The sequence below is a fragment of the Bos indicus genome, chromosome 8 (genome assembly GCF_029378745.1).
Source record: "Bos indicus isolate NIAB-ARS_2022 breed Sahiwal x Tharparkar chromosome 8, NIAB-ARS_B.indTharparkar_mat_pri_1.0, whole genome shotgun sequence".
In the NCBI taxonomy this organism is placed as follows: Eukaryota; Metazoa; Chordata; class Mammalia; order Artiodactyla; family Bovidae; genus Bos; species Bos indicus.
Genome location: NC_091767.1, coordinates 12,599,818 through 12,671,906, shown reverse-complemented (window position 1 = coordinate 12,671,906; position 72,089 = coordinate 12,599,818). Strand labels below are relative to the sequence as shown.

The 72,089-nt window shown below is 36.2% G+C and overlaps 1 long non-coding RNA gene across 2 annotated transcripts; it reads right to left on the bottom strand.

Moving 5' to 3' along the window:
- Window positions 1-51,422: 51,422 nt before the first annotated feature.
- Window positions 51,423-57,233, bottom strand: LOC139184503 (uncharacterized). 2 transcript variants are annotated; one of them, XR_011568005.1, is made up of 5 exons: window positions 56,750-57,233; window positions 56,529-56,618; window positions 55,138-55,635; window positions 53,393-53,724; window positions 51,423-51,866 (listed from the first exon to the last, which is right to left on the bottom strand). It is a non-coding gene; the product is annotated as an uncharacterized lncRNA (long non-coding RNA). The 2 variants fall into 2 exon arrangements; XR_011568004.1 differs by having other exon boundaries at window positions 51,429-51,866; window positions 53,590-53,724; window positions 56,750-57,228.
- Window positions 57,234-72,089: the final 14,856 nt, after the last annotated feature.

Genomic DNA, 72,089 nt, shown 5'->3' with positions numbered 1-72,089 from the left:
CACATATATAAAAACTTAGGAAATAACCACCAACGTAGGTTTTGATTTAACTATATGAAGTTCAATAACTGAACGCAAAAATAATCAAAAATATTACACTGGAAATAACGTTCACTGTGAGTTTAAAACATTACCACCAACATGATTTCCTAGATATGCATGGACCTGCAAACAGGTGGTGTCTTTTCTTAGAAGATCTACGTGCTGTCAAATGTCTCCTTCTCTGTTTTCTTTGCAAACTTCTGAAGTTGAAATTACCTATTTTGGAAATTGTGTTTGCAAATCACCTTTAGTTTCTGCAAATGTAATAAAAATACACAGTAATTTTAGACTGAGGAATAATAATAAGTATTTCAGTTTAAAGAACTCATTATAAGAAATTGCACTGTTCCTTATTTTTTTTTTATTCATCCTATTAAATAATCCACAGAACTGATTTCACAACATCTTGACAAAATGCAATGGCTGCTAATAGACAATTTAAGTATTTGAAGATTTATTCATTTTCATTTAAGAGATTGATTTATGAGCACATTTTTCCAAAATGCTTGAAAAAATATTCCATATATAATTTGTTATTTTAGAAGTTGAATGTTGGAATATAACTTTGTTTTAGGCTTTTATTATTCTGGATTTTAACAAAATAAAAAATGCCCCATTCTTGAAGAAAGCAGAAAGGGCTTTCTAAGCAATGATTGATGTCAAAGGGCCTATTAGGAAGAATGATTAGGACACTATTATTTCCTAAAAGCAAAATAAAACCTGGTAAGAGTTCCTGATATATAACACCAAAATTCAGTTATAATTATTTGACTGTTCTGTTGTTTACTGGTTTTTGCATTTTTATCTCATATTGAACATTATGATAGTTATTTTTGTTGTATATATTATATAACATTAAATAGGTAAATTTGTAAAATTAATATCTCAATCTATAAACTTTCCTAATTCACAAATCATAATCTTAAATCCATCATTTCACAATTAAAGTCCATTTTTATTTGGCTTTTGTGTTTCCGTCTTTACCATAACTAAAATCACTAAATTAGATGGATAAATGGATATAGTTCTAGTTGATAAAAAATTAAATACTTTGAGGATAAGTAAAAGCCATCACTACTAGTAAGAGTATGCTCAAATATATTATTGTGGTTTGATAAACGACAAGCAAAATTTAATTTTGTTTGTTGTTTTTATTTATGCCATTTTAGAATTAAGTAATTTATTTTGATTTGGTTTTTAAAAATCAAGGTTAACAAATACAAATTGTTTTGCTTGATTTACAATCTTTTAAGTACTTGAGACTGGCAATGGGTTTTGTCACCAAAGAATATCACAGTCAGATGTGATCTATGCAATCTATTTAAAAATAATTCACTGAAAATATAACTTGGGTTCAGTTACATCAAACATCTTTCTTTTATATTAAGTACAAATAGTTCTTTCTTATCTGGGGTTATTATAAATGCATCAAAAGCACTAGAGAGTAAATACTAATAATGCATACTAGGGTGAACTATGTAGGATTTGTTGAAATTAAGGATATGCATCCATCAGAAACTGATAATATACTATTTAAATAAAGAGTTGTTCTGCCATTCATCTGAAAACTGTTCTTACAATTAAGATTTCAAAATTAATGACCAAGGGAAATATTTCTGTTCTGATGAAATTCTTTTTTTCACCTCATTTACCATTACCTTACGACATGATTCTGAAGCATTTATTGCTATGTCCAGACATGATCACTTTATTGATGTACTAGTTGTAACAACTAAAACTGGTCAAAACCCAAATTTCTTGTATTTTTTTTTTGTTATCAAATCTAACTTTTATCATTGTTACAGTTCTTTTTGCTCCTATCAAAATCCATGCAAGTACTGTAGCCTCAAACACCAGAGTTTTCCAAACACACTTAGGAAATATATGGTCTTTTAAAGTACTATAAAGTATGTTTAATACTTTTCTAGGAAACTGTCTTATAAAGTTCCTAGGTCTTATAACATGATCTTTAGGTGATATGATTTTTGGAAAAATTATTTTCTAGTCTCCATTGGATTATAAACTACATATAAGAAGCTATATATGCTTGGGTTTTTTTTGTTTGTTCTTTTATTTCTGGGGTATATGAGGACATCAAAGTGTGATGGGCATGTATATATTGGGCACAAAATATATTTTTCAATGAAGGAATTTAGAATTTGTTCTGTTTGTAAACTGAATTTAGCTGTAAATATGCCCTCTGCTCCACTGCCTAAATAAATGTTCCCCGGCTTATTTACTCAATGCTGTTTGATTGTTAAAGTCTATTAACTTCATACTATCTGGGTTGCTCACTCTATAATGTGAATGATCTCTTACTCCTCAACGTTACTGTATGTTCTCTAAATCATCAAAGTATATTCAGTTTTATAAAGAATATAGATGGACTTCCCTGATAGCTCAGTTGGTAAAGAATCCGCCTGCAATGCAGGAGACCCTGGTTTGATTCCGGGGTCACGAAGATCCCCTGGAGAAGGGCTAGGCTACCCACCCCAGTATTCTTGGACTTCCCTTGTGACTCAGCTGGTGAAGAATCTGCCTGCAATGTGGGAGACCTGGATCGATCCCTATGTTGGGAAGATCCCCTGGAGAAGGGAAAGGCTACCCACTCCAGTATTCTGGTCTGGAGAATTCCATGGACTGTATAGTGCATGGGGTTGCAAAGAATCGGACACAACTGAGCGACTTTCACTTTCAAAGTATATAGATAAATAAAGCTGCTGCTGCTGCTGCTGCTGCTGCTGCTGCTGCTGCTAAATCGCTTTAGTCGTGTCCAACTCTGTGCGACCCCACAGATAGCAGCCCACCAGGCTTCTCTGTCTCTGGGATTCTCCACCTCTAAATTGACTTCTAACCTAATTGGTTAAATAAAATTACACATTAAAGCATGAAAATCAGTATTTTAGTAAATTAGGTACCATAGCATTTTAGTAAAGTAAGAGATGTGTGGGTTGGTATAGATGCATTCATTTTCACAGAGTACCCCAGGCTTCAGGGAAGCTTATATTTGGAGAAGATGATGGAAAAGAGCAGTTCCTGAGCAGTACAGAACAGTTGCTGTGTACAAGGTTCCAATAATGTCATCTTTGACTCAGTCTCTAGAATTCTGGTCTCAAATACTGGCAACTGTATGTTGCTATTATTTTTACAGATTTTATACCTATGTTATGAAATACTGTTTAAAGCCATTCCTCAGTAATAAGACAAATGTGAAAGAATACTTCAGCATGGTTATTTTATCAACACAGCCTTCTGAAAAGGGTGATGGATCTGCAACTTGATCAGTCTGATAATTAAGTTTTCTTTAGTGAATATTATCATAGTAAGTGTAACATGTCATTAGCCTACATTATGTACCATAGATGCACTGAAAAATGAAAACTCTATATAAACATGAGTATTACTACAATCATTACTTAAATACTGTGTTTTAAAATTTTAAAAAGTGGCATATCTGATTTGGTCTGAATGGCTAATAGACAAGTTTCATGTAAACCATGTTATTTTGGGGGCAAAAAAGAAGAAATGAAATAGAATGGTAACCTAAGCAGAACTGACCAGATGCTAAAAGCAGATGGAAAATTTAAAGTGAAGTATTAAAAGAGGAGGTTTATAATGCTACAGCTGCTGATTAAAATATCTTGGTATCTACTCAGGCAACAACATCTGGCCCACTGCTATTCGAAGGTTTTCAAACAGTAAGAACCACAATATAATTTAATAATCAAAATTGAATTTGTAAAGCTAGCCAATGACTGTAAATTCAGAAGACCTTGTACATTATTTTCCAACTTTTCGAAGTAAGACAATGAAAATGCTAAAACTTGCCTTTTGATAATTAAACTCTATAGGTTGTAAAACTGAAGTTGGATAAAAGTTTAATCAACAGAGCTGGGACCATTAAAAAGGCAATAAACAAATGATTGCATAAATACCAACAAAATTTTGAGTTCCTTTGTACATATCCAAGGACAAAATAAGCAAAGACAAAATGGCACTGGAGTAATTGACAACACACAATAGTAAAAAATATTCATATTTAATGATAAAAAGTTAGGGAAAAAGTTATGGTGGCCATAGTTTCTTTTAACTCCATTTTCATTTCTAATTTATTTTCTATTTGAATAAAAAATATAAAGAAAAATGGAGTAAATTAATGATAGTAATATTTAACATGAGGGGGTTCAATGTGTAAATATTTTTATTCTGGAAAATCAAAGTTGTTTCATTAATTAATATTTTATCCTTAATTAACAGAAAATAATATACTATATAATAATATACTACAAATTATGGTACTTCTCTTTGGAAATCTTGCTATTGTTCTCAGTGAATTCAAAGCTTCTATCCAAATAATTATCATGTAGTAACCTTTTTTCAGCTTGGTCCCAGCCTAACTATGTAAACTCATCAACCAACAGGTCCTCCAATGGGTGGTAAATTTTGCATGCATTAAATTAGTTTTAACTGTATAAGAATAACAGTCTTTTCCACTTCTTCATCCTATTATTCATAATGCCTAAGCTGTTTTTTTAATATTACCATATCTGAGATACCTATTATCTGATCACATAGAAAAATAATCTCTGAAAAAAATAATGAAAGTTCACAATTATCTTACTTTTCAAAATTTTTGTTTAAATGTAAAACTAAAACCTGGTTTAGCCAGAGAGAGTTTTTTAGAAGGCTGTCGGGGCTGAATTTCTTACATATATTTCAATGAAATGTAGCCAACAATACAGTAAATCACTCACTTTGAAAAATAATCATTGCTTCTCCTCCATCAAAAATTTGCCTGACTTAGTAATTGACTCATTTGATAGTCAGTTCTACATCCCTATCAGATGAAGAAAGAGAAACATATCACTGACTTCCAAAGATGACAGTGATAAAAATTATTGCAATGTCTCTGAAACTAACAGTGATTTCCAAGCTATTTTTTTTTAATAAAACTTTAGTCTCTCTGTCTGTCTGCCTGCTTAGTCATTTCAGTTATGTTCAATTCTTTGCAACCTGATGGAACATAGCCTGCCAGGCTCCTCTGTCCATGGGATTCTCCAGGCAAGAATAGTGGAGTGGGTTGCCATGCCCTCCTCCAGGGGATCTGCCATAAGAACCCACATCTCATGTCTCCAACACTGGAAGGCAGCAGCTTTACCACCACCTGGGAAGCCCAGAATCTATGTCTACATTAATCTGAATAATGTTAGAGTATTTCCAGAGTGCTGCTAGATAATTGCTATTTTGCCATAATCCATGTAGGTGTTATTTGCCCTTCTGTGTCTCATAAAATAACACAAGCAAAATAAAGTGTACAGATACAGATGATGTAAATTAAAACTGATGAAGAAATGAGAAGTCGAAGGAAAAGAAATCAGAAAGATTATAACACCAATGAAAACTTCTCTGAGTGTCAAAATGATCTGTGTCCAAGAAACTTAAAACTGGAATCTCTTGAGATGCAATTGTACTTCAAAGAGAAGATGTCTGCTCTGTAAAAGCAGTATTTAATTTTGACAATGGATACAAAACTTAAATAATCAACACATAATCCATTGGGACTCTTATTTTCTTGAAAACAAATAAAAATTTTTCCCTATATCAGCTAGAGGAATATTGCAGTATTTTTGTTATATGACTACTGGTATGACATTATTAACTTTTAAAGCACAGTTGTAGGGCAGTCTGAACAGCAATCTTTTTTCCTGATTGTAGCCTCTACTCACCCACCCTCACCACCCCAAACACACATAGTGATGCTCAGTCTTCCTACTGCCATGAAAGAAGATAGTGTGGAAAAGTGAATGAGGCAGGGACAACGTGTATCTCCACAGAAAGCATCAAAACACTTCCTCTTTAATTGTAATAGAGACATATGTAAACCACAGGGTTCCTTGCAGCCAAGTTGCCTATGATGAGGAGAAGATGCGGCTCACCGTGAGTAATGAGAAGCAGAAATTGTAAAAAGTAGAGAGAGACTATTCAAATTTCGAGTGTTCTTGGTGTCCAGGAGCACTTGCATCCTTACCTGAAGCTGGGTTCAATAGCTTTGGGAATTTTATGAATTAATTTGCTTTCCTCATAAGCTAAATGTGTTTTGAGTGTAATTCCTGTCTCTCATGTTCAGGGTAATATTGATCCTATTACTGATAATGTGTTCTCTGTCAAGAAGGAGAACCCGAGATTCATCTTCTCATATGGAATAGCCAAAACATAAAAGGAAAAAAAATTAAAACAAAAATGCTCAAAACACTGGATATCAGGCTAATCACTAAAATATGGGGGCATTGGGGGGGGTGATGATGTGGTAACTCTGATTGTCTCCAGAAAATTGTCTAGAGAGAGATTCCAGGCCAAGGCACAGGAGGAGAACCAAGGCAAACAGGCAGACCCTGTGAATTGAAGAGACAGATCGGAGGCTGAGAACCGCAGATGTTCAGAGTTTATAGGCACTCTAGAATACCAGAGGAAACTCTGAAATCATGTGGAAGTTTCTCCTTCGTTTATTCAGATGAGTACTGATCAATACACAAATAGTATAAGGAAACTATAAGAGGCCTAGGAAGTAGCACCTGAAGGGGATCAGAATGAAGGATCATCAGAGCGCACACAGGAAAAGATAGCAATGCTTTATCCCACAAGCCCGGGAGGAAAACTTCATCTGGAAGAGTAGTCCATAGTGGAGAAAATTAACATCCAGTCTAAAGACTATGGTAACCCCACTTGTATGGTTTAAAAATCAGCATCCTAAAAGATAAGATTGTTTTCAAGTAACATAGCCTCAAACAGAATAAATCTCAAGGATATTAATAGTAACTCGGACACGCCGGCATTCAAGAAGAGAAACTTCCCAATGACTAGTTGTTTAAATAAATAAAATATGACATAAACAGCAATTTTTTAAAAAAGCACAGAAAAACAAAAATAATGAGAAAATACAAATCTACTGAAAATGAAACAAAAGAGAAAAAAGAGAGAATATATAAATTACTAGTATCAGAAATGACAGAGGATCTATCACTATTCATTCTGCACACATTAAAAGGATAACAAATGAATATTATGAACAATTCTATCTCCAAAAATTTAATAATAGACAACATGGACCAGTTTCTTTAAAGACATACCTACCAAAGCTTATACAGGTAGAATAAACTATATATATATGATTAAATAAATTGAATTAATAAGCTTTTAAAACAGAAAGTATCAGTGTTCACTGGAAAATTCTAACAAATATTTAAGGAAGAAATTACTCTAATATTCTACAATCTTTTCCAGAAAATATAGGCAGAGAGAATACTTCCTAACTCACTGTATGAGGAAGCATTACCTTAATACCCAAACTAAACAGAGACATCATAAGAGGGAAAAACTACAGACATATCTTTCGTGAATACAGATGTAAATATCCTTAATAAAATAATAGCAAACAAACCCCAGTAATATATGAAAACTTACAAGCCATAGCCACCTGGGATGTATTCTAGGTATATAAGATTGATTCAACATTCAAAAATTAATTTATCTTATCCATCATCAACAGTATAAGGAAGAAAAATTACATGATCATATCTGTAAATGAAAAAAAAAGCATTTGAGAAGAGCACACACCTGTTAATAATAAAAACTCTCAGCTAATAGGGAACAGAAGAGAAATTTCTCAACTTTACAAAGGACATCCATAAAAACATAACAGCTAGCATCACATTTAACATGAGGAACTAGATGGTTTCCCAACAAAATCAGGAGAAAGGTAATGATGTGTACTTTCAAACATGATGCTCAACATTGTACTACAAGTCTTAGATAATGCATAAGATATATACAGACTGGGAAGGAAGAAATAAAATGGTCTTTGTTCCCAGATGACACTACTATCTATAGAAAATACTAAGGGATCAACAACAGAAAAGAAAAAAAAATCCTGAAGTCAATAAGCAATTACACCAAGGTTGCTCACTTAACTTATATGCAGAGTACATCATGGGAACTTCTGGGCTGGATGAAGGACAAGCTGGAATCAAGATTGCCAGGAGAAATATCAACAACCTCAGATATGCAGATGCCACTACCCTTATAGCAGAAAGTGAAGAGGAACTAAAGAGCCTCTTGATGACAGTGAAAGAGGGGAGTAAAAAAGTTGGCTTAAAATTCAACATTCAGAAAATGAAGATCATGGCATCTGGTCCCATCACTTCATGGCAAATAGATGGGAAAACAATAGAAATAGTGACAGACCATTTTCTTGGGCTCTAAAATCACTGCAGATGGTGACTACAGCTATGAAATTAAAAGACGCTTGCTTCTTGGAGGGAAAACTATGTCAAACCTTGACAGTATATTACAAAGCAGAGCATTACTTTGCTGACAAAGGTCCGTCTCCTCAAAGCTATCATTTTTTCAGTAGTCATGTATGGATGTGAGAGTTGGACCATAAAGAAAGCTGAGTGCCGAAGAAGTGCTGCTTTTGTACTGTGATATTAGAGAAGACTCTTGAGAGTCCCTTGAATTGCAAGGAGATCAAACCAGTTCATCCTAAAGAAAATCAGTCCTGAATTTTCATTGGAAGGGCTGATGCTGAAGCTAAAGCTCCAATACTTCGGCTACCTCATGAGAAGAACTGACTCACTGAAAAATACACTGCTGCTAGAAAAGATTGGAGGCAGGAGGAGAAGAGGACGACAGAGGATGAGATGATTGGATTGCATCACCAACTCAATGGAATGAGTTTGAGCAAGATCTGGGATATGGTGCTGGACAGGGAAGCCTGGTGTGCTGAAGTCCATGAGGTCGCAGAGTCAGACATGACTGAGTGACTGAACTGATAGGAAGGTTGTGGAATATGAGATTAATGCACAAAAGTCAATTTCTTTTTTTATATAATAACAAGGAAAGCTGTGGTACATATACACAATGGAATATTTAGTTCAGTTCAGTTCAGTTGCTCAGTCTTGTCCGACTCCTCGTGACCCCATGAATCACAGAACGCCAGGCCTCCCTGTCCATCACCAACTCCTGGAGTTATTACTCAGCCATTAAAAGAATACATTTGAGTCAGTTCTAATGAGGTGGATGAAACTGGAGCCTATTATACAGAGTGAAGTAGGTCAGAAAGAAAAATACCAATACAGTATATCAATGCATATATATGGAATTTAGAAAGATGGTAATGATGACTCTATATGCAAGACTGCAAAAGAGACACAGATGTATAGAACAGTCTTTTGGACTTGGTGGGAGAAGGCAAAGGTGGGATGATTTGAGAGAATAGCATTGAAACATGTATATTATCATATGTGAAACAGATCGCCAGTCCAGGTCCGATGCATGAGACAGGGTGCTCAGGGCTGGTGCACTGGGATGAGCCTAAGGGATGGGATGCGGCGGGAGGTGGGAGAGGGGTTCAGGATGCGGAACGCATGTACACCCATGGCTGATTCATGTCAATATATGGCAAAAAACACTACAATATTGTGAAGTAATTAGCCTTCAATTAAAGTAAATAATTTTTTAAAAAATAAAATAGCATCCAGCTTCATACTATATGCTGAAGTATATATATGAATATATGTTGTTATTGTTCAGTAGCTAAATTGTGTCTTTGTGAACCCATGAATTGTAGCCAGCTACCTAACTCTGTCTATGGGATTTCCCAGGCAAGACTGATGGAGTTGATTGCCATTTCCTACTCTGGGGTGTATTCCAGATCAGGAATTAAACCATATAAATACCAGGGATTGAATCAATAATATATATTGAATACATATATATTAGAGTTGTATTACAGCTTAAAATCATGGCATCCGGTCCCATCACTTCATGGGAAATACATGGGGAAACAGTGGAAACAGTGTCAGACTTTATTTTTGGGGGCTCCAAAATCACTGCAGATGGTGACTGCAGCCATGAAATTAAAAGACACTTACTCCTTGGAAGGAAAGTTATGACCAACCTATATAGCATATTCAAAAGCAGAGACATTACTTTACCAACAAAGGTTCATCTAGTCAAGGCTATGGTTTTTCCAGTGGTCATGTATGGATGTGAGAGTTGGACTGTGAAGAAGGCTGAGAGCCGAAGAATTGATGCTTTTGAAGTGTGGTGTTGGAGAAGACTCTTGAGAGTCCCTTGGACTGCACGGAGATCCAACCAGTCCATTTTGAAGGAGATCAGCCCTGGGATTTCTTTGGAAGGAATGATGCTAAAGCTGAAACTCCAGTACTTTGGCCACCTCATGCGAAGAGCTGACTCATTGGAAAAGACTCTGATGCTGGGAGGGACTGGGGACAGGAGGAGAAGGGGACGACAGAGGATGAGATGGCTGGATGGCATCACTGACTCGATGAACGTGGATTTGGGTGAACTCCGGGAGTTGGTGATGGACAGGGAGGCCTGGCGTGCTGCGATTCATGGGGTCGCAAAGAGTCGGACACGACTGAGCGACTGAACTGAACTGAACCGAACAGCTTAAAATTACATATATAATTCTGGCAATGTCTGCTCCATAATTTTGGCTAAAACCTGTTCCTAATGTTGTCATATTATTTTAATTTCTTAGCTACATCAATAATTTCTAATTAACATGTTTGATAATTCCATATCAGATGAACCCCAATACACTGAATAGCATACATAACTTAGTCCCATCACAGAAAGAAAAATATGTAAAGAGTGGAAGGTAAGAGTGGGAAATTCCTCTTCTATGATGAATTTTGGAGTAGCCCCATATGAATGCTAACATAGTTCAGTTTTTTAAATGCTTCCTGCTTTGAGATCTCATAGGCTGGAAAAGTGATCTGAGTGAATGGGACACTGGAATAATTTTGCTGTTAGTGTGTAACTTTTTTAAGGAGCTTAGTGACAATGGGTGAATAATGGTGCATCTTCTAGTGTTATTTCAGTTTTGCTTATTGCATGCTACTTTAAAATAGTGCCCTCATTAGGGAATACTTTTGGAGTCATTACTTATTTGACATCATTAGAGAAGATTTATTGATTTTCATTTCTATAACAACAATACAGATGTAAGCTAGTCTGTATGTAAAATAGTTTATCCACGTTGAAGTTAAGCCTAGGAGGTAAATGCACTGTGGCAGTATAAAAGGCACCACTAGATCTTTCACTTCTACTTGTAAATAATTGTGTCAAAGGTCTTATTATTGGTTAAAGGACTTTTTTCTTTTCCCTAAAGTGGCTTATATTACAGCTTTCATGAGGTTGCATTTACCCTGTGTCATAAATTCTGATTTACAATAAAGCTCTAAAGCCTTCTAATCAGCTATTTTACATTGCAATAAATAAAAGTCATTCAAATGACTCAGAACATCATTTACTGTGGTCCTATTCTTCTAAATCAGTTGTTACTTCTAAGTTCTCCAGGCTGGGGGTCTATTTCAAACTCTACCACATGGATATGCCTTAGAAATTAACATTTTTGAAGCTAAAGTAGATGGTATTTTCTAAGTGTAAAAGGCAAACCTGACTGATGTTGAATTTTCCATGATCATTAATTATAATAAATTCAAATACACATATTAAGATTAATGTTACCATTATTATAAACTTTAGAATATTTAATAATTAGAAAAATATCGCTGGGTTCATAACAGCGATTTTGTCAAAGCTGTTTGTTACTTTCAGGTAAATTGACATCTTAAGCAAGTTAAATTTCTCCATTTATTTCAATCTTCCTTGATTTACTTTTTTTTAACCATTAGATGTGATAACATACAGTGTTTGAGGTAACAGTATTTACCACCACCACTACTAGGCAAATAAGAGTCAGTGTCAAACAGATTTTCTTTTCAGGGTTCTGTGACGTTTAAAATGTTCATGTAGCATAATAGAATAGGTTTCAAAAGACAATAAAAATATTATCTCAGTCTTAGTAACATACAAAAGGACTCAGAGATGGCAAATTCATCTAGCAGTTTTCCAGATTGACTAAGAAAAATTCTGGAACCCCAGCATTCTATCTCCCAATGTATTTTTCACCTACTGACTTGCCAATGTGACCAACAAAGCAGACCGATGCGGTGGCATCTTGGGGCCTGTCTGCCCACACTTGGCTTGCGGCATGGAGTATACTGATACATAGCATCCCACTGCTAGCCTCTGAGGTTGCTGAGGATGAAACCAACATAGTCAAGAATTTCATCTCCAAGAAAATCTGAACTAGTTTACATGTGCATGTCTTCACATTATGATTTTATCTAAAATATTCAGTAAAAAAAAAAAAAAATCAGCAAACAAGTCAGCAAGTGGACTTCATCCCTTCATGTACATACCAGTGACTGAAAGTGAAAGTCCTTCAATCGTCAATGACTCTTGGCGACCCCGTAACAACAGTCTGTAGAATTTTCCAGGCCAGAATACTGGAGTGGGAATCTTCCCAACCCAGGGATACGAAGCCTTGTTTCCCGCTTTGCAGGCAGAGTCTTTACCAGCTGAGCCATAAGGGAAGCCCATACACACCAGAGGTTATAGCAGTAATACCTTGACTTTGGGCTATGTGTTCTTCCTCGATTTCTTTCATCTGTTTTGTAGTTTTCAGTACTCAAGTCCTGTACATATTTCCTAGAAGTAGACCCAAATAATTTCACTTTTGAGTGATTGTAAATGGTGTACTTTTAAATTCAGTGTCTATGTGCCCATCACTGGTATATAAAAATAAAATCAATTTTCTATATTTATGTTCTATGCTGAAAACTTTGTGAACTCATTTATTATTTTCAAGGTTAATTTTGTAGATTTGGGGGGATATTTTATATACATAATTATATCATCTGTGAATAGTGACAATTTTATCATTTGTATGTCTTTTATTTCCTTTCTTGACTTTTTGCACTGTCTAGACCTTCCAATACTTTGTTGAATGGAAGAATAATCATCCTTAGTTCAGTTCAGTTCAGTTCAGTCGCTCAGTTGTGTCGGACTCTTTGCGACCCCATGAATCACAGCACGCCAGGCCTCCCTGTCCATCACCAACTCCCAGAATTCACTCAAACTCACGTCCATCAAGTCAGTGATGCCATCCATCCATCACATCCTCTGTCGTCCCCTTCTCCTCCTGCCCACAATCCCTCCCAGCATCAGAGTCTTTTCCAATGAGTCAACTCTTTGCATGAGGTGGCCAAAGTACTGGAGTTTCAGCTTCAGCATCATTCCTTCCAAAGAACACCCAGAGCTGATCTCCTTCAGAATGGACTGGTTGGATCTCCTTGCAGTCCAAGGGACTCTCAAGAGTCTTCTCCAACACCACAGTTCAAAAGTATCAATTCTTCAGTGCTCATCTTTTTCTGTGTCTAGTGTTATATATTTTTGCTTTTTATTCGACTGATACAACATATTCCATTAATTGATTTCTGGATGTTAACCTAATCTCATATCTTTGAAATCTTAATTAGTGATTGTATATGATAATTTAACATGTTGCTGGATTAAGTTTTCTAATATTCTGTTAAGGATATTTTCAACCATATTCATAAGATATATTTTCCTGTAGTCTTTCTTTTTTCTTGTAATGTCTTTGATAGTTTAAGTACTAGAGTAAAACTCACTTTATACAATAATTTGGAAATTATTCCCTCCCTTATGTTTTGAAAACGTTTGTGAAAATGGTATTTACAATTTTCGAAAAATTTGATAGAATTTAGCATTCTTGGCCCAGATTTTGACTTGTGAATAGTTTTTAAATTACTATTTTATTATAATAAATATTTAAATAAATTTAAAATATTTTATTACTATTTTAATCTCTTCATTTTTATAGGTTCATTCATATTTTCTATTGCTATTGTCTTGTTTTTATTTCTTCTAATTGATATACTTTTGGTACCTTGCACCTTTCAAGGAATATGTTATTTTCACCTAAGTAATTAATTGCCATAGAATTTTTCATAGTATTCCTTATATAATCTCTGTTAGTATCATAAGGCCCATAGCAATGCTTGCTCTTTTACAGATGATTTAGCTCTTTGAGGGTTCTCTTCATTCTTTGGAAATGTACATAAAATTTTATCAAGCTTATTGATTTTTTTCAAAGAAACTATTTTTGGTTTCACTAATTTCTATGGTTTTTCAATTTTTCTTTTATTATTTACCACTCTGATAGCTACTATTTCCTTTTACCTTCTTGCTTTAAGTTTGGTTTGCTTTTCTTTTTATCTCAAGTCTCTTAAGGTGAAAGGTTAATTATTTATTAGAAATTTTTTTCTGTTTTAGTATATGAACTCACAGCTAAAAATTTCACTTTATATACTACATACACTCTATCTCATATGTTTTGTATGTTATGGTGATTTTTTAGATTTATTTTGAATTATTTCTGATTTCCCTCTTTATACCCTCTGATCATTTGTTAAAATAGGAGTGTAAGCCAGAAAGAAAAACACCAATACAGTATACTAACGCATATATATGGAATTTAGAAAGATGGTAACAATAACCTTGTATACGAGACAGCAAAAGAGACACTGATGTATAGAACAGTCTTTTGGACTCTGAGAGAGAGGGTGGGATGATTTGGGAGAATGGCATTGAAACATGTATAATATCATGTATGAAATGAGTTGCCAGTCCAGGTTTGATGCACGATACTGGATGCTTGGGCCTGGAGCACTGGGATGACCCAGAGGGATAGTATGGGGAGGGAGGATGGAGGAGGGATCAGGATGGGGAACACATGTATACCTGTGGCGGATTCATTTTGATATATGGCAAAACCAATACAATATTGTAAAGTTAAAAAATAAAATAAAATAAAAAAGAAATAGGAGTGTTTTCAATATCCACAGATTTGTGAGTTTCTAAATTTTTTCTTTATTGTTTTCTAATTTCATACCACTGTGTTCAGAAAATATACTGCACATAATCTCCATCATGAAAAATTCATTAAAATCTGTTTTCTGGCTTAGTGTGTTATCTATTCTGGAGAATATTCTAGGAATATTCTAGGCTCACTTATTAGAATACATATATATATATGTGTGTGTGTGTGTGTGTGTGTGTGTATGTGTGCATATATATACAAATAATATCTCATATCATGAATGAGAGGTATCTTGTATAGATGTATGGTAGTTATAGTTCTTTTCTAATATTGTTAATATTGTTTACATCTCCTACTTCTTTGCTTAGTATTTATACATTACTGAAAGTGTAATATTAACATCTCTATTACTATTGTTAGATTTTTACATTTTTCCATTCATTCCTTTCAGTTTTTATTTCATTAATGTTGTTGCTTTTTGTTAACTGCATATATGTATATAATTGTTATATGCATTCACTATTTTATCTTTATAAAATGACTTGACACAAATTGGTGGAGTAGAAGGATGTGCGCTCATTTCCTCCTGTAAGAACTCCAAAATTGCAACTAACCGCTGAACAACCATTGACAGGAGAATGTTGAATCCCACCAAAAAAAGATACCCCACATCCAAAGGCAAAGGAGAAGCCCTAACAAGACAGGAGGAGGGGGAGAACCGCATTTAGAATCAAACCCCACACAAGCCAGAGATGCTCAGAGGGCTCAAACAAAAGCTTGTACACACCAGGACCCACAGGAAACTGAGCCAGACAAGCCTTTGAGTGTTTGAGCATCTCCTGCAGATGCAAGAGTCAGCAGTGGCCTGCTGTGGGGACAGTGGCTCTGGCTGCAGCAGACCTGGGAGGCTTGGCATGTGAGCCCCACCACAGAGCCACCAAGCAGACAACCCATAAACTTGAGAACAATTAAACCAAAGAAGTTCTCACACTGTTGCAAAAGTTCTAGGGCCCAAAACAGATTTCCCAACCTGGGGATCCAGTAAAGGGCTAAGAGAGACGACTCTACACATGGACATCATGAGATAATCAATACTGAAATCAGATTGACAATGTCCATCTCCCAATCTTGTTTTCACTGACTGTATAGAGCTTCTCCATCTTTGGCTGCAAAGAAGCTTTATGCAGTCAGCACAAACAAGATTGGGAGATAACTGTGGCTCAGACTATGAAATCCTTATTGCCAAATTCAGACTTATACTGAAGAAAGCAGGGAAACTACTAGACCATCAGGTATGACTTAAATCAAATCCCTTAAGATTATATAGTGGAAGTGACCAATAGATTCATGGGTTAGGCCTGATAGAGAGCCTGAAGAATTATGGATGGAGGTTCATGACATCATACAGAAGGCAGTGATCAAAACCATCCCCAAGATAAAAGGAAAAAGGCAAAATGGTTGTCCAAGGAGGCCTTACAAATAATTGAGAAAAGAAGAGAAGTGAAAGGCAAAGGAGAAAAGGAAAGACATATCCATCTGAATGCAGAGTTCCAAAGAATAGCAAGGAGAGATAAGAAAGCCTTTCTCAGCAATCAATGCAAAGAAATAGTGGAAAACAATAGAATGGGAAAGACTAGAGATCTCTTCAAGAAAATTAGAGATACCAAGAAAACATTTCATGCAAAGATGGGCACAATAAAGGACAGAAATGGTATGGACCTAACAGAAGCAGAAGATATTAAGAAGAGGTGGCAAGAATACCGAGAAAAACTATACAAAAAGATCTTCATGACCCAGAGAATCACAATAGTGTGATCACCCACCTAGAGCCAGACATCCTGGAATGTGAAGTCAAGTGTGCCTTAGGAAGCATCACTACGAACAAAGCTAGTGGAGGTGATGGAATTCCAGTTGAGCTATTTCAAATCCTAAAAGGTGATGCTGTGAAAGTGTTGCACTCAATATACCAGAAAATTTGGAAAACTCAGCAGTGGCCATAGGACTAGAAAATTTCAATTTTCATTCTAATCTTAAAGAAAAGCAATGCCAAAGAATGTTCAAACTATCGCACAGTTGCACTGATCTCACACTCTAGCAAAATAATGCTCAAAATTTTCCAGGCTAGACTTTCACACTACATAAACTGAGAACTTCCAGATGTTCAAGCTGGATTTTGAAAAGGGAGAGGAACCAGAGATGAAATTTCCAACATCCATTGGATCATAGAAAAAGCAAGAGAATTCCAGAAGAACACAACTTCTACTTCATTGACTATGTTAAAGCCTTTGATTGTGGGGATCACAACAAATTGTGGAAAATTCTTCAAGAAATGGGAATACCAGACCACCCTACCTGCATCCTGAGAAATCTGTATGCAGGTAAAAAAGTAACAGTTACAACCAGACATGGAACAACAGACTGGTTCCAAATTGGGGAAGAAGTACGTCAAGGCTGTATATTGTCACTCTGCTTATTTAACTTACATGCAGAGTACATCATGGGAACTGCTGGACTGGATGAAGCACCAGTTGGAATCAAGATCGCTGGGAGAAATATCAATAACCTCAGATATGCAGATGTCACCACCCTGATGGCAGAAAGTGATGAGGAACTAGAGAGCTTCTTGATGAAAGCGAAAGTAGAGAGTGAAAGAGCTGGCATAAAATTGACCATTCAAAAAATGAACATCATGGTACCCGGTTCCATCACTTCATGGCAAATAGATGGGGAAACAATGGAAACAGTGACAGGCTATTTTATTGGGCTCTAAAATCACTGAAGATGGTGACTGCAGCCATGACATTAAAAGACGCTTGCTGCTTAGAAGAGAAGCAACAACCAAACTAGACAGCATATTAAAAAGTAGAGACATTATTTTGCCAACAAAGGCCGTTTAGTCAAAGCTATCATTTTCCCAGTGGTCATGTTTGGATGTGAGTGGGACCATAAAGAAAGATGAATGCCAAAGGACTGATGCTTTCTCAAACTGGTGCTGGAAAAGTGTTTGAGAGTCTCCTGGACAGAAATGAGATCAAACCAGTCCATCCTAAAGGAAATCAGTTCTGAATATTTATTGAAAGGAGTGATGCTAAAGCTGAAGCTCTAATACTTTGACCACTAGCACTGGATGTGGAGACCTGACTCACTGGAAAAGACCTTGATGTTGGGAAAGACTGAAGGCAGGAGGAGACAGGGACGTCAGAGAATGAGATGGTTTAATGGTATCACAAACTCAATGGATATGGGTTTGAGCAAGCTCCAGGAGTTGGTGATGGACAGGGAAGCCTGGCATGCTGCAGTCCATGGGGTCTCAAATAGTCAGACATGACTGAGCAACTGAACTGAACTAACTGAACCTTATAAAGTAAGTCTTTAACTTTTAATCTTTTTTTTAAATTAAAGTTTCTATTGTCTGATGTCACTGCAGCATTTTTTGATAACTGTTTGCATAATATATATTTTTCAGCCTTTTAATTTTAAACTACTTGTGTCTTAGAATATAAGCACACTTAGTGTAGATAGCATATACTTGGATTTTATTGTTTTTTTTTTCCATTATAACCATTTCTGTGTTTCACTGGATTGCTTAATACTTTCACATATAATGGTAATATTAATATAACTGGATTTTTATCTGTCATTTAAAATTTTGTTTTCTATGTACCTATTTTTTTCATTTCCCCTCTCTAGTTATCTTTAGCAAATTAGTTAACCTATAGTGAAACATGTATTAAAAGTGTATAATTTAGCAGATAACTGAATCCATAAATGTCCCAATTACTGCCTATAACCACAGCCTGCACTGTTTTTGAGAGCGCTCTTAGACTTTAGCTTCTTGTGCATGTTTGTTAATGATATCAGTTCCTTTGAAAAGAGATTCAGTTCAGTTCAGTCACTGAGTCATGTCCAACTCTTTGCGACCCCATGAATTGCAGCACACCAGGCCTCCCTGTCCATGACCAACTCCCGGAGTTCACCCAACCTCATGTCCATCAAATCGGTGATGACATCCCGCCATCTCATCCTCTGTTGTCCCCTTCTCCTCCTGCCCCCAATCCCTCCCAGCATCAGAGTCTTTTCCAATGAGTCAACTCTTTGCATGAGGTGGCCAAAGTACTGGAGTTTCAACTTTAGCATCATTCCTTCCAAAGAACACCCAGGACTGATCTCCTTTAGAATGGGCTGGTTGGATCTCCTTGCAGTCCAAGGGACTCTCAAGAGTCTTCTCCAACACCACAGTTCAAAAGTATCAATTATTTGGCGCTCAGCCTTCTTCACAGTCCAACTCTCACATCCATACATGACCACTGGAAAAACCATAGCCTTGAATAGATGGACCTTTGTTGGCAAAGTAATGTCTCTGCTTTTGAATATGCTGTCTAGGTTGGTCATAACTTTCCTTCCAAGGAGTATGCATCTTTTAATTTCATGGCTGCAGTCACCATCTGCAGTGACTTTGGAGCCCAGAAAAATAAAGTCTGCCACTGTTTCCCCATCTATTTGCCATGAAGTGATGGGACCAGATGCCATGATCTTCGTTTTCTGAATGTTGAGCTTTAAGCCAACTTTTTCACTCTCCTCTTTCACTTTCATCAAGAGGCTTTTTGGTTTTTTTTTTTTTCCCCCAAATAGGAAAAGGAGTACATTGAGGCTGTATTGTCACCCTGCTATTTAACTTATATGCAGAGTATATCATGAGAAACGCTGGGCTGGAAGAAGCACAAGCTGGAATCAAGTTTCCCAGGAGAAATCTCAATAACCTCAGATATGCATTTGATACCACCCTTATGGCAGAAAGTGAAGAGGAACTAAAAACCTTCTTAATGAAGGTGAGAAGAGATTAGGATCTATTTATTTTATTGCTTGCTTCTCTTTCCATGTACATCTGTGGCATAACTCTGGGAGTGGGCACAATGGCATCCTTCCCTTGGAATGACACTTTTGATCTAGTAACTGAACTCTTGGTAAACAGAGGCAGGAGACATAATTCTTGTTGGACTGCTTCACCTAGTATGGGAACTCTAGTTTACAACTCAAAACAAGAGTGCAGTCTCAGGGATTTCACGTCAAAGACAGAATCTCTGTTACACAAATGGATCCTAAATAGAAGGTAGAATCTGCCTCTCAGCTTTACTCAGAACAGAGAAGAGGCAGCAGGTAGCTGGGGACAGTGTGGTGAATTCTGAAACAGAAATTTCCTTCTGGTAAAAAAACCCTATAGTTTTTCACTAGTCATGTATGGATGTGAGAGTTGGACTGTGAAGAAGGCTGAGCGCCGAAGAATCGATGCTTTTGAACTGTGGTGTTGGAGAAGACTCTTGAGAGTCCCTTGGACTACAAGGAGATCCAACTAGTCCATTCTGAAGGAGATCAGCCCTGGGATTTCTTTGGAAGGAATAATGCTAAAGCTGAAACTCCAGTACTTTGGCCACCTCGTGCGAAGAGTTGACTCATTGGAAAAGACTCTGATGCTGGGAGGGATTGGGGACAGGAGGAGAAGGGGACAACAGAGGATGAGATGGCTGGATGGCATCACTGACTCAATGGACCTAAGTCTGAGTGAACTCCGGGAGTTGGTGATGGACAGGGAGGCCTGGCGTGCTGTGATTCATGGGGTCGCAAAAAGAGTCAGACACGACTGAGCAACTGATCTGATCTGATGTTATAACACTTACATATGTATATGGACTGTAGCCCTCCAGGTTCCTCTGTCTATGGAATTCTCCAGCTAAGAATACTGGAATGCATAGCCATTCCCTTCTCCTGTACTATACACAGATTCTATACTGAGTCCCCAGGAAAACCCCATATATATATTATATATTTTTATGTATATGTATTACTATTATACGGAGAAGGCAATGGCAGCCCACTCCAGTACTCTTGCCTAGAAAATCCCATGGATGGAGGAGCCTGGTGGGCTGCAGTCCATGGAGTCGCTAAGAGTCGGACACGACTGAGCTACTTCAATTTCCCTTTTCACTTTCATGCATTGGAGAAGGAAATGGCAACCCACTCCAGTGTTCTTGCCTGGGGAATCCCAGGGACGGGGGAGCCTGGTGGGCTGCCGTCTATGGGGTCGCACAGAGTCGGACACGACTGAAGTGACTCAGCAGCAGCAGCAGCATTACTATTATAAATAATGAATATACTATATGTATAAATATACTACCATACATAAACATACTAATATATGAAATCATATATTTTATACAATTTTTATATATGCATACTTTTATGTTTATTGTTAGAAATTCAGATAGAATATATATCATGCCTGTTTGCTGGGAGTAGATCTCTGTTTATGCATTTATGTGTTTTCTGTTTTTATCTTAGTAGGAGAAATAGGGAATAATAGGTCTACTTCCTAGGATTAGGCTTCTCAGATTTTTTTTTAATGCTGCTTTATTTATTTATATAATTTCCTTGCAGGACGTAATCTTCCTGTGGACTCAGGCTCTAGATCTGGGGGAACAGAGCAGCTGCACCTGTGCACTGGTTGGAGGGACTGAGCAAAGCCAAGCTGGAAAAGGATGGGCAGAAGCAGGAGACTGTTTTAATTTTTTGTGGGACAATATGCCAATTTGTCTGTTTAGTGCTTCTGGTGTCCTTAGAAAGTGCTTCATCATCCCAATACTGACAATAAATATTTTGTCGAATTTAATTTTTGCACTTCAGTATTTTGGTGAAAATCTTTGATTTCTTTGGAAAATATTTTTATATGAATATTGATCCAATCTAGTTGGCTTTCTTATAGATTTCCTTCAATATACTTTATTATATAATCGATATTTCCTTCTTTCAATTAGAATGCTAGATCAACTACAAATTAACATTCAATATGTTTGTCCAACCAGGATTCCTATTCTCTTTCATCAGCTGTCCTATTTCATTAGGCATCCACCTCAATATGTGTGTGTGTGTAGCAGGAGATTTATATATTTACATATATATATACATATATATTACATATTTTATAAATATATATGTATAGAAATATATATTTGTTGTTTTTATATATTATAGTTGACTATACTAGGTTGCTCTCCCCTGTCGACTATGACTATTTTTTTTCTAAATAGTCTTCTTTTTCAGAACCTTTCTGAACTTTATAATTAGGTTATCCACCAATGGAATCATATTAAGTTTAAATCTATTTCTTAGAGTAGTGAAATACTTTATACTGAATCTTTCTAGCCAAATTTAGGTATGGCAGTCCATAGTTACATGATTGACAATTAGGACTCGAAGGTCTATGCTTTATACCACAGATCTCACTATTCTTTTTCCCTTATAAAAACTTATTTTTTCTATTTATTAAAAATGAAATATAGTCCATAGTAATAATAATATATTGCTTTGCTTATCTCCCCATTAATCATGTGAAAATTTTGCTAATAATGTTTATTATTATCATATTATATTTGATATGTTACAGAGAGACTAATGAATATTAATAAATAGAACTCATTTGTTACTCATGTGCCATTATCCCAACTGCTAAGGCTGCAAATTTAACTTCTTTTGCAAGGGTAAATGCTTTTTGAATATGGAATGACAAGTATTGAAAGATTATCATCACTATTCAAAGCTTAAACTGCAGCCCTTAAATATTATCTGGATTTTTATGATTGTCCTTTTGTTATCTTTCCTGTCTTCTTCATAGCCTTTCATTAGACCAGCACCAGAGGTGATCTCTACTGATTAAAAATTATGACACCATTTTCATAATAGAGACTCATTTCAACTCTACAACCAGAAGAGTTTGAATGAATAGAAAAATTCTCAGTAAAAATCATGTCATCAAAGAAGAATGCTTTACAAATCTGACAGTCAAACCACAAACAAAGGAATTTTGGAAGAGGCTCATATTCTGACCACAGCTTTGAAATTCAATTATCTATTATGTAAAAATACTGTTTTCAGATTTCTTCATGTCCTAAAGACTTTGGCTTATACAGTTTTTCATTAACAAATGAGACAAAATTATCTCCCATTTCCTCTTAAACACCTGGGACTGCATCCTCAAATGTAAGATAAATGAGAAAGACTGATAATCCATGCAAATCCTAGTTTTACTCCACTATAGGTCTGAAAGGCTTGATGCCAAAGTCAGGATCAGATCTGTCTCTTTGTTGACCAATGAAAAACAAGTTTGTATGAATATTAGAAAAGCCATTCTCCTTAATTAAATTATTAATAATCTTGAACTTTCTAAACTTTACAACCAGTGTATAGAGTAATCCTCTGTGACTGCATGCAGGTGAAGCTGTAGCCTTCGTTCCTCTGATATCACATGTCCAGCTGTGTGTAGATAATCATGTACAGAGACATTCTTAGCAGTATTATTGCCTTAGAAGGCAAACTTGGCGATGTTACTTTTGAGAGATTCAATAGTCTCATGTGAATGCGTAGGGTAAGGTGCTAGATTGCCTGGGGTAACAATCTGACATTACTCTGTGACTTTGAAAATTATATATATTCTATCCTCATAGGACTCCCCACATGGGAAAAATAAGAGTAGTTTTAACATATAATTATAGATTTTTGTGAAAATTAAATAAGTAACTATAGGGTAAGATGCTGACAATTGTGCCTGACTCATAGCAGGTGCTTAATGTAGGTGTTGTGGTTTAAAAATATGTACCCTAATTATTTGATAATCTTTTGACACTTGAGTTAGAACCCAATTCCCTAAAACTTGAGTGTAGCCAGAGTCGGTGACTTGCTTCCAGTGAGTGATTTTGTAGAAATAACAAATTCTGGTTTCTTAGGTTAGGTCATGAGGCATTGTTGTTTTCATCTCTATCTTTTTGGATCACTTGCTATGAGGGGAAGTCAGCTGCTGTTTTAAGAGGACAATAAGGCAACCGTACAGCGGGAGTCAAATGGTCAGGATCTTAAGCTTCATGTAGGTACCCAATAAGGAACTGAGGCATGTGGTCAATATTCTGATTGGAGGGAGCTATGCACGCACCCAGCCAAGCTGTTTTTAAATTCTTGGTTGATGGAAAATGTGAGACAATGAAAGTTTACTTTTTGAAGCAACCAAGTTTTGGAGTCAACTGGTTATGTAGCAATAGATAATTAATACAATCCCTTAGCTACTACTGGTATTATCTCCCTGCTAACATTTCTCATTTAGGCCCAGAGAACTATTGCTTAGCAACTGGTTCATACTTACATGTACAAAGGAAACCCAGATGGCTTAATCAGTGAATTCTACCAAACTCTGAATAAGAATTAACATCAATTCATCACAAACTATTCAAAAAACTCTTTGTGTGAGACCATTATTATTCTGATACCAAAAACAAGGTTTCACAAGGGTAAAACTAAACAAAACTACAGACCAACACTCCTTATGAAAAAAGACCAGAAGTTCTCAAAAAAATAATAATAATAATAATAAAAACTAAACAAAACAAAAAATGAGAAAGCTAAACCTAAAGAAGTATAAAAATGATTATATAACCTTACCACGTGAGGATTATCTCAGGAAAAAAGGTTAAGATTTCCAAATCATATATGTAATAAAAGAATAACAAAACATTAGATTATGATAAAATAAAGCACATAAAAAACACATGATCATCTCAAGAGATAAAGAAATAACACTAGAGAAAAATAATATCCTTTGAAGATAGTCATGATAAAAAATTAGGAATGGAAAGGAACTTCCTCAAATGATAACAAGCATCTACAAAAACAAATTAAAAAAGAAACCACAACTAATATGCTACTTAATGTATAACAAGATTTAGGAGATAAACATGAAGACTTTCTTGCCATTTCAGTTCAACATTGTACTGAAGGTTGTAGGGAAGGAATCAGGCAAAAACAAGAAATAAAAAGCATCAAGATAAAAGGAAAATTTGAAAATATCTCTTTTCATTGAGGATATTATTATTAAGGATATTATACTAATATTATAGTATAATTTCATTGAGAATATAATAATAATATTATTATTATTTCATTGAGAATATTATTGCATAGAGAAAAATGCAAAGGATACACACACAAAAAAAACCCCTACTAATTCTAATAAACAAATTCTACAACACTGCAATATATAAGATCAATACATAAAAATCAATGATATTTACACACACTCAATATAATAACATGAAAATGAAGGTAAAGTGATTCCACTTAAAATAGCACCTAAAGTAAAACAGAACAATTATGAAATAACTTGAAAAAAATTGCATGGTTCTTACTATGCAAACCACAAGACACTGTAGCAATATGTTAATGGAAATCTAAACAAATGATTAAACTTTCTGTGTTTATGGATCAGATAATTTAATACTGTTAAGACTGCACCCTTTCAAAATTTATCTACAGAATTCATGTGATCCCTATTAAAATCCTTGGTTTTATTTTGGAGCAATTGACAAGCTGATCATGAAATTCATCTAGAAATGTAGGTGCACCAGAGTAGCCAAAAAAGAACTTAAATAAGAACACATTTGGATGACTCACACTTTACTATATCAAAATTATTTAGATATAAAACTTAGTTGCAGTTTACTGTAATCAAGATTACATGATCCTAACATAGGGAAAGCGGACAAGGCAATGGCACCCCACTCCAGTACTCTTGCCTGGAAAATCCATGGACTGAGGACCCTAGTAGGCTGCAGTCCAAGGGGTCGCTAAGAGTTGGACATGACTTAGCCACTTCACTTTCACTTTTCACTTTCATGCTTTGGAGGAGGAAATGGCAACCCAATCCAGTGTTCTTGCCTGGAGAATCCCAGGGATGGCGGAGCCTGGTGGGCTGCCGTCTATGGGGTCGCACAGAGTCAGACACGACTGAAGCATCTTAGCAGCAGCAACATAGGAAAAGACATGTAGAATTCAGAATCCTAGCTGAATCACTAACAGTATTATCAAGTGACATTATGCCATAAGGAGGACAAGAGAATGTCATGATAGAACAGTCATTTCAGCAATACAATCCTACCTCAAGAAACAAGAAAATGATTTAATACATTACCTAACTTTACACCTAATACAACTGGAAAAAAGAAGAACAACAACAAAAACAAAGTTAGCAGAAGGAAAGAAATCATAAAAATCAGAGCAGAAATAACTGAAAAAGAAATGAAAAAGACAATAGTAAACATTAACAACACTAAAAGCTGGTTCTTTGAAAAGACAAACAAAATTGGCAAACCTTCAGCCAAACTCATCAAGAAAAAAAGAAGAATCAAATTAACAAAATGAAAAATGAAAAAGGAGAGGTTACAACAGACAATGCAGAAATACAAAGGATCATAAGAGACTATCATGAGCAGCTATACTCCAATAAAATGGACAACCTAGAAAAAATGGACACATTCTTAGAAAAGTTCAATCTTGCAAGACTGAATCAGGAAGAAATGGAAATTATGAACAATCAAATTACAGTGAAATCAAAACTGTGATAAAAAAATCTCCATTAAAAAAATGCTTCACAGCTGAATTTTATCAAATATTTAGAAAAGAGCTAATGCCTATCATTCTAAAACTCTTTCAAAAAACTACAGAGAAAGGATTCTAGGAGGCCACATCACCCTGATTCCAAAACTAGACAAAGACGAGGGAGGGAAGGAGCCTCATAAGGGAGGAGATATATGTATGTAAGTATGGCTGTATAAATATGTATGTAGAATTATGTATGTATTATGTATGTAGAATTATCTACAGATATGTAGAATTATGGCTGATTTGTGTTGTTATGTTGGCATAAAACAATATATCACTGAAAAGATTAAAAAACAAAAAAAATAGATTTTAAAAATGGTGTTTGAGGAAATTGGATAAAAATGATCAAAAGGTACAAACTTCCAGTCATAACATAAATAAGTATATGGGATGAAATATACAACATACTTATATAATTAACACTGTTTATATTATATATGAAAATTGTTGAGAAAGTCAATCTGAAGAGTTCTTATCACAAGGGAATTCTTTATCTTTTTTTAATTTTGTATCTATATGAGATGCTGACTATTCACTAAACTTACTGTGGTAATCATTGTATGATGTACATAAGTTAAATCATTATGCTGCATGCTTTAAACTTATACAGTGCTTATGTAAACTATATCCTAGAAAACTGGGAGAAAAAAATGGTGTTTCCTTACTAGATACCTACATGATAAAGAATGAATCTGGACCCTAACCTCATACCATAGACAAATGAATCAAAAGCCTAAATGTAGGTGATAAAACTAGAACACTCTTAGAACAAAACTTGAGTTAATATTTCTGATATTTCATCAGAAAATGTCTTAGCTATGACACCAAAACACAAATGATAAAAGAAAAAAAATTGTACTTTATGAAAAATAAAAATATCTTCACTTGTAAAGATATTATTAAGAAAGTGCAAAGTTAACACAGGAATAAGATAAAATATTTGCAAATATTATGTTTAGAAAAACACATATCGAGAATATTTAAACAACACCTAGAACTCAAAAGTACAGAGAATTTTTGAATGTAAATACAGCATATAATTTTTAAAGTGAACAAAGTATGGGTATATACTTCTTCAGACAAAATATATAAAATGAAAATAGGTACATTAAAAGGTGCTCAACATCATAATTCATTAGGGAAATGCAAATCAAAACCATGATGGGATATCACTTTTTATACAGTTCAGCTCAGTTCAGTTCAGTTTAGTCACTCAGTCATGTCTGTCTCTTTGCAACCCCATGAATTGCAGCACACCAGGCCTCCCTGTCCATCACCAACTCCTGGAGTTCGCTCAAACTCACATCAATCGAGTCGGTGATGCCATCCAGCCATCTCATCCTCTGTCGTCCCCTTCTCCTCCTGCCCCCAATCCCTCCCAGCATCAGTCTTTTCCAATGAGTCAGCTCTTCACATGAGGTGGCCAAAGTATTGGAGTTTCAGCTTCAGCATCAGTCCTTCCAAAGAACACCCAGGACTGATCTCTTTTAGAATGGAATGATTGGATGCAGTAAGATGGCTATTTTTTAAATAAAATAAAATGTTTTGGTGAGTGAAAGTGCTAGTCGCTCAGTCATGTCCACCTCTTTGTGACCCCATGGACTGTAGCCTGCCAGGGTTCTCCATCTATGGGATTCTCCAGCTGAGAATACTGGAGTGGATTGTCATTTCCTTCTCCAGGAGATCTTTCCAACCCAGGGATCAAATCTGGGTCTCCTGCATTGCAAGCAGATTCTTTACCATCTGAGCTACCAGGAAAGCCCTTTGGTGAGTATTAGGAGGAATGAAAATTCTCAGAAATAGCTGATCAGTCGATAAAGTGGTACAACGACTCTGGGAAATAATTTGGCAGTTCCTCAAAATATTAAGTGCAGAATTTCCATATGACTCAGCAATAACACTTGTAGGTATCTACCCAAGAGAAATGAAAGAAAAATAGTGACACAAAAAGCTTCATGCAAATGTCCACAGAATGACTATTCATAATAGATAGTGAATGGGGAGAAAATAAATGACCCTCAATTGATTAACGGATAAACAAAATGCATTTGTTCTTATAAAAAATATTAATTAGCAACAAAAAAGGAAGACACACTGATACATGTTACAGCATAGCTAAACGTTGAAAACTTCATGCAGTGTGAAAGATGTCAGTCACAAAAGCTATATATTGTATGACTCAATTTACATTAAATATCCAGACTAGGCAAATATATAGAAAAAAAAATAATAATAAAGCTGTTAGTTATCTGGGGCTGGAGGAAAGGCAAAATACAGGGTAAATGCACATGGATATGAGGTTCCTGTTTGGAGTGATGTACTTAGATAACAGTGGTTATTTCACAAATTTGTAAATATACTTAAAAAACACTAAGATTTACTTGTTAAATGTTTGAATTTTATGGTATCTGAGTTATATCTTAATAAGTTGCTATTTCAAGGAAAAAATTATGGACCCCAACATGTAATGCCCTAAAAGCTATTTGTGTATCTATGTAGATACATACACACATCTCAGTTTCTATACTAAAATTGTTTAATTGTCTAATTTAAAGACAGTTTTTATACTTATTCATACAGTCACATAGTTCTGTTATGGAGCTGTAAATAGGGTACCAGTGGGACTGGCAGAAAGACTGAAGAGATGGTTTTTAGACTTTTTTTTTTAAGTTAATTTTTATTGGAGTATTACAATGCTGTGTTAGTTTCAACTGTACAGCAAAATGAATCATACATCTTCTCTTTTTGGAGGATTTCTTTCCCATTTAGGTCACCACAGAGCACTTGGTAGAGTCTCCTGAGTATATTCCATTAGTTACCTACCTTATACTTAGTATCAACAGTGTATATATGTCAATCCCAATCTCCCAATTCATCCAGCCCCCATAAACTGGGTATTAAAGAATGACTTGTTGCTAGTTAAATGAAGAAATGGAGCATAGGAGATGAGAAATGAATAATTTGGCAAAGAGGTAGAGAAAATTATCAAGAAAGTAAGAATTCTATCCTGAGAAATGAGAGAAAATTTAATTAAGTATTTAGATGGAATGGGATAACCCAGAGTTGTTTATTAAAAAAACTTTATACTTTAAGTATGATAACCACTAAAAACAAAAGCAATAAAGCAAAAACAAAACTATAGGAATTACCATTAGGGATAGAGAAAAAAACGACTGCTTAGAAATCCTGCCTTTATATTTATACCTTCTTCCAATGACTTGTAGTTAGTGTTGACTTTTCTTAATGTTGATTTATTGATTTCTGTCCCTGTTTTCCCAACTCCAGATGCAAATGGAGAACAAATAATTCAAATAAATAATTCACAATAAATTTATTCAAATGGTACTACTGAGAGTCTATTAAAATTATTTTAGAAATCCCTGGTTTAGAAATCCACTCACATTATCTTCCCCCCTTAACAAACTATTTCTGTATAACTAAGTATAATGGTTCAATTCCATTAAACAACAATTGCTCATTTGACTAAAATGGCATTTAAATTGTCTTTTCTTTACCATAAATTTATGTAGCAATATCTGACATCATTTCTATAGTTTAAAGAGGAACATTTAACTGGAGTATAGTCAATAAAGATGAAAATAAATCATTATAACATCTGAATGTGTCTTAAAGAGAATTTATGTCTGCTTCTTAATTGCTATCCTACTTCAAATTGTGTTCACTCATAATATTCAGAAAATGTGTTTCAGTTTTTTGATGGTGACATGCTATAATTTACAAAATTATTAAATTATATATTTAGAGATGAAATGAATAGGGGGTAGATAAAGTGTCTTTAGGATAAGTGTAAAATTATATTTCTAAAATATTTTCAGTTCTCTGCTTATTCTGTAGTTTTTTTTATGATATAATGCTAATTGTCCCAAAGGAAATTCTTTTCAAAGTTTGCTGATATTTTTATAAATTTATCTTAAGAAATGTTTCACACTTTTAACATATTTTATATTAAGCAAGCTTTTTATTTGTTTGTTAAATTCTCTCTTCCTTCAGATCACTGCCAATACAATTTAATTGAATTTAGAAGTTAAAATACATACTTAAAAGCATGTTAAATAATGTTTTTTAAAAGTTTTTTTTTTTAAGAAAAAAGCAGGAATAATATCTTCAAATTACAAATAATTGCTTAAGTACTACACATATGCTGATAAAACACATGTAAAACACTAAAATTCAGGGAAATAACCTCCCATTCAGTGAAAATATTTCCTTCAAACATGAAGGTAAATAAAGATAATCTGAAGAAACAAAGTTGAGAAAACTTGTTGTGAGCGAATTGAACTACAAGAAATACCGAAAGCAGTTCATTAGATTGAGAAAAACTAATTCTGGGTTGGAGTTCAGACTGCAAGAAGAAAGGAACACCTCAAGAATGGACAAGTGAATACAAATAAAAACAACAGAACTAGGATGACCCAGAGGGATGGGGTGGGGAGGGAGGTGGGGGGGGTTCAGGATGGGGGACACATGCACACCCATGGCTGATTCATATCAATCTATGGCAAAACCACTACAATATTGTGAAGTAATTAGCTTCCAATTAAAATGAATAAATTTATATAAAAAATATAATGGTGGCTATAAGCATGATCAGAGGGGGAAAAAAAAGACAATAGAAAGTATTAAGCAATCGTATTAATAATAACAATATCTGAGAGGTTTCTAGCACGTTCAGAAGTAAAATATATGACAACAGGAAAAAAACACTAAAGAGGTAAAACAATTTAAACTGTTGCACGTTTCTTGAGTTATTTAGTATGAGATAAAATAGTAATTTAAGTTAAAAAGAATTAAATTTTGAAATAAGAAAAATTATTAAAAAGTGGTAGAGAAATAATACAATACTTGTCTAATCCAAAAGAATAGAGCAAAAAAGAAATCAGGGAATGAAGATCAGATGTGACAAATAGAAAACAAATGGTGAGATGGTAGACTTCAAACAAACTATATCAAAAATAAACATTAAATATGAATGGACTGAATGTTCTAATTAAAAAAAACAAAGTTAGGAAAAGAGAGAAAGGGAGAAGGAAGGAAACCTATTACTATGCTTTTTATGAGAAATAAGTTTAAAACAATAAGTTGAAAGTGAAAAAAATGCAAAAAACTAACCCAAGGGAAGGCAGTGAAACTAATACTAAACAAATTTAAAAGCACGGCCAAAATTTGATCAGGCCTCAGTTGTTTATACTATTAAATACAAATTAAAAAATGAAAAAGTAAGTAAAATGGTGAAAAAGTGTATATATGTGTGTGTGTGTGTGTGTGTGTGTGTGTATGTGTGTGTGTATGTATGTATATGTATGGGCTTCCCTGGTGGCTAAGAGGTTAAAGTGTCTGCCTACAATGCGGGAGACCTGGATTCGATCCCTGGGTTGGGAAGATCCCCTGGAGAAGGAAATGGCAACCCATTCCAATATTCTTGCCTGGAGAATCCCATGGATAGAGAAGCCTGGTGGGCTGCACTCCATGGGGTCACAAAGAGTTGGACATGACTGAGCGACTTCACTTTCACATATATATAAGAAACAGGATTGCAAGCTTATTTGTATCACTTCTTTTTATATTCTATATATAAGGAATATGTTACTGGAGCTCAGTGGAGAAATAACTCCAGATAGAATGGGTTGGAGCCAAAGCAAAAACAATACCCAGTTGTGGATGTGACTGGTGATAGAAGCAAGGTCCGATGCTGTAAACAGCAATACTGCATAGGAACTTGGAATGTCAGGCCCATGAATCAAGGCAAATTGGAAGTGGTCTAACAGGAGATGGAAAGAGTGAACGTTGACATTGTAGGAATCGGCGAACTAAAATGGACTGGATGGGTGAATTTAACCCAGATAACCATTATATCTAGGACTGTGGGCAGGAATCCTTAGAAGAAATGGAGTCCTCATCATGGTCAACAAAAGAGTCTGAAATGCAGTACTTGGATGTAATCCCAAAACGACCGAATGATCTCTGTCCATTTCCAGGGCAAACCATTCAATATCACAGTAATCCAAGCCTATCCCCCAACCAGTAATGCCGAAGAACCTGAAGTTGAACGGTTCTATGAAGACCTACAAGACCTTTTAGAACTAACACCCAAAAAAGATGTCCTTTTCATTATAGGGGACTGGAATGCAAAAGTAGGAAGTCAAGAAACACCTGGAGTAACAGGCAAATTCGGCCTTAGAGTATGGAATGAAGTAAGGCAAAGGCTAATAGAGTTTTGCCAAGAGAACGCACTGGTCATAGCAAACACCCTCTTCCAACAACACAAGAAAAGACTCTACACATCGACATCACCAGATGGTCAACACCGAAATCAGATTGATTATATTCTTTGCAGCCAAAGATGGAGAAGCTCTATACAGTCAGCAAAAACAAGACCAGGAGCTGACTCTGGCTCAGATCATGAACACCTTATTGCCAAATTCAGATTTAAATTGAAGAAAGTGGGGAAAACCACTAGACCATTCAGGTATGACCTAAATCAAATCCCTTATAATTATACAGTGGAAGTGAGAAATAGATTTAAGACAGTAGATCTGATAGACAGAGTGCATGATGAACTATGGAGGGAGGTTCATGACACTCAGCAGTGGCCACAGGACTGGAAAAGGTCAGTTTTCATTTGAATCCCAAGGAAAGGCAATGCCAAAGAATGCTCAAACTACTGCAGAATTGCACTCATCTCACACACTAGTAAAATAATGCTCAAAATTTTCCAAGCCAGGCATCAGCAATATGTGAACCGTAAACTTCCAGATGTTCAAACTGGTTTTAGAAAAAGGCAGAGGAACCAGAGATCAAATTGCCAACATCTGCTGGATCAATGAAAAAGCAAGAGAGTTCCAGAAAAAACATCTATTGCTGCTTTATTGACTATGCCAAAGCCTTTGACTGTGTGGATCACAATAAACCATGGAAAATTCTGAAAGAGATGGGAATACCAGACCACCTGACCTGCCTCTTGAGAAATCTGTATGCAGGTCAGGAAGCAACAGTTAGAACTGGAAATGGAACAACAGACTGGTTCCAAATAGGAAAAGGAGTATGTCAAGGCTGTATAATGTACTCTGCTTACTTAACTTCATTGCAGAGTACATCATGAGAAATGCTGGGCTGGAAGAAGCACAAGCTGGAATCAAGATTGCCAGGAGAAATATCAATAACCTCAGATATGCAGATGACACCACCCTTATGGCAGAAAGTGAAGAGGAACTAAAAAGCCTCCTGACAAAAGTGAAAGAGGAGCATGAAAAGTTCACTTAAAGCTCAACATTCAGCAAACTAATATCATGGCATCTGGTCCCATCACTTCATAGCAGATACATGGGGAAACAGTGGAAACAGTGTCAGACTTTATTTCTTTGGGCTCCAAAATCACTGCAGATGGTAACTGCAGCCATGAAATTAAAAGACGCTTACTCCTCGGAAGGAAAGTTCTGACCAACCTAGATAGCATATTCAAAAGCAGAGATACTACTTTGCCAACAAAGGTCCATCTAGTCAAGGCTATGGTTTTTCCTGTGGTCATGTATGGATGTGAGAGTTGTACTATGAAAAAAGCTGAGCCCGAAGAATTGATGCTTTTGAACTGTGGTGTTGGAGAAGACTCTTGAGAGTCTCTTGGACTGCAAGGAGGTCCAACCAGTCCATCCTATAGAGATCAGTCCTGGGTGTTCATTGGAAGGACTGATGCTGAGGCTGAAACTCCAATACCTGGCCACCTCATGTGAAGAGTTGACTCACTGGAAAAGACCCTTATGCTTGGAGGGATTGGGTACAGGAGGACAAGAAGACAACAGAGGTGGCTGGATGGCATCACCGACTCGATGGACATGAGTTTGAGTGAACTCCAGGAATTGGTGATGGACAGGGAGGCCTGGTATGTTGTGATTCGTTGGGTCGCAAAGAGTCAGACACAACTGAGCAACTGAACTGAACGGAACTGATAAGGAATGTCATATGATACTTCTTGTCTAACTTACTCCACTCAGTATGACAATCTCTAGGCCCATCCGTATTGCTACAAATGGCGTTATTTCATTTGTTTTTTGTTTTTGTTTTTGTTTTTTTAAATGGAAAAACACAAAGAAAGTCACAGACGTAGAAAACGAACTTATGATTGATGAGGGGAAAGAATCAGGGCAAGGGATAGTTAGGGAGTTTGGGATTGACATGTACACATGCTATATTTAAAAATGGATATCCAACAATGATCTATTGTAGAGTACATGAGACCCTGCTTAAGGTTGTGGCAGCCGGGTTGGGAAGAGAGTTTGGGGGAGCATGGATATATGCATATGTACAGCTGAGTCCTTTCACTGTTCACCTGAAACTATCACAACGTTATTAATCAGCTGTTCAGTTCAGTTCAGTCACTCAGTCGTGTCCGACTCTTTGCAACTCCATGAACCACAGCACTCCAGGCCTCCCTGTCCTTCACCAACTCCCAAATGTACTCAAAATCATATCCATCGAGTTGGTGATGCCATCCAGCCATCTCATCCTCGGTCGTCCCCAGCCCAGCGTTTCTCATGATGTACTCTGCATAGAAGTTAAATAAAAAAGGTGATAATATACAGCCTTTACATACTCCTTTTCCTATTTGGAACCAGTCTGTTGTTCCATGTCCAGTGTACCCCAATACAAAATAAAAAGGTTTTAAAAAAAAAGAAACAGGAGTGTCTCTATTGACGTCACATAGGGATATTTAAGGTAACAAGTATTATGAATGATAAGGCAGAATATTTTACAATAATAAAATAGTCAACAGGCTAATATGACTTAAATTTGTAAGCATATAATGAAGCTTTAAATTATATAAAGTAAAATTAACAGAGATAAAGGCAGACAAGCATAAAATAAAAATCACATTTAGAGATTTTAATATGCTTCTTGTTTGGTAGGGAAAATAAGAATTTAAAATATTTTAACTACATTGTTAAGCAAATTGATTTCATATGTAGAGAATGTCATACACATAACTGTAAAACATATTCTTATCTATCATTCAAAGATACATGTATCCCAATGTTCACTGAAGCACTATTTACAATAGCCAGGCCATAGAAGCAACCTAGATGTCCACTGACTGATGAATGGGTAAAGAAGTATGGTACATATGGAATGGGATACTACTCAGCCATGAAGATGGATTTGAATCAGTTGAACTGAGGTGGATGAACCTAGAGTCCATTATACAGACTGAAGAAAGTCAGAAATAGAAAAATAAATATGATATATTATCACATATGTATGGAACCTAGAAAAATGTTACCGGTGAACCTATTTTCAGGGCAGGAATAGAGACACAGATATAGAGAACGGATTTGTGGACAAAGTGGGGGAAAAATTGCATATGACCTACAATGGCACAGTAATGATAACACCATAGCAATAATACTGTTCATCCAAAGTACAGATCAATGGAACATAATCTGGAGTCTGGAAGAGCCTGTTTTTCCTATGAATCATGCTGGAGCAATCGGATACACACTTGGGAAAAAATAAATGAATCCTTAATCTTACCTTATACCATACAGAGATATTAACTCAAGGTTAAGTATAAATTTTTTTCAAGTTCATCAGATTATTATTAAAACAAAAACAATCAACATTCTAGGAAAAAAAGTTGAGGGAAACATCTTCATGACTTTGGAGTAACAAAATATTTTAATATTAATAAACATAAATACTAATCATAAGGGTATCTCAGTAAAGTCTGTCTGAAATGCAGAAGACCTGGGTTTGATCCCTGAGTCAGGAAAATCCTCTGGAGAAGGAAATGGCAACTCACTCTAGTATTCTTGCCTGGAAAATCACATGGACAGAGGAGCCTGGTGGGCAACACCCAATGAGGTCACAAAGAGTCAGACACGACTGAGTGACTATCACACACAATCATAATGGAATTAATATAGTACCTTCAAAGATAGAATGTCTGCTTATAAAAAGAAATTATCCTTAAGGTGGACAGGTGATTCACAGAAAGAGAGATGCTATTCTGGGTACATATACCTGAAAATGATTTCTATCCATAGTATGTGAATTAAGCTAGACATCAATAAAAAGGCCAAAGAACAATATTTTAAATGGAGCAAGATTTTATAAAAGCACTTTACTCATGAATGTATGTAATTAATCAATAAGCATGTGAGAAGAAATTCAACACAATTAATCATCAGGGAAGGAAAGAGTAAACCACAATGAGATTATAGAACACACCCATTAGAATGATTAAAATTAAGACTGATAATATAATGTATTTACAAAAAAGCAGTGCCACTAGAATTTTCATATATTTTTTAAAACTTTATACAATACAGAATACAATAGGTCCTCATTGGTTATATATCTTATATATAGTAGCGTGTGTATTTAATCCCAAACTCCTGTTTGATCTCTCCCTGCCTACGTTTACCTTTTGATAACCATAATTTTATTTTTGATATCTTTAAGTCCATTTCTGTTTTGTAAGTAAGTTCATTCATATCATCTTTGAAATTAGATTCCACATATGAGTGATCATTCCTGAGCATACGTCTGATTATATCTGGAGAAAACTATAATTAGAAAAGATACATGTTCCCTAATGTTCACTGCAGCACTGTTCACAGAAGCCAAGACATGGAAGATGCCTAAATGTCCATCAACAGAGGAACGGATAAAGATGTTGCACCGTCATGCAATAGACTATTACCCAGCTGTAAAAGAACAAAATTAAACCATCTGCAGAAACATGGATGACACAACAGATTATCATACCAAGTGAAGTAAGTCAGACAGAGAAAGAAATTTCACACATTGTTGAAGGGATTACTGACTGAAAAAATATTCTTAGCAGTACTTACTGAAACTAAACATATATATTCCCTAAACCCATACCACTCTCATGAAAAATTAGTGCAAAACTACAACAAAAGATAGTTTCACAGATACTTATAGTAAATTAATTCACATTAAAAAATAACGGAAAGAACCCAAAGTACCATTAAGGGATAGACAACAATATTTATAATGACCTACACAGCAATTAAATGAAAGACCAGTCTTTCAAAATATGTTTTAATATTGGTGAATCCCAGAAGTATCATGTTGAGTAAGAGGAAAACAGAAAATAATACATAGGGTATTCATACTTTTACTTGAATTTCAACTATAGCCAAACCAATAAATAACAATAAAAGCCAGGATGGTAATTATAGTAATTACTTCTGCAGTTTACTGATAATATAAATGAATCTTCTGGGATAGAGAAAATATTATCTTTCATATTTTAATCCAAAACAAACAATAAGGCAAAATAAAATATATGACTTATCTATAGATCAATATTAGAAAGTCTGTTAACATTAAAATCTAAAAGCAGAACAAATACACAATTTTATAATGTCATCAAAACAATTTCTTATGCTAGAAAAAAATAAAGGGCCTTGTCCACCATGACTCTAAGGCAGCTGTCTCCAACCTTTTTGACACCAGGGACCGGTTTCACAGAAGACAATTTTTCCATGGACCAGGGCAGGGGAGGGGATGATGGTTTTGCTTTTGCCTGCCACACACCACCTGCTGTGTGGCCCAGTTCCTAACAGACCACTAAGGTCTACAATGGTCAGGGGAGGGGGAGCCCTTGCTCTGAGGTATCTAGACATACTTTTTTAAAAAAGAAGTCCTCTAGGTTTTCTGGAAAAAAATACAGAACATTATTAAAAGACAAAACAAAAACATAAAGGAGGCTAATGAATAAGTAGATGTCACATATTCATGCATGGCAAATACAATATCTAGAAGATAATAATTGATTCAAAAATTAATCCAAGTATTGAAAGCAATTTCAATGAAAATCTAGTCAGGGATTTTCATGAAACCCAAAACAGATGAGGAGAACTCTTCATCAGATACTAAGACTTGTAATAAAATTTTAGTAATTAACAGGGCAATATTGCACATAGGTAGCCTCAGATACAAATGAATATAACAAATTTACATAAACATTATGTAATAATTTGATATATGATAAAGTTTATACCTATAAATAGATGGTAAATGATAGACCACTCAAAATGGAAAGGGCAAATATGACATTTAAGAGACATTACAAGAAAATAATCTAATGATACTAAAATTGCTAACTTGTTTTCTTAGATAATATAGACACAAGTATAAACAGAAAATAATGCCATAATGCAAATATGTAAGAAATGCTGAGCATCCAAAATATATATTTAAAAGACAAAATCCCTTTAAAATATTAAGGAATCAGCCCAAGGACATGAATAGTAATTACAAAGAGAAAGCCTAGGTAGTCAACACATATGATTTTTTTTTCATTTTCTATAGTCATATGTGAAAGTAAAAATACAGGGAAATAATATTTCACACATAAGATCAGCTAATGATACTCTTAGAATATACAATGCAGATTAAGATATGAATAATAAGAAATTTGTACTCATTTGAATAATGATTTTGATAATCAACAAAGTTGGAAATGATCTGTTTCAAAAAAGAAACCATAGCGACTTATCCATAGCAAATGTCATTTGTGTTAGGCCTGGATGTCAGATTTTGAAGAGTCAGCAGAATGACAAGAGAGAGCTTCACAAGGAGATTTTTAGAAAACTATCAAAATATTGTAGAAATGAATACTCCTGCACCAGGTATCTTTTGAGTGTTGACTCCTACTTTGTGGAGTATCTTAAGTGGAGGATATACATTACAATTAATTTTATAACCTTGGTTATATGAATTCCCCTTATCACAAAACAGGTGAAACAGTGATATCTAAGGTCTTTTGTAGAGACAGCACATGATATCCAAAGCTCATCTCTCTGCAATGCTGCTTTGAACAGAGATGTTGCTTTTTATTTTCAACATATAAGATTTCAATGTGCTATCTTAATATAGGACTGAAATGCAAACAAAACAACTTTAATAACCACTTCATATTTATAATGTCAAAAGGAAGACTTTTCCTAAGATCTCCCAGGCAGGTGATTGAACGGCTGGAATGAGATATATGATATCTTGATTTTCAGCCCTATGTTTGTTACAAAAAAAAAAAAAAAAACACCAAGAAGCACTACAGAGTGAAATGAGCCAATAGTATCCTATGTTTTACAACTCTGTCCTACATGGATTTGACCATATTAATAAAAATGTAGGTGTAGGTAGAAGGTGCTATAGAGGGAACATCATAGTTTCCTTGGTTACGGCTTGGTTAACCAAGAAAGCCTTTCTTGATTAAGGCTTGCAGAATAATCCTGTGTATTAGGTGGGGCGAACAATTCCAGTTAACATGGAAAGTTCGAAAAGCGTTTGACTGAAATGATGCTAAACAAATGTGGTAAAGTATTTTTACCTCAACAATTTCAACCTACAACTTTCAAAGTGCTACCAGGTCCAGGCAACATTTTTCTCCTTATTGTCCATACCACACTCCAGAGTACTGTACTTCAGTTCTCAAACATGTCATTTTGTTTGAGATATTTTTTCTTGCATAAGCTATATTGTGCCTGTAATTATTTCACTAGTTTGACTTCCCCATAAAGTTAGCATTTATCCTTCAAGATTTACTACCACCTTCAAGATATAAGTCAAGCTAATTTTATTCAACAAAGGGTATTAATAACCAGAGTAATTAGTCAAGAAAAAGAAATAAAAGGCATCCAAATTGGAAAGAAATAAAACTATGTGTGGATGACATGACTTTATATAGAGAAAATTCTAAAGACTACACCAACAATGTTAATGGTGGTGGTGGTGGTTTAGTCACTAAGTGGTGTTCAACTCTTTTGACCCCATGGACGATAGCCCACCAGCCTCCTCTGTCCATGGGATTTCCCAGGTAAGAATACTAAAGTGGGTTGCCATTTCCTTCTCCAAGGGACTTACCAATCCAGGGTTCAAACCTGCCCATTCTGCACTGCAGGTAGTCTCTTGCATTGCAGGCAATTCTTTATCACTAAGTCACTAGGGAAGCCCTTACAATGTTAAAACTAATAAACAAATTCAGTGAAGTTGCAGGGTACAAAATCAATATGCAAAAACATATTGTTTTTAGATACTAACAAATGATCAAAAAGAGAATTTAAGAAAAAATTCCATTCACAAATGCATCAAAAATAATAAAATTCCTATGAATAAGTTTAACTAAGAAAGTGACAACCTGTTACACTGAAAACTATAAGATACTGATGACAGAAATTGAAGAAGACACAAATAAATGTAGAGATAGTCCATGCTCATGGATTAAAAGAACTTGTATTGTTAAAATGTTCAGTATATCCAAAGCAATCTACAGATTCAATTCAATCTCTATCAAAAACCCAATGGCATTTTTCAGAAGGAAAAAAAAAAGCAAATTTTGTATGGAATCATAAAAGACCCCAAATAGCCAAAGTAATCTTGAGAAAGAATAATAAAGCTGCAGGCATCATGCTAATTTAAAACTGTATTATAAAGCAATAGTAATCAAAACAGCATGGCACTGCTACAAAAACAGATACATAAAAACATGAAACAGAATAGAGAACTCCCAAATAAACCCACACAAATATGGTATAAATTATATATGCAAATCAATTGATACACCATATTAACAAACTGAAAGATTAAAAACCATATGATCATCTCAAAAGATGCACAGAAAGCTTTTGATAAAATTAAATACCTATTTATGATAAAAACTCCCCAGAAAACTGGCATAAGAGGAACCTACCTCAACATAACAAAGGCCATATATAACAAACCCACAGCAAGAATTATTCTCAATGGTGGAAAACTGAAAGCATTTCCTCTAAAGTCAGTAACAAGACAAGGGTGCCAACTCAAAGCACTGTTATTCAACATAGTTTCAGAAGTCCTAGCCACAACAATCAGGGAAGACAAAGAAATAAAAGGAATTCAGACTGGAAAAGAAAGTAGTAAAACACTGTTTCTAGAATATGTGATACTATACATATTAATATTATACATATTAATAGAAAACCCTAAAAATGCCACCAAAAAACTTTTAGAGCTAGTAAAAAAAATTAGTAAAGTCATAGGGTTATAAAAATTAATACACAGAAATCCCTTTCATTCTCATACACTAACACGGAAAAATTAGAAAGATAAATTTTAAGGAAACGATCCCATTCACCATTGCAACAAAAAAAGAATAAAATACCTAGGAATGTTGTTGTTGTTTAGTCAGTAAGTCATGTCCAACCCTTGAGACCCCCTGGACTTTAGGCTGCCAGGCTCCTCTGTCCATGGGATTTCCTAGGTAAGAATACTAGAGTGGGTTGCCAATTCCTTCTCCATCTTCACAATCCAGGGAAAGAACCCAAGTCTCCTGCACTGGCAGGTGGATTCTTTACTGCTGAGCCACCACAGAAGCCCCCAAACCCAGGAATAAACCTACGTAAAGAGACAAAAGACACATATGCAGAAAACTATAATATACTGATGAAAGAAATCAAAGGTAACACAAACAGATGGAGAATATACCATGTTCTTGGACTGGAAGAAGCAATATTGTCAAAATGACTATATTACCCAAAGCAATCTATGAATTGAAAGCAATCTCTATCAAATTACCAATGGTATTTTTCACAGAACTGGAACAAACAATTTCACAATTTGTATGGAAACACAAAAGATCTCAAATAACCAAATCAATCTTGAGAAAGAAAAACAGAGCTGAAGGAATTAACCTTGCTGATATCAAATTATTCTACTAAGCTACAGTCATTAAGACAGTATGGTACTGGCATAAAAACAGAAGTATAGATCAATGGAACAAGATAGAAAGCCCAAGGATAAACCCAGGCTCCTACAGGCACCTTATTTTGACAAAGGAGGAAAGCATTTACAATAAACACCACTCTTCAATAAGTGGTGCTGGGAAAACTGGACAACTAATGGGCTTCCCTTATAGCTCAGTTGGGAAAGAATCTGCCTGCAATGCAGGAGACCCGGGTTTGATTCCTGGGTCAGGAAGATCCCCTGGAGAAGGAAATGGCAACCCACTTGAGTATTCTTGCCTGGAGAATTTCATGGACAGAGGAGCCTGGCGGGCTACAGACCATGGGGTTACAAGAATCGGACATGACTTAGTGACTAAACCACCACCACCACATGTAAAATAATGAAATTAGAACACTTTCTAAAACCATACACAAAAATAATCTCAAAATGGATTAAAGTCTTAACTGTAAGACCAGAAACTAAAAAAGGAAAACATAGGCAGTATACTCTATGACACAAACTGAAGCCAGATTCTCCCTGATCCACCTCCTAGATTAATGCAAATAAAAACAAAATAAGCAAATGAGATCTAGTAAAACTTAAAGATTTTTGTATAACAAAGTATAAACAAGATGAAAAGACAACGCTCAGAATGGGAGAAAATAACTGCAAATGGAGCGACTGACAAAGGGTTAATCTTCGAAATATATAAGCAGCTCATAAGCTCAATATCAAAGAAGTCAATAATAAAAGAAGACTTAAACAGATGTTTCTCCAAAGAAAACATACAAATGGCCAGTAAACACATTAAAAAGATTTTCAACATCATTCATTATTAGAGAAATGTTTGAGGTATCACCTCAAACTAGTCAGAAGGGCCATCATTAAAAAAGTGTGCAAACAATATATGCTCTAGAAGATGTGGAGAAAAGGGAATCCTCCTGCACTGTTGGTGGGAGTGTAAACTGTTACAGTCATTATGAAAAACAGTATGAGTTCTTTAAAACATAGGAATAAATATGTCATATGATCTCGCAATCCCACTACTTGGCACATACCCTGAGAAAACCACAGTTCTAAAAGACACATGTACCTCAATGTCCATCGCAGTAAACTTTACAATAGCCAGAACCTGGAAGCAACCTAGATGCCCATGGACAAATGAATGGAAATGGAACACTGGGGCTTCCTCAATGGTTCAGCGAGTAAAGAATCTGCCTGTGATGCAGGAGACACAGGTTTGATCCCTGGGTTGGGAAGACCCCGTGGAGAAGGAAATGGCAATCCACCCCAGTATTCTTGCCTGAAAAATTCCATGGACAGAGGAGCCTGGCAGGATAGAGTTCATGGGGTTGACTCAGCCATTAAAATGAACAAATTTCAGTCAGTTGTAGAGAGGTGGATGAACCTAGAGCCTCTTATACAGAGTGAAGTAAGTCAGAAAGAGAAAATCAAGTATTGCGCGTTAGCATATATATATATATATATATATATATATATATATATATATATAATCTAGAGAAATGCTATTGATGAACCTAGTAGGGAACAGACTTGTGGATACAGCTGGGGAAGCTGAGGGTGGGATGAATTGAGAAAAGTAGCATTGACATATATACCCTATCATCTGTAAAATAGTTAGTAGGAAGTCATTAGATAACACAGGAAGCCCAGCGTGGTGCTCTATGGTGGCCTATAGGAGTGGGATGACTGGAGGGGAGGGAGACTCAGGAGGGAAGGGATACGTATATAATTATGACTGATTTTCATTTTTGCACGGCAGAAACCAACACAAAACTGTATAGTAATTTTCCACCAATTAAAAGTTAAAAAAAAAAAAAACCTCAATGAGACATCATCTCATGTCCCTTAGAAATGCTATTGTCAAAAAGACAATGAACAGCAAGTGTTGACAAAGATGCAGAGAAAAGAACTCTTGTATATTTGTGGCGGTAATGTGAATTGTTGCAACCACTATGGACACCAGTATGGAGGATCCTAAAAAATAAAATGGAATGACTATACATTCCTGTTTCTGGATATTATACAAAAAGTACTAAAATACCAACTCATAAAGATACATGTACCCTGACATTTATTATAGCATTTTTTTACAATAGGCAAGATATGGAAGCAACCTAAGTGCCCGCTGAGAGATGAATGGATAAAGAAGATGTGAAACACACAAAAGAATAATATTCAGACATACAAAAGAATGAAATCTTTCTATTTGCAAGACTATGGATAGGTTCTGAAGGTATTATAAGTGAAATCAGTCAGACAAAGAAAGACAAATGTCATATGATCTCACATATATGTAGAGTCTTAAAAAGCAAAACAAATGGACAAACAAAACAAAGGATATATATACAGAGAACAGATTGCCTGGTGGTTGCCAGAGGGGAGTAGGTGAAATGGGTGAAGAAAGTCAAGATATATAAATTTCTGTCTATAAAATAAATAATGAGCCTGTAATACAAAAAGAAAAAATGATACCACTTACTGTTTTTTATCTAGAAAAGTTTACCTACGCTTTTGGGGATATCCATCTATTTGCTCCCATAGCACTATGTACAAATTTTTTTCATGCCATTTATCTTACTATAAAATAAATATTTATGAATATTTTCATGTCTCCTGTTAGGCAGAAAGTTGATTAAGGTAAATGCACAATACCATACAGCAATTTTTGTGCATGTAATTTTCTTTTATTTCATGACTATTTTGAAAAAACAGGTAAAAAGTACTGTGTGGTTGATGGTATGGGTAATCAATGAACAGAACTACTATTTATGTAGTGACAAATTTAGACAGGGTACTAAATTTTAGACAAGTTTAAAAGATAATGTAAGATCAGTTTTAGGCTTGTTATAAAAAGTGATCAAGTAGTACAGACTTAAAAACATACATTTATACAAGACAAGTTTTCTGTTATTTGAAGTAATCACCCAGTATGTACCACATCAGACTATCAATTTCATACAAGGACATTATATACATATATATATGAGTGTGAGTGTGAGTATGATTATGAGTATATGTAAATTATGAAGACATATTGAATCAAAGCATGTGGAGATGAGCCAGAAATTAGACTCACCCAGTTCAAATCAATTACTGACTGCATTGATCTTATCTATGGATGGTATATGATTAACACCAGAACATTCAGAACAAATTAAGAAAACAGTGTACAGATTTTTTTATTATAAAAATGCTAAGATGGTTTGGTCCATAACAGTCTTTTGGATAGGATACTTTCTACCTTCAATGTGTCTCTACTCCAGACCCTTGTTGGTATTTCCACTGGGTTAAATATTTTGGCTGAGAGAAATTATAGGACAACTTCACTTTCTGCTTTTCCTTAGAATCAGCACATTTCTCTTGAACCATTATTTCCAAAGCTGGCTGACTTAAACAACATTACTGTCTAAGCAATATCATCTTGAACCTTTCTGTAGTCTAGGTAAATTTAATTCTCTTCCTAAAATCAATTATTTGTATTTCTCTCCCAAACACAGTGAGAAAGACATCCTGTGTATTTCATTCATCTTTTTGTAAATTAGGCTCTACTGTAGTTGAAGTTTGCTTTAGTTATGTTTGATAGTATGATCAAGTCACCTCATATGCAGATACATATACTTGTATTTTATTGGTGAATGGTCACAAATTAAATAACATTTACATAAATGTTTTGTATAGGTATAGTCCCCCATAATGATCATATCCTAACAAATGCCCAGAAGAAATACATCTAGGCTGTCATGCACTGCTAAATACATTTTTTCATGGAAATCAATAAATCTCTCTATGGGATTCTGGATTACAGTTGCATAAATTTTGGCAATAAATGTTGGGTCATAGAATTACCCAAAGAGGTAAATAGTTTCTCGCTCAATCAGCATCTGGATGGGTAATCTGGTTGTTCATTGATTTTGAGCCAAAAGAAAAGTATATAAAGGTAATAATTATTCTGATAATGCTCCTTGGACAGACATACTCTTGTGTCAATGATTTACAAAAGTCAAACATGTTTGAGAGATGTAACTGCCTTTCCTTCTTTTATAGTTTTTCGTATGGAGGAACCTAAGTGTACCATACATATTTCAAAATGACACTAAATTTTCTACCCTTTTTCTATCCTAAATACATAAAACCCATGTATTTAGGATAATATCTTACTAAAAGTTATATAAATATCATGACATCTTTCACTTTTGGCACAGAAGATAAAGGGGAAAGTGACTTGTAGATCATATGCAGCATCTAATATATTAACATTAGTTGGATGCACAGGATGCATTAATAAGTACATAATAATTTAAGGAATGTTAAATGTTTAATGGCTTAATGTTACATAGTAACTTTATTAGTCAAAGTAATGCATGTAATTAAGTATAATCATAAAAACAGACATATGCATATATTTTTTTAAATAAGTAATTCTAAAATCCTCTAACCCATGCAGCAATGTTATCCTGGTTAACCCTGAGCATACTTCAAGGGATTGCCAGTAAGGAGAGCAGAAACAGAAGTCTATGAAACATTTTTTTTCCTCCAAAACTGAACAATAGTACTTTTGTATGGTCAAATATTTCTAGTGAAGATGGGTAAAATATTATTTACTATACAAAATCACTGCAGATGGTGATTGCAGCTATGAAATTAAAAGACACTTACTCCTTGGAAGAAACGTTATGACCAACCTAGACAGCATATTAAAAAGCAGAGACATTACTTTGCCAATAAACGTCCATCTAGTCAAGGCTATGGCTTTTCCAGTAGTCATGTATGGATGTGAGAGTTGGACTATAAATAAAGCTGAGCACCGAAGAACTGATGCTTTTGAACTGTGGTGTTGGAGAAGACTCTCGAAGAGTCCCTTGGACTGCAAGAAGATCCAACCTGTCTATCCTAAAGGAAATTAGTCCTGGGTGTTCATTGGAAGGACTGATGTTGAAGCTGAAACTCCAATACTTTGGCCACCTCATGCATAGAGCTGACTCATTTGAAAAGTCCTTGATGCTGGGAAAGATTGAAAGTGGGAGGAGAAGGGGATGACAGAGGATGAGATGGTTGGATAGCATCACCGACCCGATGGACATGAGTTTGAGTAAACTCTGGGATTTGGTGATGGACAGGGAAGCCTGGCGTGCTGCAGTCCATGGGGTCATAAAGAGTCGGGCGTGACTGAGCCACTGAACTGAACTGATACAGTATCTATGGTAACTTCATATACTGTTTATTGGGACTAATCTAGCATGAGAAAAAGACTTCCCAGGTGGTGCTAATGGTAAAGAAACCATCTGCTGATGTGGGAGATACACAGAGATGTGGATTCTATCCCTCAGTTGGAGGAAAGGCATAAAAGTAACAGACCTGCAGATCTCCTGCTATACTCTCCCATTTGCTTTAATGTTTTTTCCTGGGATGATTTTTCCACCTTTAGTTTTACCCTTCTGTACTATTCAATATTGATTTGAATCTAATAGGCAGAGTTGGACATATTCAGATATCAAAACTATTTTTTTAAAATTAGAGGTGATTAACATTCATTTGTTTCAAACATCACCAGTGAAGCTCCTGAACTTCAAGGGAGAACGTTATCCTATTGGTCTCCATTTTTTAAATCCATATAGATGCTCTTAAAACATGATGAAAAGTAAATACACTGCTTAAAACTCTCATGATCTCCTATTAGATAAAAAGGAGACACTCCCCATGGCCAAGCCAGCGCCTAGCACATTTTCCTTTCCTCTCCTCCTCATGCCTGCACTGCAGCTACATCGCCCTCTTATTATTGAGGTCTATTCTATTTCCATAAAAACGATTTCCCTAAAACCAACAATACAACTTTTTCCCCTCTGTTGTTCCAGTATCCTATGTTTAGCTGTCAAAATATGTATCACAGTCTGTAACTGTTTTTGAGATTCCTCGAATGACTACAGCATTCTAATAAAACAAAAGATCCATAATGCTAAACAGTGACACTTAATAGTCAATAACATAGTTTAGGATGAAAGAACATGTTATAGTTTTATAATATTAATAACTGGCCAAATCCATGATACCATCAAAAACTACAGAAATTTTCCTAAATTATAAAGAGGTACAATAAAGACACATATCCTTAACTTATCATTGTAAATAAATCATAAGCTGAGCCTCATTTTTCACAGTTTTGTACTTCTGGTCTTTTGCCTCATGTGCTGGAGTTTCTGATTTCATTAAAACTGAGAGAAAAAGTAAGACTTATTCAATTTCATTTTGACACCAATGAATAAAAAGAGATCATCAAGGAGGGCTTGTAAAAAGTACTAAGGATCTGACCTTTGGTTATATAAAAAAGAGTTTCCCTTTCATCTCAAGGTCTCCAAGTCTTGAGAGAAATTTTCTCTACCTGTCACTTATCTCTCTCTCCTAAGTAAATTAAGTTATTGCCATGACTGCTGAGGACTGTCATCTCTTCTTCTTTATAAGCATATATCAAATCAAGTTTTTTTTTAAAAAAAAACTGGTTTTGTTTGACCTTCCAGGCAGGCAACATACTTAAGAAGTCCTTGTGAGCAGGGGCACAGCATTCTCCTCACTAGTGGGTTCACATAAAATACCAATGTTGGCTCTCTTGCTTTCTATAAAAATATATTTTCTTAATCAATTTTTCAGTTTTATGAACTACTTTAAAGACTGTGAATATAGGTAAACTTACATGTTTTCAAGTTAAAATATTATCTTCTATCTGACCATTTATAATGAATCATGACACTTATTAACACTGAAAAATATTTCTGAAAATAAAACAGAAATCAATTGAAATCAAGTGAAATTGAAGAAAAGTCTTTTTTCATTTATGTCTTCAACTACACACACATACACATTCTCATGAGTTGTATACATATGGATTTCATATTAATGTCTATATAATAAGAAGTATCAGATCATGAACTCTTTATGGCCAAATCACTCCAGATCACTGCAGATGGTGATTGCAGCCATGAAATTAAAAAACGTTTACTCCTTGGAAGGAAAGTTATGACCAACGTAGATAGCATATTCAAAAGCAGAGACATTACTTTGCCAACAAAGGTCCGTCTGGTCAAGGCTATGGTTTTTCCTGTGGTCATGTATGGGTGTGAGAGTTGGACTGTGAAGAAAGCTGAGCGCCGAAGAATTGATGCTTTTGAAGTGTGGTGTTGGAGAAGACTCTTGAGAGTCCCTTGGACTGCAAGAAGATCCAACCAATCCATTCTAAAGGAGATCAGTCCTGGGTGTTCTTTGGAAGGACTGATGCTAAAACTGAAACTCCAATACTTTGGCCACCTCATGTGAAGAGTTGATTCATTGGTAAAGTCTCTGATTCTGGGAGTGATTGTGGGCAGGAGGAGAAGGGAATGACAGAGGACAAGACGGATGGATGGTATCACCGACTCGATGGACATGAGTTTGGGTGAACTCTGGGAGCTGGTGATGGACAGGGAGGCCTGGTGTGCTGCAGTTCATGGGGTTGCAAAGAGTCAGACACGACTGAGTGACTGAACTGAACTGAATAAAAAGTATAATTATATATAATGTACAACTATGCATACTCCTTAGTAATCTAAAATATGTCTATGTATATACATATTTTATGTCCATATATATGTATATGTGTATATACATAGATACACAATCAACTTTCTGTTCAAAACATTTAGAAGCATACTAAGGACAGAATTAAGAAAAAAGAGTAACATATCAATTGCTTGTCTGAGAGTGTGTTATGAGGGAAAGGAGAGAAAAGAACAAGGGTGAGAGGGCAGCATACATCTGAGTAGGAAAGAGGCCACCAACGACGGAGGATAGAATTGAAAATACACCCTGGAACACATAATACGTGTTTCCTGTGTTCATAATTCTACTTCAGGATACATATTTATGAAAGCACCATGGAGACTTGTTAACTACATCAAACTGCACTCATCTTCAAAGTTATGTCTAACCAATTGAAGGTCTAATGCATTATCAACTGGTGATTTTATATTCTAATTATCACTGACTCATCATTTGTGTCCCTTTCCTGTTGCTAAATTGTCTCAAAAAGCATAAAATGGCTCCCTCTTGGTGACTAACAGAAAAGAGAATCACAGAGAACCCAAGAGTTGGAGGAGATATTGCCCTTGCAACATAATCACTCATCTGCAGTTTCTTTTCCAATATTTTCTCTGGAGAGTCAGACCTTTCCACTTCAGGAGTGAAACCTTCAAGGAGGAAACTACACACAGGCTTCACTGAACTGCCTATGTACCTCTGGTCACTAAAGAAATTATCCAATTACTAAGTCATCCTTGTCTCTGGAAGATTTAGTCAGTCATTCATTCAATGAACATCTAATTAGAAGTGCAAAACAAGCGACTTCCCTGGTAGTCCAGTGGCTGAGATTCCTCACTCCCAGTGCAGGGGGCCCAGGTTTGATCCCTGGTCAGAAAACGAGATCCCACATGCGACAGCTAGGAGTTCTCATGGCACAACCAAAGATCCCACGTCACCATTAAGACCCAGTGCAATCAAACAGATTTTTTTTAATGTGTATAAAACATTATTGTCAATAATTTGGGGACTAAAAAGATGAAAGAGCTTAGCCCCTTCCCTTATACAGCAAAATAGAATTTTTGTTAGATAGTACATTATTCTTTCCAGTCTCCATATACTTAGCTATGTGACTGAGCATTTCCTGATTTGTCAAGAGGTATCAAATACCTAAAAGTATGTATTTTTAATGAACTCTAGTGTTATCTTTATGAATTTATCCTGAGGAAAGAATCAGATGTATGTGCATAGGTTTAACCACAAACATACTCATTGAATCATCATAAACCTCCCAACTGACCAGCCATCTACAATTGGTTAATAACAGCTAACTTATTTGTTCATTTGCCAGAAAATGAACATTATTTTTGTCTCTATAACAGTGTGCATTATTCTCTCTTCAGAGGCATGTAACATGGTAGGTACCTTTTTCAAGATCACACAGCTGAGAGATACATGGCAGGATTGTGGTCCAGATACCTATGTGTTTAGCCAGTGAGCTGTTAGCCCAGTTCACACAAAGCTACCTCTTACCTTCTGAACTGGAGCTCAGCCTCAGCTAAGGCTTATTAGCAAGGCAGTCTTTCTGCAAACTGTATCTAACTGTCCCCTTACCCTTGTTCTTGATCACAACAGCCAATGTATTTCCTTCACTGAATGTACCTGAGTGATTTTCTTCTTTAAATCAGTTTTAACAGCTTTCTAGGGATGTACCAGAAAATTATTCTAAGAGTGCAATTCAATATTTTTTAAGTAAATTTGCAGAATTGGACAAGCATTACCACAAAACAGTTTTAAAATGTTAATCCCATAAAATTCCACTAAGCCCATTTGCAACCAATCCCAGCTCATATCCCCAGCCCCAGGAAACCAACCATCTCTATAAACTTGTTTTTTTCTGGATGGTTCATGTTAATAGAGTCATACATGAGTCATCCCAAAAAGCATTATTATGACAAATAACAAAACTACCATTTTGGAAATATACTATATACAGTACATGTTTGGGGTACATGTGGGGTATGTTTTACAACAATTGCTTGTATCTAGGGAAGTAAGACAATCACACGAGGTCTAATAACTAGTAAAAGCATTTGAATTTTTATTCAAGTGTGACTGATTCCAAGCTCTTGACCTGAACACAGGGCTTGTGTTCTCTTCTGAACCTTTATGAGTTCAAGATGGTGACCTCAGCTGGTGAGGCAGGGTGGCCTCTTTATAGATGAGAATCTTAGGTTGGGTGGTCAGATTCCCATTCTTGACCCTGTATCCAAAATATGCAAAAATAAAACACGTTACTAAGGAAATATATTTTAGAGCCAAGTGAGTTAATAGAAGAACTCTTAACAAATTTGGTCCTTTCTCAATCTGATTACTTTGGCATCTCTAACATTTAAAAGAACTGATTCCTGCAGAGGCTAATAACAGAGAATCTTCTTGTTGAGAGATGTCACTTATTCTAACTGCATATTTGCTTATCTAAAAAATGTCTCCGCCACAATTCCAAATTCTTGGTCCTGAAAAGATCAGGGATACCCTGTGGATTTCTCACCCTGAGAGGGCTTGGCTGTTCTCATTTGGGGATATTATTTGTTTAAGCTTTGTATTTGGAATTGGAGCATGGCCAATTAACAACACTGTAACGGGTTCAGGTGGACAGCAAAGGGACACAGCCATACATATCCACGTAGCCATGGCCCCCTGCAAACCCCCCTCCCATTCAGGCTGCCACATGACATTGAGCAGAGTTCCCTGTGCTATACAGTAAGTCCTTGTTGGTTATCCATTTTAAATATAGCAGTGTGTACATGTCCATCCCAAATTCCCTATCCCTTCCCTCCATCCTTACCCCCATGACAGCCATAAGTTTGTTCTCCTAAGTCTGTTTCTGTGTTGTATCATTTCTTTTTAGATTCTTGGGGATATTATTGCTCCCTTGTCAAGGAAGGCAATATGTCTTTCTTCCTGGACCCAGGCAATTGGGAAATATTAAATCCAAGCCCTTCTGTTTCTTGTTACACCAAGGGCTCTTTGCTATCTGAGGGCTACTGCAGTGGGACACCACAAGTCAGGATCCTTCAGCCTTTGCAAGCCTGAGGGCTCAGGGGTCTGTAACTCGTGGCTGCCTTTCCCACACTCTTGGGTTCTGGCTATATTCTGGTCTCTGGCCTCCATTACTTTGAGGATATAAACTTGAACAGTGTGCATAGAGTAGTCATACCTCCAAGTGAGAAATCTCGAAGAAGTTATCAAAGACTCCTTGAAAGAGGAAAAAGATTTTTTTCCCTCTCACAGGGTGTTCAAGATTGCTTCAGAGGAAAGTACTCACAGAAAGACAAGACTGTCAAGGCTGCTAACTTCTGTTCTTGGTAACTGTTGCTCACAACCCTTGGACTGTGAGAGCTGGGACAAAAGCTCATGTATTTTCATATGGAATAAGAGTTCCACATGGTAATCAGTTACTCAATGAAGAGAACTCTCCACTCAGTGATACAGCTGAAATTCCCAGGGAACCTCCTTTGAGTGTCTAAGAAATACTTGGGCTTCCCTGGTGCCTCAAACAGCAAAAAATCCTGCAGTGCAGAAAACCTGGGTCTGACCCCTGGGTTGGGAAGATCCCCTCGAGGACAGCATGGCAACCCACTCCAGTGTTCTTGCCTGAAGAACTCCATGGACAGAGGAGCCTGGCAGGCTACAGTCCATGGGCCATAAAGAGTCAGACATGTCTGAGCAACTAACACTTTCACTTCACAGGGAACACTCAGACCAAACATTCTCAGAAATAATTACCTTGAGCAGCTATAAATCTCTACTGGTCATGAATTCCACATTTATCCTGCATATGTGAATGTCCATAAGGAAGCCAGTGTCTCTCCTTTACCAGAAATGTCTCAACAGGGACCATTAGCATCAGTGGCAGAAGTCACAGTCTGGGCCGAAATCAGATTTCTAGATGGACTTAGATTTCCCTCCTAGGAAGGACTTACTAATTGTCCAGCAAGGTGTGCATCTCCTGGGCTGCTGGTTTAGCACTTGGGCGTCTCTCTGCTTCTCTACCACTGCTGCTTCTAGGCTTTAGCATTACTCATTCACTACCATTTAATTTCCTATGCCTGTGTCATCTGAGGAGAGAGAGAACACATTTTTTACTTTCATTTTTTCTTTCCCAGAAATGCCATTGAACAGAAGTGCTCTTTCCTTCCTGCTACCAAGACACAATGAAAGGCCAATCCTGGTCCACTCTGCACACTAGACTCACAGGAGGTTGTGTGACTAGACCATCACCCTCCATTTCAGTGTGTGTTACAGCCCAGCTCTGCCCTGACCCAGGAGCCTACTTCTCCTCTAGGGGTTTCTGCTTCTTCTCTCTTCTAAAATCGCTTCTTCCCACCTTTTCCCTTCTCTCTGTTTTGTCCTCTTTTTCTCCTCTGACCGTTAGTCATCTTAGTTATTTCTGTTATTGTTCCTTTAAAAGTCACTGATTCCTGGGTATCTGTACACAAATGTTACTATTTTAATTCCTTGCTAATTTGATACCTCTTTCTTTATTATCTCTTTAAGAACCTAGCTGCTGCTGCTGCTGCTGCTAAGTCACTTCAGTCATGTCTGACTCTGTGCGATCCCATAGAAGGCAGCCCACCAGGCTCCTCCATCCCTGGGATTCCCCAGGCAAGAACAATGGAGTGGGTTGCTATTTCCTTCTCCAAGAACCTAGCAGCCCTGGGCTAATGAGAGTAGAAACAAATGGGAAAAAGTCTCAATTAACACACACCTAAAAGACATTCTTAGGTTAAATTTCAAATAGGTAATCCTTAGCTTCCAGTACTGTGACTGCAACATGAGTGATACATGTTATATACTATGTATCATATAGCCAAAGCAGCAAGTTTTCCTGTTTTATTGCATCTTCTACCTTTTTGGGTAGAAAATTATTTAGTACTTAACCTAACCAGAAATTGGTCCCAAACCCTCTAGCCATTCCGTGGATAAACCATGGCCCTGCTGAAATACTGTTCTGAGAGCAAGGGGGCTACACACTCCACTCGTGGAGTTACCCTGTGTTTATCACAGTAGATAAACATATCAATCTGTAGAGTCTATAGACTCAGATCAAGCTGTAGAGTCTATCTATCCAGAGTTCCATTTGTAAATCACAGCCATACTCCCTGGCTCCCATATAATCCACAGGTCTCTCTATTCCCTTTTTCAAAAGTTGCAGTATCCTTCTCTCCATAGCTCATTTTAAAAATATGTCCTGCTTATTAGCACTTTTGCACTCATGGTACTAATGAAAATTAGGAAATAATAAGATTCGGCTTCAAGATAACCTTGATGCGTTTTGGAAACATTTTTTCCCCTTAGGTAAAACTGGACAATCCTTAGTAATTCACATGAAAACTCCAATATCTGAGGAAGCCAGAGAAACCCAAGCTGAGACTTTTACTTGGCCTCTCAGATATGCGAGTATCGCTGTTGGATTGACAGAGTTTGCTGAGCCCAGTTCAAAATGAGCCTCTTTGTCCTCAAGCCCTTACCTTATTCCCCTAGAAAGCCACCTGCTTTCCTCCTTCCTGTGCACCTCTCTATGAACCCAGGATGTGGATGCTGAGTGGCGCCAGCCATTGGAAGCAAGTCTTCTCTCTTTAAACTTTGGAGTCAAAAGCAGCTGAGGGTGTGTTGTGGGGAGAACAAGTTTCCACCTATGCTCTTTGCTCGATGTCATCCTTTTCCACATGGGTATCATGTTGGGGGCCGAAAATGCACAGTGCACACAAGTAAGCAGAGGGCAGGGAAGTGTCCCCCAGAACACCAAGAGTTCCTGAGTATTGAATCCTGCCTCTAACTCATCTGTGTATTCTGTAACATCTGGACCTGCACATAATACATCTTTAAGCAACTGCTCCCTTTAATGGTTGGACAGAGGAAAGGTACAGGTATTATAGGAGATAAGAATCATCATCTCCACAGCAGTAGTGTTTTTGATCAAGCTATCTCCAGACGATAGCATGGGCATCATCTTGTGGTCAGGATAGCTAAGAAGAAAAAAGTGGAAAGCAAATGAATCTTTATGTTTGTACACCTCACCCCCCGCCCCACAACACAGATACTGAATATTTATAAAAATTTTTAGACAAAACCGAGTGACTTCATTTTCTTTTCTTTTTTAGGCACCATGATGGAGACTTCCACATGCAGACTTAATTTCTTGTGAAAGCCTGGTGAGGAAGAGAAATGTTTCCTTCTTTTCTTCTAATCTTCTTTATTCCCAGACACTATTGCTAGGAGACTCACCAGCGCATAGAGCCAGACATGCTTCAGACTAGGTTGGAAATGGGTTTCTCCCTGAGAGCAGCCAGTGCCTGTGGAACTCTTACGCGGGCTCTATTCTGTGCCCCTCCCAATACTCTCAAGTACCATCTGACAGTTATTTTTGCCTCTGACAGTTAACCTCTAAAGTCTTTTCTGTTTTCAGCTAAATCTCTGGCTCCCACAGCTTCATACACTGCCCAAGTCAGTGTGGCTTATCCTCTTCTTCACACCCCTCACCCAGTAGAGTGTCTTAAAACATTTTTGTCCCCTTTGAGAAAATAGCCTCATGATCTTAGCATAAAACCGGAAGAAATCTATCCACCTATTTATAATTTATTTTTCCCAATGCATAATTTCAGGTTTCATCGTAATGGTTACCACTAAAGAGAATTTCTACTGATATCCATGTCTTCTTTAGTCCAGTCTTTTAAAAGTTGAAGGAAATCCTAGCTTCCTGTTAGGCAATAACTTTCTGGGCTGCATTCCCTTCTTCTTCAGGGTTAGATGATTTCTCATTCTACCCTCCACTTCCTGAATCATTCCAGGTAAGAAATAAACCAACATAAAAGGCAGAAGCCATTGCTCAGGTAGACAGAAAAATTTATGGCATAATTACCTCATGAAAATTGTGGTTAGCCTGGGGCTCCCACAGAGCAGTCATTTGGTTATTTGCAGGCTCTGTTTCCTCAGGCATAATTGGTCTCCTCTAGAAGGAAAATGGTAACTTCAGCCTTTCTCCACTGAGTAACTTGAGAGTTCTATACCCCATTCCTCCTCATAGAAAGCTTATCTCAATCAGCCCAATCTCTGTCCAAGTAGGGATACCCCAAAACTCACCTCTGCATCAGCAAGCAGTTTCTCTGATATCCTCAATTTCCAGATGCTTCTCCATTCAAAAGTATTTCATTGCAGTTGGTTTTTTAAGGCAGGGTGGACTGATCCTGCAGGTGGGTGGTCTGTCCATGGTGCTCAGATGTGACTGAGTACAATCCACTTGTAAACCTCTAAGACATCATGGGTACAACTTCCAATATTCCTTTACTCTAGGTTTGACTGTTGGGGTCGGAATGTTGCCCAGGTCTGGAGCTTTCTTTACCTCGTCAGTTACTCCCCAGAATTCTGCAGTCCCAGATTAAGTTTACCTAAACCAACTGTCTCTCAGCAGTAGTTTATTTTTCACAAAGGAAATGCTCTCACATACCCACATTATATCACACCCTTTTAACTACATCTCTATTTGGACATGCATGAATATTTGGTTTGGGAAAAAGTTATCCTCCTAGTCAAAAATACCCTAAATCACTATATCCTCCTGCACATCACCTTCAGGAAACAACTTTTTAGCCACTGAGATGGCTTCCTTATATATTTATATATTTTGTCTTGCTTTCATCTTAAAAAAGAGATGTGTATATAGTTTTAAGTAGCATGTGAAAAACTTTAGTGGCTTAATATGTCATGTTTTCATATGCCATGATATTCTCAATTTCAATTAATTTGAATGAAAATATTTTAATATGAAAAACATAACATTTATGTTACATGTTCTTTTCCTTCTCACTGTAATATTTTGCTCCATTCTTACAAGTTAGATCATGCAATGAGACTTTGAACATTTTAGTAGCCCTTGAAATACATTTACCCACTACCCTTCCAAAAATGTATTAATTGTTTCCCCTACAACCAAAAGTATAGAGGTATGATTATGACCTTTGTGCAGTACAGTCAGGAAAAACCTTAATAAGGATCCCGAGGTACGATTGAGAAAAATCAGATCTAAAATTCCCAGTCTAAGTTTCAAAAATTCTCTAAAGCGTGACAGGTGACCATTTAACCAAATTCTTCCTTGAACTGTATATATGCCAATTTCTCCTGTTCCTTTATTTTACAATAGCAACAATTTTCAGACTCATATCTAAATGACAGTTTGAAAATACAATCCTCTTTTTTTCCCCTCATATCCTACCTTTGATGTAAAGAAGAAACAAAAACTTGAAAAACACTTTTTTAACAGTAAAATTATTTTCTCTTTTAGAAACCACTGGGCAATTTTACAACTATATGTCATAACACATTTGAAAACAATCAAATTTCTAAAAGCAAATATGTATTATTTTTCAGTATGTGTATGTATGTGTGTGTGTGTGTATCCCGTGTTTACAGTATGTGAAGATTCAAACATATGTAGACAGTGTCTGAGATAATGTTGCAGAAAGCCAACCTTCTTGACGTCCTTCAGTGAAGCATTTTCTGGCCTCTAGAGGAGATTGAACAGATTAAGTTTGGCTCAACAGCAAAGCTTGTCTATATCGCAAGATTAAATTAATTTTAATACATTTATCAACTTCTTAGCCTTCTGAATCTATCAGACAGCCATGTTTGCATTTTAGAAACTGCAGTCCTAAGAAAAACATAGTGAAGCTTTCAAAAGTGATGTTCCAATTAAACTTTAAAGTCAGTTGGATGGTACAGGGAGGGAGGAGAGAGGCGGGTTCAGGATGGGGAACATGTGTATACCCGTGGCGGATTCATGTTGATGTATGGCAAAACCAATACAATATTGTAAAGTAATTAATCTCCAATTAAAATAAATAAATTTAAAATAAATTTATATTAAAAAAGTCATATGTGCAAAGGCAACACTGCTTTCCTTCCTTCGCAATGAAGAGACATACAAGATTTAGGAGAAATAGGAAGAAAAATAGAGAAGGAGAAAATAGACTTTATCATTTCACAATTAAAAATGGAGTGATGTAAAGTAACGCACCAGGAAAAGTAATGGACTAAGTTATGGTGTTTTTTCCTTACATAATTAGTGTATATGTACATACACACACACATGCATATATATTCACACAAATAGATATTTATACACATACATAGATATACGTAAAAACACATGTATCTAAAATTCCTCCAAGTGAAACTGTTTGTTCAGATAAAACAGTATGAAATACTAGAGATAAAAGGCTAGACAGACACATCAGTGCCACTGATGAATGAATGGAATGAGGACTAGAAATATGGAAGTAAAACCCTTAAACTAACTTTTACAAACTGAATTTCAAAGATGAGAGAAGGATTGAAACCTAATTGGTTATATTCAAATCTCTGCTTCTGAATATTGATCTTGTCATTTGAACTTGCTTCACTCCTATTTATGGGTAATATGGTAAATAAGAACAAACTTCCCTTTTAAACTTTATTTCGAAATTTTGAAATTTATTATAATTTAGCAAGGACACCATTTGGGGGGGAAACTGCAATAAGTCAGAGAGAGCAAATTTTATGTTATTGAATTTTCTATTAAGTGAATTCAAGTCACTCATGGAATAAGGGCCATATATGTAAACATAAACAGAGAAGGAAAAAACAAATGAAAGAAGAAAGGAGAAAAAAGAAAATTGAGGATTTTTTTCTTTATTTTCATCATAGAATAAGGTAATATGCCCAGGATTTTTAATTTCATAGAATTATAAAACAAGTATCTTCCTGCTTCTTAACACCCACTTCTTTGCATAAAGGCTTTATAAAACCCACATTAATGTCAGTATCTTCTTCCTTTTTTCAAAACACTAAAAAGTCTTTGAAGTTGCCTAGGTTCATCTCCAGAGAAGGCAATGGCACCCCACTCCAGTACTCTTGCCTGGAAAATCCCATGGACGGAGGAGCCTGGTGGGCTGCAATCCATGGGGTCGCAAGAGTCGGACACGACTGAGCGACTTTGCTTTCACTTTTCACTTTCATGTATTGGAGAAGGAAATGGCAACCCACTCCAGTGTTCTTGCCTGGAGAATCCCAGGGATGGGGAAGCCTGGTGGGCTGCCGTCTATGGGGTTGCACAGAGTCGGACGCGACTGAATCGACTTAGCAGCAGCAGCAGCAGGTTCATCTTATGTGTGATTTCTCTGGATATCCCCAAAAGTATTTACAGGCTCTGTATAATTCATCAGTTTCTCACATCACTCATATCTATTTTCTATTATTTTCTTATTACCATTCTCTTCCTTGCACAAAATAAATAAATTACTTTTAGAACTTTTTTTTTTTTTTTATCTTTCAATAAAGAAGGACTTACCAACTTATTGGGCAAGGTAATGATTATAATTTTTCTCTTCAGTTAAAACTTACTTTTTAAATTAAAATAAATAAATAAATAAATAAAAGAGATAGAAAGTAAACAAACCACTTGGGTAAATGGTAATTCAGACTTAATAATCAGTAACAACTGATTGGTCAGAATTGTACCTGGTCACTACTAGAGAGATCAAACTGAGTGTATTCTAGTTATCTCCACATGGGCAGGATGGATCCTCAAATTGGTTTAGATACTGAGATTGGTGATGCCACACATGTATCAAGAAGCTAATAAAATATTTCCTTCTAAGTATTTCCAAATATGGTTTGAGAGGGAAGGACAGGCTGACTGACTTAGAGTGTTATGGTGATTGCGGGTAAAAAGGCTGAAGCTTCTGGGGTGAGGTTGAGCATTCTGAACTTTACACTGCAGTCATGGGAGGGAACACTTAGTTTTGTTTTTTTTTTTTTTTTTTTTTTTATCAGATTGTCCAGATAAAGAATAAAAAGAGGGATGGAGCTTGAAAGTTGTTAGCAGTTAAATGTCAAAAAAGGAATCAGAATCTTTATCGCAAGTGATAAAAAAAAAAAAAAATCCTCAGGTGACTTCTGGAATGGGATTAAAAAAAAAAAACACACACTATAGAAACTTATGAACAAATAAAGCAAATTAGCTTTGGGCTCAATACACGCATTTGATTATATCTTGCTCTTAAATGTTTCATAATTTCCTTTTTTCCATAGTTAAGATATGGATGTTAAGATGGTTAAACTGCTCTGGCATCTCTACCATATTAACCATCAGGGCTCATTAACTCATCCAGTTATTAGACAGTTATCTTTTTACTCACGTATCACTCTGTGATCAATGAAAATAAAATATGCAGAGGAAAAACTTAGCTGAAATATATGTACAATAGTAAAATATAAATTATTTCTGCTTAAAAAGGGCTCCCCTTATTCTAAATAATAATTCTGTAAAATCAGAGGTTATATGAATCAATGACTTAACAAGAATTAGTAAATTAACAGTGGTGGGGAAATTTCCTTGCAGTGCAGTGACTAAGACACAACACCACTGACGCAGGAGGCCTGGGTTTGACCTCTGGTTGGGGAATTAAGATCCCATATGCAGCTCAGCACCCCCATATGGGGCTTCCCTGGTGGCTCAGAGGGTAAACCGTCTGCCTGCAATGTGGGAGACTGGGGTTCTATCCCTGGGTCGGAAATGGAAACCCACTCCTGTACTCTTGCCTGGAAAACCCCATGGACAGAGGAGCCTGATAGGCTACAGTCCATGGGGTCACAAAGAATTGGACAAGACTGAGCGGCTTCACTTTCACTTTCATGCAGCTCAGCACAGCCACAAAATAAAAATAAATAAAAGTAAACTTTAAAAGATTTATTTTAAAAAGTGCTGGGAGAATCAGAATTGAAAGAAGGAAAAACTTGGGATTCTTATCCCATAAAAACACAAACAGTGATTTCAGATTTAATGTGAATACAGTAAGTTTTTAAAGCTCCTAAACTGAGAACATTCAGCTAACATCACAGGATACATGACGTTCTATGTTAGAAATCAGCATACTGGAAGACTGACAGACTCGACAACATAAAAACAGTTATTGTGATGCTGGAAGCACTGGTAATAACAGTATTAAGAGTAGTAATGCCTCCAAGTCAATCATAATTAAAAGAAAAGAATACATTGGAAAAATATGTACAACTATCATTTTATGTATAGAGCTTAAATATTATAAGAAGAAGCCTTCAATAGCTAATTAGACAAAGAAATACTATAAAGAGATAATTTCAAATGAAGAAAACAAAAACAGAAGATGTGATCCTAACACAGAAAATAGACATGAAAAGAGAGCCAAAGAAAGGCAAAGAACTCTGGGATAGCAGTTTTAAACTAAAATTAGAGAATGATTATATAATACATTATCCAATCTGTATAAAGCAAGATGGACACTAGAAGTGTTACTATTGGAAGCACAAGGGCTCCAATCAAGATGTCAAGCTAAAAGGATGCAGAGCTTACCTCCTCCCACAAACATCAGAAATACATCTATATGTGGTAAAAATTAAAAAAAAAAGAAGCTACTGAATGCTGGCAGAAGATATTAGATATCTAAAAATGCAGAAGGATCTCTATGTACCTATGGAAAATTCTTAAAGAAATGGGAATACAAGACCACCTTTCCTGCCTCCTGAGAAATGTGTATGCCAGTCAAGAGGCAACAGTTAGAACCATACATGGAACAATGGACTGGTTTGTAATTGTGAAAGGAGTACATCAAAGCTGTATATTGTCACATTGCTTTTTAAACTTATATGCAAAGTACATCATGCGAAATGTTGGGTTGGATGAAGCACCAGCTGCAATCAAGATTGCTGGGAGAAATACCAATAAAATCAGTTATGCAGATGATACCACCCTTAGGCAGAAAGCAAAGAGGAACTAAAGAGCTTCTTGATGAAAGTGAAAGAGGAGAGTAAAAATGTTGGCTTGAAACTCAACGTTCAAAAACTAAGATCATGGCATTCAGTCCAATCATTTCATGGCAAATAGATGGGGAAACAATGGAAACCATGACAGACTTTATTTTTTTGGTCTCCAAAATCACTGCAGATGGTGACTGTAGCCATGAAATTAAAAGACACTTGCTCCTTGGAAGAAAAGCTATGACCAACTTAACAGCATATTAAAAAGCAGAGATATTACTTTGCCAACAAATGTCCATCTAGTCAAAGCTATGGTTTTTCCAGTAGTTATGTATGGATGTGAAAACTGGACTATAAAGAAAATTGAGTGCTGAAGAATTGATGCTTTTGAAGTGTGGTGTTGGAGAAGACTCTTGAGAGTCCCTTAGACTGCAAGGATAACCAACCAGTCTACCCTAAAGGAAATCAGCCCTAAATGTTCATTGGATGGACTGATGCTGACACTGAAACTCCAATATGTTGGACACCTGATGCAAAGAACAGACTCACTGGAAAAGACCCTGATGCTGGGAAAGATTGAAGACTGGAGGAGAAGAGGGCAACAGAGGATGAGATGGTTGGAGGGCATCACCAACTCAATGGACATGAGTTTGAGTAACTCCAGGAGATGCTGAAGGACAGGAAGCCTGGCATGCTGCAGTCCATGGCACAAAGGGTCACAAAGGTCACAGGACTCAATAACTGAACTAAACTGAACTCCATGCAACTGGGTAGGATGAAAGGCAAAAGAGGCAGGATATCAGAACTGCATATATGTCTCCTAGACAGAGCTGTGAAAGAGGAAATGTTCCCTCATTTCCTCTTTCACAGCTGGGAGAGAGAGCTGGGAGAACAGCTGGGACTGAAAGTGAGCTTCAGAGGTGCAAGAGGAGAGTGGAGAAGCCAGTTTGCAGCAGGCAGAACATAGAGAGACCAGCGCAGATGGCCCGTGCCACCGTCCTGCACTCCCCAGCCTGAGACACCGTCAGCTGGTGCACACAGGGCCAGAGTGCTGAAAATCAGGTTTCAGAGGACAGACTCAGGCAGAGGACTGTGGTTGGCTGCATGAAGACAGCCTGAAGTGGCTGGAGTCTGGAATGGCGGCAACCAGGAGTACAGAGTAGTTCAGTTCATCCATAAACGGGAAGTGTCATTATTAAAGAGTATAGGAAGGAAGGGGTGGGGCCCACCGAACAGCCTCTCTGAGCACTTCCAGCCGGTGCAGCACTGTCTCTAAAAGCCTAGGGAGTGCATGAATGCTGCGGTGGTGGGGGGCGTGGTGCCCACATGCCGTGGCAGGGCTGAAGTCAGATGATTCCCAGAGGCTTGTCATTTAGGAAGCAGGGCTGAAATCTGAGCCCTCTCCACATGGCTGTACGATCTGTGGACTTATGCCACCACTGCCAGCTTTGCAAACTCAGTGCCTGAGGACACCCAAGTGAACTACAGGTGTCCTGTGGTTGGGACATGTCCAGCCTTAGCAGCTGTGGATTTTGTGGATGTGTGTACATGGAGGCTGGGTGGGGCCTGTCTGCTTTCATTGCAATGAAGACACAAGCATACAGAATCTTTGGGATGCAGCAAAAGCAGTTAGTTCTTAGAGTGAAGTTCATGGTAATACAGGCCTCCTTAAAAAAAAAAAAAGAAAAGAAAGAAAAATCTCAAATAAACAACCTAAGCTACCAACTAAAAGAATTACAAAAAGAAAAACAAAACCTACAGTCAGAAAAAGGAAAGAAATAATAAAGATCAGAGGAAATAAATAAGATAGAGGTTAAACAACAATAGACAAAATCAACAAAACCAGTATCTGGTTCTTTGAAAGGATAAATAAAACTGAAAAACCTCTGGCCAGGCTCACCAAGAAGAAAAGAGAGAGGATTCAAATAAAATAAGAAATGAAAGATGAGAAATAATAACTGATACTACAGAAATAGGCAAAAAGCCTTTGGAGAATACTATGAACAATTAGCTGTCAAAAAATCTGGCAACCTAGAATTAATGGACAAGTTTCTAGAAACCTATAGCCCACCAATATTGAATCATGGAGAAATAGGTAATTTGAACAGATCAATTACTAGAAGTGAAATAGAATCTGTAATAAACTTCCTACAAACAGGAGTCCAGGGCCAGATGGCTCCACAGGTAAATTCTACTGAACACAGAGAGAAGAACATAAACCAACCCTTCTAAAAAAACTCATCCAAAAAACTGAGGAGGAAGGAACATCCCCAAAGACATTCTATGAAGCTACTATCACTCTGGTTCCAAAACCAAAGACGCTACTAAAAAAAGAAAATTAGAGGCAGAAGACCTAAACAGACATTTCTCCAAAGAAGACATACAGATGGCCAATAGGCACACAGAAAGATGTCCAGCATGAATAATTATTACAGAAATGCAAATCAAAACTACAATGAGATGTCACTTCACATCAGCCAGAATGGCTATCATCAAAAATCCACAAACAATATTAAATTACCCAGGTCTTTTGCCATAGAACTAAAGTTTATATTGAATCACAAAAGAGAGTATTGCCAAAGCAATTCTGAAGAAAAAATTGGAAAACCACATGAAAATCAATTCAATTTAAAGACACCCTATTACCACGCACAAAAATTAACTCAAAATTGTTTAAAGATTTAAATATAAGACACACCATAAAACCTCTAGAAGATAACATAAATCATACTAATGATTTCTGACATAAATCATACCAATGTTTTCTCAGGTTAGGTCCCAAGACAATAGAAATAAAATAAAAATAAGCAAATGAACCTAATCAAATGTACAAGGTTTTGTATGGCAAAGGAAACCATGAACAATATGAAAAGATACCCTATGGACTGGGAGAAAATATTTGCAAATGATACAACCAACCAGGATTTAATTAGTGCCTCACGTCTGACTCTCTTGTAACCCCATGGACTGTAGCATGCCAGGCTCTTCTGTCCATGGAATCCTGCAGGCAAGAATACTAGAGTGGGTAGCCATTCCCTTCTCCAGGGGATTTTTCCCAACCCAGGGACTGAACCTGGGTCTCCTTCATTGCAGGTGGATTCTCCACTGTCTGAGCCACCAGGGAAACCCACAAAATATATAATAAATAGCCCATACAACTCAACAATAATAATAAAAAAATTTAAATGGGCGAAATAGTCACTTAACCAAAGAAGACATACAGATAGACAATAAGCACATGAGAAGATGGTCATCATCACTAATTAATAGAGGAATGTAAATCCAAACTGTTATGAGGTAGCACCTCATACCAGTCAGAATGGCCATCACTGAAAAATCTATAAATAGTAAGTGGTAGATAGGGTGTGGAGAATGGAACCCTCTTACACTGCTGGTGGAAACACAAATTAGCACAGCCATTACAGAAAACAGTATAGAGGTTGCTTAACACACTAAAAGCAGAGTTATTATATGATCCAGCACTTCCACTCCTGGGCACATATCAAAACAAAACTATAATTTGAAAATATGCATGTATCCCTATGTTCATAGCAGCACTGCTCACAAAATCCAGGATATGGAAATGACCTAAAGGTCCACTGACAGATAAATGTCAGTGATAAACAGATAATGGAGATGTGATGTGTGTATATATGTGTGTGTGTGTTTACACACATAAATACACACACAGTGGAATATTACTCAGCCATAAAAAGAGAATCAAATAATGCCACTTGCACAGACCCAGACATTATACTACTAAGTGGAATAATTTAAAAAGATAAAGGTAAATACCATATGATATTACTTTATGTGGAATCTAAAATATGATACAAACAAACTTACCCATGAAACAGAGAAAGACTCATAGACAGAGAAAACAGCCTTATGGTTGCCAAAGGGGAGGTGGGTTGGGAAAGGGAATGGAATGGGAGTTTGGGATTAGCAGATGCAAACTACTATATATAGTATGGATACACAAAAAGGTATAGTATAGGGAACTATATTCAGTGTCCTGTGATAAATCATAAAGAAAAAAATGAAAAAGTACATATATGTGTAATTGGATCAGCAGAAACTAATGGAACACTGTAAATCAACTATACTTCAATAAATACATATTTTAAAAAATTTAAAAATTATACATGCATCTACATATTTATAGCAGCACTGTTTATGATTGCCAAGATATGGATGCAACCTAAGTGTCCATCGACAGATGAATGGATAAAGAACATGAGGTAAGCATATATAAATGAAATACTACTTAGCCAAAAGGAATGATTTTGCCAACATAGATGGACTTGGAAGGATTATGCTAAGTGAAATAAGTCAGAGCAATATTTATATGTGGAATGGAAAAAATGCAATAAATTAGTGAATATAACACAAAGACAGCAGATTCACAGATCCAGAGAACAAACCAGTGGTTACCAGTGGAGAGGGGAGGAGGAGGGGCAATACAGGAGTAGGCGATTAAGAGTTATAGACTATTATACTGTAAAATAACTGCAAGGATATCCTGTACAACACAGGGAATATGGCAAGTATCTTACAATAACTACACATCTAACGTCACCTTTAAAAAGTGAATCATAGCAGTGTACATCTATAAAATATAATACTCTACATCATTAATATTTCAATTTTGAAAGATTCCTGCTTTCACTGAAAATAAAACAAACAAAAAAAAGCATGAATAGGGATACTTGGATGAGTCATTTATCAAACCACAAAAGAGTCTCAAAATATACGCTCATTATCTTAGTAACTGAATTTCTGCTATATCTTATGGTTAAATAAGACATAAATCTAGAATAAAATAACTTTATGGACTAATATTCAAGTCATTTATAATAATATTTTGTTATTAAATAATTATAGAACATCCAGTCTTTGATAATAGTCAAAGAGCTTTTTTTAAAAAATATATTATGTATCCATTGTATGATACATAATGCCTGCATTAAAATACAGTACCTTTAAAAATCAGGAAAATACCTGAAAATTCTTAATCAGACATATTTTAAAGCAAAGCAAACATCTGAACATTAAAGATAATCACTAGACTGTAAGCTCCACAAGGGATGAAGGGTTTTGTTATTCATACTGTCACTGTAGATTACTGGTATATCCCTACCACATAAAATAGAGGCTGGCAGCAAAGCTGGCATTCAACAAATGTTTGTTTAATTAATTAGAAAAATGTATTATATTCCTTTCACATAGAGAAACAGACCAAAATATTAACTATAATTATAAATATGTGATGAGATTATGGACGTTTCCTTTCTCCCTAATAGCATGTCAAGAACTTTTAAATTTGACTTGTGAAAATAAAATCACTTTTAAAAATACTGATTTCATTATAAAGTCAATACAAGCATATTTTCTTTTAAGAATAAAATAATTTTAAAAAATTACCATATAATTTCAGTTATTCTTATCACTTAAGGTATTGCTTTTAAATCAGATTTGTGGGCATACATTGTCAAGTATTGGATTTCCCTGTTGCTCAGATGGTAAAGCATCTGCCTACAGTGCGGGAGACCCAGGTTCAATCCCTGGGTTGGGAAGATCTCCTGGGGAAGGAAATGGCAACCCCCTCCAGTATTCTTGCCTGGAAAATCCCATGGACTGAGGAGCCTGGTAGGCTACAGTCCATGGGGTCGCTAAGAGTCGGACACAACTGAGCAACTTCACTTCACTATTGTCAAGTATTAGGCATAGATCATGCCGTTTTACCTTTCAGTATATATATTACTCTTTAGTTAGCACCTGTGCTTGTGTCTGGTTTGTATTCATAATCATCCGTGTTAATGGATGTTGAATACTTCTTTGAATGAATTGTTATTAACTAATCTTTGTTGAGTGTGATGGTTAAGTTTCTGTGTCAGTTTCAATGAATCATGAGGTACCCAGATACTTAGTAAAATATTATCATGGATGTTTCTATGAGGGTTTTTTTCCAGATGAGACTAATGTTTAAATTGGTAGACTCAGTAAAGGAGATCACCCTGCCTAATGCTGGTAGTCCTCATTCAATCAGCTGAAACCTGAATAGAAGAAAAAGGCTGACCTTCTCCACAGTAAAAGAATTTCCAGCCTGAATGCTTTTGAACTGGGACACTGGCTCTTCCTGGATCTCAAACCTACTGGCCTCTGAACTAACTACACCATTAGCTGTCCCAGTTTTCAGGCTTGAATGCACAATACACACATACACACACATTTTGAGATCTATGCCCAGCAAAAGCATCATTCATGATGATGGAGAGCTTAAGATAACCTCATGTGTGCACGCTCAGTTGCTTCAGTTGTGTCTGCCTCTTTGCTACCCTATGGACTATAGCCCGCCAGGCTCCTCTGTCCATGAGATTCTCCAGTCAAAACTACTGGAGTAGATTGCCATGTCTTCCTCGAAGGGATATCTCCAACCCAGGGATTGAACCAGTGTTCAGTTCAGTTCAGTCACTCAGTCGTGTCTGACTCTTTGTGACCTCCTAAACTGCAGCATGCCAGGCTTCCCTGTCCATCACCAACTCCCAGACCCTGCTCAAACTCATGTCCATCGAGTCAGTGATGCCATCCAACCATCTCACCCTCTGTTGTCCCCTTTGCCTCCTGCCCTCAGTCTTTCCCAGCATCAGGGTCTTTTCCAGTGAGTCAGTTCTTCAAATCAGGTGGCCAAAGTTCTGGAGTTTCAGCTTCATCATCAGTCCTTACAATGAACATTCAGGACTGATTTCCTTTAGGACTGACTGGTTTGATCTCCTTGCAGTCCAAGGGACTCTCAAGAGTCTTCTCTAACACCACAGTTCAAAAGCATCAATTCTTTGGCACTCAGCTTTCTTTATGGTCCAACTCTCACATCCATACATGACTACTGAAAAACCACAGCTTTGACTAGACAGACCTTTGTTGGCAAAGTAATGTCTCTTCTTTTTAATATGCTGTCTAGGTTGGTCATAGCTTTTCTTCCAAGGAGCAAGGGTCTTAATTTCATGCAGTCACCATCTTCAGTGATTTTGGAGACCAAGAAAAATGTATCTACTGCATCGTAGGTGGATTCTTCACCCACTGAGAGTCACCTAGGAAGCCCAAGATAACCTCAGACTTCAATCCCTGGGTTGGGAAGATCCCCTGAGGAGGATATGGCAACCCACTCCAGTAGGCTTGCCTGGAGAATCCCCATGGATAGTGGAGACTGGCAGGCTACAGTCCATGGAGTTGCAAAGAGTTGACACAACTGAGCAACTAAGCACAGCACAGCACAAGGTAAAAAAATGGACATCTTAGCACCATTATGCCTACCTTAAAAGACAGCCTAACAAAGTTGAAAGAGAGGGGAATAACAACAAAAAATAATCTTAGGATATCAGGAAAAATATAACTTGGCAAACATAATGAAAAATGGAATAGGCATGCCTCTTACTCTTGAGTTTTTAAAACTGTGTTTGATGGTTGAAACAAAAGATATAATGCTTTCTGATGTGATTTTTATATACAGAGAGAGAACATTTAAGACAATTAGATTATAAATAGGGAGAACAAAGGAACACAAAGGGAAGTAAGATTTCTACTTGTCACTTAAACTGGTTAAGTGACAACCCTTGTAGACTGTTATAAGCTACATATCTGTAATATAATACCTAGAGAAAACAATAAAAATGCTATACATAGATATATGCTCAAAAACACTATAGATAAATCAGGTAAGAGTTCTAAATTTGATCAAGAAATATACAAGCAAGAGCAAAGAAATAACTGAGAAATAACATAAAAAAAGAAAGTGGCACGCTTAAGCCCTAAAATATCAATAACTATATCTATTATAAAATTTCTAGATTCACCAAAAAAAGAGAGATTAGCAAAGTGGAATTAAAAAACATGACCCAATTATATTCTGTCTATAATAAACTCACTTCAAATATAACAATATAAGCAGGCTGAAAGAAAAATGTAGAAAATATATACAATGCAAATATCAATCAAAAAAAGCAAAAGTGTCTCTATGAGTATAAAATAAATGTGATTTTAAAACCAAAGAATATCACCAGAGAGGGAGAAGGACATTATACAATGATTGAAAAGAGCCATTCCACCAATGATACACATAATCCTAAGTGTGCACATGTCAAACAATACCCTAAAAATCACTGAAAAATAAAAAAGATAATCTCAAAAATATGTGGAAATTAAAAAACACACTTCTAAATAATCCAGATATCAAAGAGGAAGTATCAGGAAAACAAAAATTTCATTGAACTATATTAAAATGAATATAAAACATATCAACATTTGTGAGATAGTTATTTTAGAAACAAGAGTGATATTTTTATGGATTTACACACACTATGCCCTGGAGAAGGAAATGGCAACCCACTCCAGTACTCTTGCCTGGAAAATTCCATGGACTGAGGAGCCTGGTAGGCTACAGTCCATGTGGTAGCAAAGAGTAGGACACGACTGAGCAACTTCACTTTCACTTTCACACACATTATGTAGGAGGAAATAACACACTTCTAATCTTGAGCTCCCATGGCGATAATAAACCAAGAAGAGTAAAATAAACCCAAAGCAAAAAGGAAAAAAAAAAGTACTAAACATAAGAATATAAACCAATAATATTTAAAATAACAGCAATAAAGAAAGATCATCAGAACAAACAGCTGGTACTTTGAAGAGATCAATAAAATAGACAAATCTCTAGCAAGAATGACAGAAAAAAAGAGAAGATTCAAATTACTAAAATTACCAATATCAACAATTAAGTAGAGGATTATCACTATAAGGGACCCCAAAGATACCAAAAGGATGACAAAGAAATGCTGCCAATACCTCTACACACATATTATAAACTTGATGAAATGAGCCACTTCCTCAAAAAGGCTTTTACAACTCACCTAATATAAAACAGATAGTTTGAATAGCTCTGTAACTAACAAAGACATTTAATCTGCAATCATCAAAACAAACTCACTCTCAATATATTCCCAATATCAACATTCTCACTGAATAATTCTACCAAGCACTTAATTAACACTAATAAACTATATGGGCTTCCCTGGTGGCTCTTTGGTAAAGAATCTATCTGCCTGTCAATGCAGGAGACGCAGAAGATGTGGGTTTGATCCCTGGAGCAGGAAGATACTTGGAGTAGAAAATGGCAACCCACTCCAATATAGAGAAGGAAATGGCAACCCACTGTAATATTCTTGCCTGGAGAATCCCAGGAACAGAGGAGCCTGGTAGGCTGCTATCCATAGGGTCACACAGAGTCAGACACGACCGAAGCGACTTAGCAGCAGCAGCAGCACTTCAGTACTCTTGCCTGGGAAATCTCATGGACAGAGGAGCCTGTTAGGTTACAGTCCCTGGAGTCACAAGGAGTCAGACACAACTGAGCAACTGAGCACAAATACACTGTAAGACCCTTTGATATTGATGATCCTCTTTTTTATTCCACAGAACTTAGGACCATGCCTAGTATGATAATATACACACATATACAAAATATATATGTGTGTGTGTATATATATATATGTATTTATAAATAAAAGAAACACAACATTAAACATATTGAACTGTTTTCCTACTTAAATTCTATGTTATTTTGCATTTAGCTATGCATAATTTCTTATGCTGAAAA